The sequence below is a fragment of the Malania oleifera genome, chromosome 9 (assembly GCF_029873635.1).
Source record: "Malania oleifera isolate guangnan ecotype guangnan chromosome 9, ASM2987363v1, whole genome shotgun sequence".
Lineage (NCBI taxonomy): Eukaryota > Viridiplantae > Streptophyta > Magnoliopsida > Santalales > Ximeniaceae > Malania > Malania oleifera.
In genome coordinates, this window is record NC_080425.1 from 71817020 (window position 1) to 71889108 (window position 72089).

At 35.2% G+C, this 72089-nt stretch overlaps 1 protein-coding gene across 7 annotated transcripts; it reads right to left on the bottom strand.

Annotated features, from left to right (window-relative positions):
- Positions 1-1172: 1172 nt before the first annotated feature.
- On the bottom strand, positions 1173-58670 carry LOC131164461 (uncharacterized). Of its 7 annotated transcripts, XM_058121655.1 has the most exons (10): positions 58299-58661; positions 55703-55863; positions 55275-55362; positions 50193-50421; positions 38004-38057; positions 33036-33133; positions 31374-31499; positions 2277-2366; positions 1676-1836; positions 1173-1573 (listed from the first exon to the last, which is right to left on the bottom strand). In XM_058121655.1, the coding sequence occupies exons 1-9, from the start codon at positions 58356-58358 to the stop codon at positions 1708-1710; spliced, it is 1035 nt and encodes a 344-aa protein (XP_057977638.1). In that variant the 5' UTR covers positions 58359-58661; the 3' UTR covers positions 1173-1573; positions 1676-1707. The 7 variants fall into 7 exon arrangements, with proteins under 7 accessions (XP_057977638.1, XP_057977639.1, XP_057977644.1 ...); XM_058121656.1 differs by having other exon boundaries at positions 1173-1836; positions 58299-58670; XM_058121661.1 differs by having other exon boundaries at positions 1173-1836; positions 55703-55816; positions 58299-58472.
- Positions 58671-72089: the final 13419 nt, after the last annotated feature.

Here is a 72089-nt window from a genome sequence, read left to right on the forward strand (position 1 = left end):
TTAAAGGGGCAAGTGAATTATCATTGGAGAATGACAAGCCAACAATATTGTATGAGGACAATGCAGCATGCATTGTACAAATCAAAGGTGGGTACATAAAAGGTGATAAAACTAAATATATTTCACTGAAGTTCTTTTACACTCATAAACTTCTGAAGAAAGGAGATATTAATATTTACAAAATTCGTTCAAATGACAATTCAACAGATCTATTCACAAAAACATACCAACTTCAATTTTTAAAAAACATGTACATAACATTAGAATGCGACAACTTAAAGACATTTCTTAATTAATTATATTTTTTAGGGAGAGTATGAATATCATACTTTTTTTCCTTCGTTTATATTTTTTAGGGAGAGTATGAATATTATACTCGTTTTCCTTCGTTAAGATTTTGTTGCACAAAATTTTCCTTAACAAAAGTTTTAACGAGACATATTCATAGTATATAGTCATCCAAGGGGAAGTGTTATAAAACGTGTATATTATACATGTGAATATCTTGAAAATAGGTTATAATTTTTTATATGCCCACATAATGATTCATTATGTAATTAACCTTTGGAATGTCAATATAATTTTTATCTATACAAGGACAATTCTTATAACCAAAATGGATATAAAATAATAATAATAATAATAATTAGCAACATCTAATTCTTAAAGAATTAGACTGCTAAATTTCTATATTTCAAAATTTCTTTACTTCAATTTTTCTATAATTCTCTCTTTATTTCATTTACAATAGTTCATTAATTTAATAAATTTTTTATTTTTTTTTTTACTTTCCTTGATAACTAAACATGAAAAAGAAATTTTTTTTTCATATTCCTTGCCTTTCTCCAATAATTTTCAAGTTTCAAACAAACCATAAATTTAGATCAAGAATTTTAATGGACAAATGAAAAGAACGATAAATAAGAAGAAAACTCATTTTCCATTGATTAAATATTTAGTACATACAACCAAAATTTCATTCACTGATTTGATAAATTTTTTTTTTTAAATTTCTTGGATAACTAAACATTAGAAATTTGAATCCTCTATGTTTTTCTTTCCTTTCTCTCATATTTTCTAAGTTTCAAATGGGCCTAACGCAACATGCCATTCATTTTTGTCCATTCACAACATAAGCATATTTTGCTTGCCAGTCTGCTAGATAGAAAATATATGACGAATGTAAAATTATACATATATAAATAAAGTACATTCCATTCCATTCTTACATGAAAGCGTTCTTTGCTTCTTTCCATTGAAAACCAATCGGTATGACAACAAATGAATTGCAAAGCCGCGGGAACAGAAAACTAAAATTTTAAGTAGTGCCCGGGTTCATTCCCGTAAATGGAGAAAGTTAACATAATTGACAGGGATATTTTAAGGATAGCAAACATTTTTTTTTTGTAATGGTGAATCTGATGACAAATAATACGATAAAGAACTTCTCAAGAAGTTCTGTAACAAACATAATGACATCCATTCATCTCGATAATGTTACAGATGCAACCACCTCTTACATTCGTGAAATTTTAATTTGCCTTCTGAGTATTGAACCGGCAGCCCCAAGCCTCTGGCATGTTTTTGGGTCACCAAAAACGAACTGGTTTGGTTCCTGAAGGTTGCCTTACAAAAAATAAAAATCTAAACTAATGAGAAAAAAAATACCAAATACCTCTGGGCTACAATACATTTTCTGGAGATGACTCAAGCTGCAGGAGCATATTCCTGAATTGCTGCTGCCAGCTTATTCCGATCTTCCTCGGTCTTTGTCCTAATTAAGAAGGTACGTGCAACAACATCACCATTGCTACCATCATTTCCAGCTGCGTCATCCTACAAAAGCCACAAAAAACAGTAAACCATAAATTACAATTGAAATGCATCAAAAGGTTCACATGGATAAGGACCCATAAGAAATCTTCTATGCTGACCCCCTCTAGCCAGCTAGCAGCTAGCAGTCATAACCAAGAGGGCAATCAGGGATCACATTGTTCAACAGGCCCATCTATGAATTCTACATCAAAAAATCAAAGTGGTGCCAAGCACGTTTCTATGGTCAAATTACCTAGGGCTAGGGGCATACAACAGATAAAGAAATTCATACAGAAAATCAAGATGTCAGGTCAACGACTCCCGACCCCTTTACTCATAAGCACTCTGTATTAATCCTCTCCCCTCTTTCAGTCAAACGGAAAAAATTACAACACAAAGCCAAGTTAGCAAACCCAAGATATTGAAAGTCAATTTACAGATACACAGCTTCAATGGGTTACCAAAGTATGGAATATTGCAACAAGGGAGTTCTTTTGCAAATTTGTCTTGATGCCTGGATATAATAAAGCATTAAGCAACAGTTTTCCCACCTGCCATCAGCCAAAAAAAAAAAAAAGTCACCAGAAGTGAAAATCAAGTTAAGATTGGCAAATATTCTCATTACAATGGAATGAAAAAAATAGAACTATAGTCTTAAATTTCCATAAAATTATTGAAATTTCTGCTTTCCACCACCCTCAAAATAAAAATGGTAAATTTCTTATAATAAATCATTCGAAATTTATTGAATTCAAGAAGTTCAAACAAAATTTTTCAAAAACCTGAATGTGGAGCAAAATCACCTTCAAATTGAAATTTGAGATTAAAAAACCACCGAGTTTAAATTTATATCTTACTATCTTAGTAACTCCTTTTTATTAAAAAGAATACTATTGCAAGAAGTATGTGAATAATAATCTTTCACAATTTAGCAAGTTTAATCAAAATTAAACTTAGGTATTAACTACAACATTTTATTCGACCTTTTATGCCTAAATTAGTAGTGTTTGTATTAGCTAATATTTGAGTTATGAATTTCATTTATATATTAGACAAATATGCATAAAATGCTTATTGTATTACAGAATGACACACCCATCATCGATGGATTTTATTTACAATTGCTTTTAGTTCTAAATCTTGCATTATTATGTTCATTAATATTTTCTGAACTTCCATAAAATAAATTCCATTTACTACTAATTTCTATCATTTTTTAAAATCAATATCAAATCTGTCATTGAAATTTCCATGTTTTTTAAGCATCATATTTTTTTCAAAAATAAAAATTTAAAACCATGCATAAAAGTGCCCTACATGTTCGGGTAAAAACAATAAATAAAAATAAAAGGAACATGAACTTTTAAATTACTAATCGTAGACAACAATAACAAAAATAGATTGAAGTAGCAAACACCACATCCAATAAAGACCTAATCAGAAACCCTTAGGCATTTATCTCATTTGCCCAATTACAACTCCCATCTCAAAAATTATAACCACCCTGAAGAAATCAGTACTGACAATCCCAGTTAAATTTGATCCTAAGAGCACCTGAAGGGGTTCAAGTCTCAAAGAAAAAATAAAGGGTCCAACCCTGAAGCAGAAAGTTCTAACAAGTTCCAATTATATTAGAGCCAAAAGCTTTCAAGCACCTTGGTCAAGGGGATCCAATATAAAGGGGTGAAGAAAATGAGAACACCAAGGCTGTATTTAGGAGCAATCTCACTGCAAGTGGTCGGTAGAATTTAGATGCAAAATATTAACAATTTTGCGTGCTACTATTCCAGCCTCAGGGGAGCACCAGTGCAAGGGTAAGTAGAGATATAGTTGCTCCACGTGTAACTTCTCTTTACACTACCAAAAAACCTTTTAACACTCCTCCAGGGTAGCAGAAATGTCCAAATATCCATCTGGGACATGTCAGGAGTTGCAGAAATAATTAAAACAGAACATGATCGATGCATGATTGTTAAATTAAAATCACAATCTGGATCATAAGCTTGTACAAAGCAACATTCTTACTTTTCCCAAGTGCACCAAATCCACAGCAGGATTGTGGTATGCCTGCAGTAGGATCACAGGGTTGAATAAAAATATATATACACATTTGACTCTTATAAACTACCAAGCTACAGACTCTGATGTTTGTCTTGCACAATTTAACAAAGGGTAAAATAAATTAGGAAGGTGATTGTATTCATTTAATATCAAATGCCGATTTTGAGGTTGGGGATGAAAACAACATAAAATTCATGGCCACAATGAAGTCGATGAACCCTTGAATGATCAGAGAAATTAATGCACTAAAAAACTTTATAATGATGAACTTGTTGAAGACCATTAAAATAACACCAGCTACCAATCTTGCTGTAAATTGCACACCCCTTTAGAACATCCAGCTGCACAAATACCAAAGCCATGACTCTTTTCCCATATAAAGAATATGAGAACCTTCTTCCCCAAAGGATTTAATATATTTATATTTAAGCAATTAAATAATAATATAATTAGTAATTGTTATATTATTATTTTTAACTTTAGTTAACTACTTAAGTAACAGATAATTGATATCGTTTAATATAATTGATTCACATTAATAAAAAAAAACTGCAACACCCAATGCACAGGGTCCACATGCCATATTGAGGGGCTGCCGATGTCAAAAATAGATCCTCTAATCTTCACATCTACAGCTTAATGGCAATCATGGAAAAAGAGAGCTTGGGAGACCCCCAGGCCCCAATAGCCTTTGTGGCTCTATCCAAAGCTCAAGTCAGTGTAGTGTTAGAGACCAATGAAGGTTCAGGGTTCAACGACATCCCTCCCGATGTTACTTGTGTGTACATACATATTGTTTAGTTCATCTATCTTATATCTTATGGCCCCTATTGTATATTCTTATGTTGTATATTCTCTGACCTCATTATATGGCCATATAACCTATGGGGTTAAATGTCCCATATTAATAACGAATGACCTTGGCCTTATGAGAGGCATTACATCGCCATATAACATGCTTTGATGATATATTGACAATGGGTTAATTATCCTTAATGAGGGGGGGTTCACGGTTTCATACACCCTCCCTTTCCTCTTTCTAATTCTTAGGGGCTGCACCCTTTATTTTTCCCTCTTCAATGCTCAAAAACTGAAGGGTCTCTCCTTAGGCCGACAATGGGTCTTTGGAGTGCAACAATTTTAGCCCTCATCAGATGCCCCAACTCCTAATCCTAGAGTGGACCTTTCCAGGTTTAGCAGTAAATTCGTCTCTTTTTTTCTTGGTCCGAACTTTGAGCTGAGCTGCTCATTCCCTTTTCTTTCTTCCTTTTTTTTTTTTTTCATGTCCTCGCACCTTTTATCTGCATGCATACAACATAAAAATACAATAGCAAATATGGCAATCAAACCATTAAAGGACATCGCATTTTTGTCCTTTCACATCAAAATTAGCCCACTTGGTAAAATGGCCAAGTACACAAGCCCAACTAGGCCCACTTGGCAGAATGGCCAAGCACAAGAGCCCAACTAAATAAAAACAGACAGATCAGAAGGGAAAGGAAGAGAGGAGCTCAGCTTCAAGTGCTGAGCACAAAGGAGGAGAAAATAAAAAAGAAAAAAGAAAAAAAGAGGTAGCAACTTGACTCAAAGTGCCAAGGCAACGTGGGAGAGGGGGGAGATGAGAATGCTGCAATAATGCATGATCACATTTTGGCAGGAGACAACAAGAAGCCAAGTTCTTTAATGCCCTCAACATCATCGATGCAAACAAGATGCTTGCAATAATAAAAGTATTATTTGTATTTTTATGGTGTATGAATGCAGAATTGAGGAACTTGAAAGAAAAGGGAGAGAGCAACTCGCTCCAAGTTTTGACTCAAAAAAGAAAGGAGACTTAGCCCACATTTGGGAGCACTTAAAATAAAAGTGCTTATAACATTTAGCACTTAAAATAAGCACTTCTACAAAAAAGTGGGTTTGGCTTGTACTAACACACTTATTGTTAAAAGTGTTTTTCCAAAACTACTTTTTTTAGAACTATTTAAGAGAATTTTAAGAACCAATCTAAGATAACTTTTTGGCCTTTTATAAGTGGCACATTTCATAAGCAGGGTCAATTTTGTAAATATAACAAAATTTAGCGATAATTTTATAATTTAAAAAATACATTAGAAGATAATCATATATTATTTTATTATGTATTATAATATATTAATTATTAATGAAAGATAATTCAATTTTGAAATGAAGAACCATCTATTTCTTGAAATTAATAATAAAAATTCAAAATACTAATTTAATTAATAATATTATTTCAGCATAAATTAATATGATGATCATATTTTATAAATATAAATTAAGAACAAGATTATTGTTAATCAAAAAATAATATTTTATTATATTTACTTAACAAAAATATTTAATTGTTAATAAAATAACGGTTAACATAATTATTAATTTAATTGATAATAATCATATATTATTTTATTATGTATTAAAACCTATTAATTATTAATGTATATTATTTTATTATGTATTATAACCTATTAATTATTAATAAAATATAATTAAATTCTGGAATGAATAAAAAGAACCATCTATGAATTTAAATTAAATTTAAATAAACAAAACTTTTTAATTTAGTTATTAATACTATTTTTAACATAAATTAATGTCATAATCATATATTATAAATATACATTAATAAAAAGATTATTATTAATTAAAAATAATAATCTTCTATTATTTTTAATAGAAAATATTTAAATTTTAATTATAAATAATTACAATAACTATTAATGAAATTGCTAATTAAAAAATAATAATATTTTTTATTTAAAACATGTTTAAAAATAATAACATAGTACCCTAGAATAAAAATAAGTATCCAAAAACCACTTATTTTAAACACAACCAAACACCACTTATAACTTTTAGCATTATTCCAATTTAGCATTTATTATCAGAACTTCTTAAATTCAGCACTTTTTTTCTGAAAAGCACTTCTGCATAAGTAGATCCAGACAATCCCTTAGTGATAACGAGGACTAGGAGTAGGGGGCATCTAATGAGGGTTGAAATTGTCCTACTCCAAAGACCTATCAGTTACCTATGCAGATCCTCTGGTTTTTGAGTCTTGAAGAGGGTAAAAGAAGGGATACAACCCCTAAGGAAAAAAGGAGGAAAATGAAGGGGAAGAACCACCTCTTAATATGGGGCATTTAATCCTTTGGGAGGCTGATAAAATATATGACATAAGGCCATATAACGGAGGCCAAAGAATATACAACATAACCCTATACATAGACATAGGGGCAATAGTCATATGCAATAAAAAATTCACACGCGCACGCATGCACACACGCACACGCACACACATAAGTAATACAAGGAGAATGCCCCTAAATCCCAAGACCTCCATTGCTCTCAATAGTACATTAACGCCACCAGAGATTCCTGAAGCTCTCTTTTCCCTGTTATATATGATTGCCATGAAGTTGTGGACATGAAGATCACGAGGTCATTTTTTTATGTCAACATAGAGGCGTTCAAAGTATAGGGTCATTTGTTTAATAAACATGCACCTCACAAGCTCTCCCTTGAGCACAAAGGTGAAAGTGATCTTTCTTATTACTTTTTGCTTTGCTAAATCTTGGTCCATAGGGGGTCGAAATTACCTACAAGAGTTAGCTATGGCACATGGTTCCTTATTTAGAAAAGGAAACGGGAGCTGCCAGAATTTACTAGAAAAAAATAAAATAAAAGTAAAATCCCAATCCTACAACTATATATACATTAGCATTGACAAGCACTTGTAAACTGTACTCATTACATGGTTTTAAATAACAGGCCGAGACTGTTACATAATGCCGTTACGTAACGGTTTTTTGGGTTACTGATACTGTTACACGCCGTGAAATTGGTGGGAAGAAAAATCACGGCCAAAGTGGTCGTTACGGACCATGACCATTTCCTAAAGGCCGCTACGACCGTTACGCAACCGCTATAGTACTATTACACCAAAAAATTTATTTTATTTCTTACTTTTTCTTCTCACTTTTTCTCTCTTTCATAAATCATTCTCAATATACCATGTGGCGCGAGGGGGAAAAGATTATAATGAAGATGATAATGATACAAAATTTACTATTTCTTTCAATACTCACAATAGATGCATTAATTAACAATTTGAAAAAACTAACTTGTTAGAAAAATATTTTATTTTGATAATATTAGTAATGTGATATTTATGTTTTATATTTTTCATCTTCAACCTTCTTTCTTTTCTAGCTATTTTATATTTGTATTATTTGTATGTCTTATGTGTCTAATAGATTAATGGAGTGTATAATATATTTTGTTCTATTAATTAATTTAACACACATAAGAATTTATCATAGATAAGAACAATGAGAAGTATAAATAGACACACACACACACACACACATAATTTTTCTATCAATGGTGGTTTAAAACAAATGTAAACTTGTTGCACTTACCAAATAACTTAGTTACTCGAACTAAAGGATCCAAAATACACTAAAACTCTTTCTAAGAAGGGCTAAAAGCTTAAAACATGCAAGTACGCTAATACGCACAAGGTTGTGTGCTTCAAAAAAATTCACGGCTGTTACACCCACTTCCCGTTACACCTGCTACCATTACATTACGCTACCCACAACCGCGATTTAAAACCATGATTCATTACTATCGCCTACGGAGTTTGGCCCAACAGATCAATTGCCAAGTGATTACACATGCAAGCATAATATGTGCGGCACATTTTATCATGATATAATATGGTGTGTGTGCGCAATTGAATTTTCAACATTCTCATGATATATTTGATTCGAGTGAGTGTGTAACTTCATGTATGCAAGAATTGCTTAAATATTGAAGAATGCTCAAATTATTTTTAGTGAAAGAATTCACAACATTACTTTTGTGTGCATCAAGCCCATAAAGAACAAAGACATTAGTCCTATGGGGCGAAAAGAGGGAAGTCCAAAAGGGCCTTGTCACATCGCCATTTCGGATTTCAATTAAACTTATTGGGGGCATGTACTAGATATTCTATTAGCCCCAAGAGAGCACATTATATTGGATGCTGGCCTTACAAGGCTTAAAATCTTGTTATCTTGTTTTGATGCTAACAAACAAGTGAAATTTAATGTATTTGTGTGAGTAATGATATTTCAAGGTTCATATATGTGAAAGTAAGGTCAAAGTGCCCACAAGGATCAAATATGATGGAAGCAAGGTCAAAGTGCTCACAAGGATCAAATGAAGCTTAAATGAGCCAAGACATGAATTACTTGTTGAAAAACATGAGGACATGAATAAGTTGTTGAAAGCCAAGGCATATTAAAGTCAAAAGATCCAAAGAAAGGCAAAGTAAGAAAGCTTAAAGAATATGGAAGCTTGAAGAAAAGATGGGTTCAATCCAAGGACAAAGTATGAAGACTCAAGAACTTAGAATGTTAATATTTTAGAAGTCTCATGTAAGTGCTTTAATATTTAAAATATTGTTTGAAATATTTTGAAACTCTTAGGTTAACTTCTTAGATCTAGATACTTTTTAAAATACCTGAATAATATTCTTATAAGGTCAAAAATTATTTTAAAAAGGTTAGAATCATCTTTAGAATAAAGATCACCAAAAAAAGTTTTTTCCCAAATGCTGTCAGTTTTTATACAGCCGCATTGAGGTGAATTTTTCTCTATCAAACACTCATTATTTTAAAGTGTGGTAAACATGAAAGTTGTAGGATTTTCTCTTAACTTTCTTTTGACACCAAGAACACCTAATTTGGAGTTATACAGAAAAAGTTATGGCCAAAACACTGAAACGGGGTCACTGCTGTCAGACATTTAAAAACTGTTCAACAAGCAAATTTTTAAAATTCTAATGTTTTAAATTATAGCCATTTGAACCTTAAATATTCTAATAAATAGGGAAATTCTTTAAGGAAACTTTTGCAAGTTTGAAAGCCTATAAATACATGGTTTTGCAAAACAAATAAAATGCTAAGAATTGAAAAATCTATTTTGAGGAGCTGAAAGTACTCTTATTCTTCCTAAGTTCTCTTGCTCACTCATTGAAAAATTCTTTTGCTGAGAATTCTGAAGTGCTGATCCTTCTTCCTTTGAATTCCTACTGCTAATCCTCTTCTAAGAAGGATATTGGTGAATTCTACACTTGAGCTTCATTCTATTTCCTATTGATATTTTACATTTAAGTATATAGTGCTGAAATTGTACTAACTTGCTCTTTGAGAGAGTATACTTGTACGCAGATTTTATCTTATGTTTCTTGTAGTTCATTGACGTTCCAAGGTGTTTGGATCGTTGGCTAAGCAAGGGGATATTGCTTAGAGAGACGGACTCTAGCCTATGTAAGGAGTGACCGAACGAGGGAATATCGTTTGGAGAAGGCAGGCTCTAGCCTTAACCAAGGAATGTTGTAATCGGTTTTGTTCCACCCATCAACGGAACAGGTTTAGTGAATCCTTTGGTGGTTTGCCAAAGGCGAGGACGTAGGCTGGGTATAAGCCGAACCTCGTAAAAATCTCCGTCTCACTCTCTCTTTCTCTATTCTTTATTTTCAGTACATATTTAAATTGCGTGGATGATTTAAATTGAAAATCAAATATACTACGACGCATATTTGGAAATCAAGTAAACTTAAAGATTAATTTTGATTTGGATTGCGGAAACCGAAAGGGAGTACGTTGGTGAAACCATATCTTGCGGAAATTATACGGGAGTACGTTTCTTGGTTAAACACTCAAAGATAAATTAACTGAAAGTTTATTTGAGTTTTGAATATTTGGAAAGAGTGATTGAATGTTGTATTGAACATCATATTAAGCAAATCCATATATACAGGGCTTGATTAAAATTTATATCTAGGGCTGACTACAAAAGCTTTATTGCGTTTGTGAAAGGATTGTTGAATATTAAATTACATTCTTCACAAGGTTTTCAAATTCATAATCACGGGGCTTATATAAACAAACAAACAATCTCAAGATCTTATATTACCAAAGTGCTGAATACCTTATATCTTGGTTTGGTTGTTTGATGTTTAACTTGTACTTGGCAAATAAATTGATTGTTCGGTTTGAAAATTGTGTTTAATTGATTGGTTGTTTAATTGTGTTATTGATTGGATAAAAGAACTAAGTTCTTGTGTGATTGGTGAAATTAAACAAACAAGTTAAAGAATTGGTTAAGTGTTTAAAGAAATTAAGAATTCTTAAAAGAAGTTTAAAGAAATTTTTAAAAGCCAATTCACCCCCCCTCTTGGGAAGCTATTCCTAATTTCATTGGATTCCCTAATAGCCCCAAGAGGGTATATTATTGTTTAGATTTTATCAACCCGTCAAGTTGTGTATTGAATTTTCTAATAGCTCCAAAAAGGCATATTGTTTCGAATTTCTATTGGCCCCACTGGGCCACGTATTGGATTTTCTAGTAGCCCTAAAAGGGTGCAATACATTGGATTTTCTATTAGCCCCAAGAAAGCATATGATCCCTCAAGGGACCATGCAATATTATATTTCAATAAGCCTTAGTAGAATGGCCAAAAACAAAAGGCTAGACAGGCCCACTCGGTCATGTATCAGATTTTCTATTAGGCACTCTTTTCTACCAGCTCCTTCAAGCCACGTATTGGATTTCTACTAGCCATAAAAGGCGCAAAATTATATTTCAATAAGCCTTAGTAGAATGGCCAAAAACAAAAGGCTAGACAGGCCCACTTGCTCATGTATCAGATTTTCTATTAGGCACTCTTTTCTACCAGCTCCTTCAAGCCACATATTGGATTTCTACTAGCCATAACAGACGCATTACATTGATTTTCTATTAGCCCCAAGAAAGCATATGATCCCAAAGGCATGCCATATTATATTTCTATTAGCCCTGGAAGAATGGCCAAGTACAAAAGGCCAAAGAGACCCACTTGGCAGAATGGCTAAGTACAAGAGACCAATTAATTCTTTATCTAAAAAAATATAATAATAATAATAATAATAATAATAAATAAATAAATAAAGAGGAAGGGCTCAGCTCTAAGTGCCAGCCGGCGTGGTGGGGGGGGGGGGGGGGGGACAAAGCTCAATTTGTCCCAAACACAAAAGATTCAATTAGGAATGTCAGGCTTCTAATGATGCAAAACTAACACGTAATAAAAATCCCTACAGGAAATTCCTATGAGCTTACCATCAAAGTTGTTAGAATCGGGATTCTAAGTTGGATTGTTGGAGGGGTCTGCAGGATCGAATCATAGAATCTGATCAAGAATCGTAAGATTCTACTTTCAATGTAAAATAAATATTAAAAAATTATGTGTAACTTTATGAGAAATCTTAAGACTAAAAACTTAGTGACTTAGAAAGTATAGGAAGTTAAAAATTCAATAAAACGTTCAAACAATAAAAAGAAGAAAAAAAAAAAAAAAATGGAGGAGAAAAACAGTGCTCACCATTGAGTCTTTTCAAGAAGCAAAAAATTTGTCTCAAAGCAAAACCTCTACAGCTCTGTTGGTCCAGCTGGCTTGGCTCTTTTCGTGGCTGCTGCTGATCAAACAAACTCTCTGTTGAAAACGACTGATGTGTTCTTGTCGAACACCAAAGAAGGAAGAGAACTGAGGACGGAGTTTTTGTCGAACCCTAGGAACTCTGGTTGTTGAACACCAAAGAACTATTGATCAAACAGCAAGACTGCTAGCTGCTGCTGATCAAACACCAGTCACCAGATGGAAGGCACTCTGGTTGTTGAACAGGAGAGAAATTCAGGTGCTGGTTGCTGAATTTCAATGAGTAGAGGACTGAGGTGTCAAACTCCAGGGAAGTCAGGTGCAAATTCCGCAGAATCTGTTCACTGACGGGAGGCTGGGAGCCATTTTGCCCCAGTTTTAGAAGACTTTGGACTGAACATATAAACCTTTTGGGGCCTTTGGGCCCATAAAAACATGTAATGGGCCACATTAATGAAGCCCATAAGGCAAAAAAATCCCAATCCATGTAACAGAGTAGGATCTGTACGATTCTACTCATGATTCTACGATTCCAATTCTACCAATTCTTTTATGATTCTACCACAATTCTACTTGATTTCGATTTTTGTTGCGACTTAGATCATTTGGGTGAACCTGGATTGTAGAATCGAATGATCCAGATTGCAATTTTAATAACCATGCTTAGCATTAACTAGAAGAAGGGAAGCTTAGGCGCAACGGTAAGGTAGTCGTTGTGTGACCTAGAGGTCACGTGTTCGAGGCATGGAAACAGCCTCTTGCAAAAATGCGAGGTAAGGCTGCATACTATAGACCTATTGTGGTCCAACCCTTCCTCGGATCCCGCATACATGGGAACTTTGTGCACTGGGCTGCCCTTTTTTTATTTTGCCATTAACTAGAATATCATTAGAAGTAACTTCACCATCAATATGTGATATTAAGGAGGTGTAACCTCCCCATAATACCAAGGGTTACTCCATCAATTTATGGCATTAAACCCCTTCAGAGGCATGTTAAATGGGAACTAAAGCCGGTCATAGACTCATAGGAGAGAGGTTGTACAACAATAGCCATAAAACATAAAATGGGCCATACATTTAGGCGATGTAGTATAGGCCATACGATAAGCTCATAAATAATAAGCCATCCAATAGATGCCACATAATATAGGCTGTAAGATTTCAGCCACTCAGATAGTTGTAGCTCAAATAAAGCTGTCAAAAATGCTTTAGAAAATCACATTATGGAAGATTATAAGCTTAATTCTTTAAAATAGGCAGGGTTGTGCAAGCTTAGGGGAAAAAATTAACATAATTGCCAATGTTGCTTCCCGTCGCATAATGTCTGTTACTCTTGCTTCCCACTACACACATAACCATTACATGACGCTATCCATAACCGCTATTTAAAACCATACCATGGTTGAATTGCTACACTATATATTTGTTTCAGTATTGGGAAAATTGGAAAACCTACTCACAAATAACACATGCTAAACGACCAAAATATCCAATAGCACTCCCCATCAAGTTGGAGCACAAATATCATATGCTCCTAGCCTATTATAAATAAATTTAACATGAGCATCCCCTAAAGCTTTCGTGAATAAATCAACAAGTTGCAATTCAGATTTCACATTAGTGGTTGTAATGAGATTTTGTGCAAGTTTCTACTGAACAAAGTAACCTTCAACTTCCATGTGATTTATCTACCTATGCAAGACTAGGTCAAAGACAATATAAATAACTCAATTATCACATATCAACTCCATAGACCAAGAATGTGGGAAACCAAGTTCTTCCTACATGGTCTTTAAAAACAAGTTCACAAGCAGTGTGAGCCACGACCCCATACTCTGCTTCAACACTAGACATGCCACCATAGTTTGTCTCTTTCTTCCAAGATACCAATTTACCACCAACAAAAATACAACACCCAGTTGTGGATCTTCAGTCAGAAGGTAACCCATCCAAATCTACATCTATATATCTTACCTAGATCCTTGTACAAGAGACCTCCCCCAGATGCACCATTGAGGTATCTAAAGATGCAAATGACACCATTCTAATTACTTGTTCTCCAAGAATTAAAAAAAAATGGCTCACTGTTGCGAAAGAAATATCCAGTCAAGCAACTATTAGACGGTTAACTTTCTAGCAAGTCTCCAATACCTTCCACGATCAACCAAAAAATCACCCACATTTGGCACTAACTTGCTATTAGGATCCATCAATGTATTGACAAAACCCAATCCCAAAAAAGCCCAGTCTCATCTAAAAGGTCAAACATATTTCCTCTATGAAAAAACAATTTTGTGCGAGATTTGGATACCTATATGCCCAAGAAGTGTTCCAATGGACCTAAATCTTTGTTCTAAAATTTAATTGTAGAAAATGCTTTGGGCACCGAATACCTTGATCATCGTCACTACACTATTAATCACAATTTGATCCACATAACAATGGGAAGAATCCTACTAGTTGCAGTATGACAAAATAATACATAGTGATCTATCACACACCATTGAAGGCTAAACTCAAGTACTACAACACTTAATCGACCAAACCATACTCTAGGAGACTGCTTTAGATAATACAATGATATCTTGAGCTAATACGATAGTCCTGACTCTCCCTGAGAAACAAAGCCAAGTGGTTGCTCTATATAGACCTCCTCCTAAAGATCACCATGTAGGAAGCATGGTCTTAAATTTCCACGAAATTGTCGAAATTTCCGATTCCGTCACCCTCGAAATCGAAATGGCAATCGATTTCCACTTTACATAATTTCCATCGAAATTTCAACGAATCATTCAAAATTTATCAAAATCTCAAAATTATAGCAAAACTTGACGAAATTTTAACTATAAAATGAAATTTCCTTGGAATCCAAATGAGAGGTTAAGGAGCGAAGTGAAATTCCTCTCAATTTGATTTACATTTTAATTGAAACAAAACGATTATTACAAGGGCTTTTGTGATTATATGAAAAAATATACTTAACAACGACATTGTCTCTAACCATTCATGTCTAAATTATCATTATTTGTATAATAAATAATATTTAAATGATTTATGAATTTCATTTGTATTAACTAAGAATATGTTTAATGCTCATTATTTTATAAGTATGTTTGATACACATATTATATTACTACTTTTCCACCTCATATACAACATATATGTATTTAACTTGTAATATATTAGTCCTAAAACTTATATTATTATGTCTGCTAACTTTCTAAAATTTCATAAAAGAATTCCATGCTTTACTACTAATTTCCATTATTTTTTCAAATTGAAATTGAAATTGACATCGAAATCGAAATTTCCGTACTTTCGGAGCATCAAAATTTGAGTCGAAATCGAAATTTAAGACCTTGGTAGGAAGGCAATCTTCACATCTAACTCATATGGCGACCAATGATAGATGGTTGCTAGGGAGATAAACATGACCAAAAAGAATGTGTCTAAATAATCCAAACAGTACACCTGAGTATATCCCATAGTAGCAAGGGGGGCCTTCAAATGAGCTACTAAACCACCAGGGCTAACTTTCATTATATGCATCTAGCAACAACCAACCGCAGATTTTTCAAGAGGAAAGGTACAAATTCCCAAGCATCATTATATCGTAATGCACACATCTTTTTAATCATTGCACCTAGAGTGGGTCGAGGTTACTAAAATAGATTTAGGAAAAGCAATAAACGATGAAGTCCTGACAAAACAACACTATCAAGGTGGCAATAAATCACAGTGAATGAAATTAGAGATTTGATGGTGTTTAAATGTGTCTACTTTTTCGACAATGGGAAGATTAACATCTTGGGAAATGAGATAAAAGCCAAAGGAGTAGTGGTAGAAGATGGAGGAGACCTTGCCGTAAGCCACCATCGAGTATACACTTACAAATTAGGATGATCGAGAAGATGACATGGACTTAAACTAGATGAAGATGTAGGCAGATGAATATTGACTAGGCCAAGATAATGAGCCAAAACCTAGGAGGTTAGGCAAAGGAAGGAATCCATCGAGGTCAAAAGCTCAACGACTAAGAATAGTATGGTGCAAACTCAAAGAAGGTACCATAAAATGGTGCAAAATCAAACTATAATAGTGATATCCCTTTTGAGTAACCACAGGAAAACACATTTAATAACATGAGGATCCAACTTATCTATCCTAGGGCTTGAGTGATGAATAAAGGATACATCCCTAACCATATGAGGAGGTAAAGAGAATAGAGGAGCATTTGAGAAGAGAACAGAGTAGGAAATTTTACCACCAAGGACAAAGAATGACATTTTATTATCGGTAGTACAACATCACTCCTAAACATTTAACAAGCATTCATATGATAAAGTAGGTACAAGTCACTTCAAGTATAAGTCAATTTTTTCCTCTCCAATTCCATTTGTTGCGAAGTGTGAGCACAAGATGAACAACACCAAACTTGGTTATGTAGGTGGTGAACTGGGTAATAAGGTACTCCTTAACATTATCATCATCAAGTATCTAAGAGCCCTAAAAATACAAATCAAATCGAGTCTTTATTTTAGAACAAAAGCCACAAAAGATATGATATGACTTTGAATTGGTAAGTATTCCTAGTCATGTAGGTAGTGAGATACTCCTTAACATGATGACTGTGAAGTATCCAAGCATGCACCAAGCAGAAAAATCAAATTGAGTTATATTTTGGAACATAAGGCACAAAGATATGAAACAACTTTAAAACAACCCAACTTTGACACAAAATTTTAAAAATATCCTTTATTAAATAAAGCCAAGTCATCCTTGAATAATCATTCAACAAAATTTACAAAATCTAGAAAAAACTTTGACACAACCCGACTAGGACCCTAAACATCATAATGGGCAAACATGGAAGCGCTTAACCTAGGAAGCAAGAGGAAAACGATGATGCTTTCCCAATTAGCAAGGCTCACACTCAAGACAAGACATAGAAGTCAATGCAGGAACTAGTTTTTTTAACTTGTCTAATAAAGGATGACCAAAAAAAAATGGATTGGAGTAGTGTGGCAGCAACTCATGTGGTAAGAGGAGATAGCGACTCAAAATGGTATAGCCCACGGCCTCATGTCCTCCACTCCTTCCTCATCTTTAAATCATAAATGACAATTGAACGAGGAAAGAGCATTGCTAAAATATTCATGGTTTTTGTAATCTAGCAAAAGACATGAGATTGAAGGGAAACTTGAGTATATTCAAAACAAGAGAAAGAGAAAGTGGGATTTACTCTCCCTATTCTCGTAATAGTAGTAATGGACCCATTGGTAAAGGTAACACAAGGTAAGCTTTCAAAATATTCGTATCTATCACTTGCTTAATCGCGGTTGAATCTACAATCCAAGAACTTGTACAAGAAATACTAGACAATAGGCAAGTTGTAGGGTTACTTGTTTGAGCATGAGATGCACGAGGAAGATAAGCTTGCTGGGATGCTTGACATTGTGGGAGCTTGGGATACTTTTCCCTTGATATTGATATACGAGCAATGCTCCCCACTTGAGCCCAAACTATAGCGCCTACATTGGCAATGTGTGGCAAGATCCCAATACTGCTCAATCGTGTGATCTCCTCATCTACAATGGCCGCACTTGCAAAGGGGGCCTTTGCTATGTCCACCCCTTTACCACTCGAACCACCCTGTGAACTTTTGCTTTGTGGAAAACCATAATCACCTTTTGTAACACTCGCAATCAAAGGCCATGGTTATGAAAATTGGACCGAATTGACCGGTTTAACCGGGTGGTTTAACCGAACCCGACCGCCTATACAATTTGGTTCAAGCATAAGATTTGAAAATTATTTGATTCAAAACCAGCCAATCCAGTGTAAACCGGTGTAAATGGGCCCAAGGCTGAGTCAACTCAGCCACTAAAAAAATAAAAAATAAAAACAAAAAATGAATAAAAAAATTGACCTGGCCAACCCTCTCGAATTCCAATCTCTTGCATTGTAGGCTAGAAGATTTCCTGATGGCAGAATGTAGAACAAAGAAGAGAGGAAATACGGGGGAGGGGAAGCATTCTACGCATAAGGGGCGGGAAGAGTTTAGGGAGAGTATTCTAATACAGAGAGAGAGAGAGTGAGAGAGAGAGAGGAAATGAAGAAGGGGGCTAGGAAGTTGTAAGCACAAAGGTCACAAGAACAAAATTAGCCAACGATGGCGACTTTGTGCTACCAAGGATATGAAACCAAACTACCTCAAACTCGGATTTCAAGCCTAATAGGACCCAAAGAGCTATCATTTGCTCACTCTACTATTGTATCTCATGAACATCGACAGTTGGGTTGCATAAGTTCCTCATGAATGTGCTTCTTCATCTCTACAAAGTACTCTAAAACACTCATGTCTCCTTATTGTACAAGAGCTTGACATAATCCCAAATCTCCTTGCATACATCTAGATGCATGCACATCCATGCAATTTGGGTTCCAGTGAGTTCCAAATTAGAAAGACAATCAATGCATCTTCTTGAATACATGCTTCTTCCCTTCTGTCGCCACTGGCCTTGATTAAAACAAGTGTTCATATTTATTCATGTATGTCAAATGGATCTTAGCAGCCTTAAACCACTACACATAATTCTTTCAACCCAGCATCTCAGTTGTTCTTTGCAGCAATGATGAAGGAAACATACTTTTGGGATTTATGGACTTCATCCAAATACTCAAAAACCAGACCAACAACAAACAAGGTGCCGAAACAACCACAAACAACTGAAACAAACAAACCAGCATAACACTGTCACAGCCTCAAGAAACTAATACACAAGCCTAATGGTACCAAACAACCATTAAGTACCACAAGGGAGCGCCTGAAATGGTCGTATTGGATCTTTAAACAAAAGACACAACCAACAAGTTGATAATATTGAAAACAGGAGTATTTAAGGCTTTCAGGAAGAAATCAAAGCAAAACTGGTGCTCAACAAGCTCTCATGCAGCACATGAGGTTGGAGCTGCCGACTGTAGGCTTATGCATAGGCGCTCCTTCAGCGGTGAAACTTCACATTAATTATATATCAGCAGGTTTCTGTGGACATATATGCGGTTAGTTTTGCAAAATATGAAGGGGTTCTTGAGATTTTGAAATGGCAGCAATTTCAAAAGGACTATTTTTGGATCTCTCATGGTGCAAATGATCCTCCTAGAGTTGCAGGCTTGCATAGGATTATGAGGTTTAGGTTATGGCTAGGCAGCAACTATGCACTTAGTTTAGGCCGGACCTTGCTTTGAAACCATGTTGAAGTATTGGGTAAATCGAAAGACCTAATTAAATGATAGGTATCTCCCTCAATTCATAATATATGTCAAGCATATGTCAATGACCATAATACCCTTCTAACTCACACTTACTAACATAGCAATAGCAGATACCAAATGACCAAAATAATCAATCACAACGTCTAATCAAAACCTAACCTGGCTGCCACCATCGAATGACAAACCCAATGAGCTTTGAAAAGATCACCTCCCCCTTCACGTCACCTTTCTAAAGACTTGCATAGACATCCTTGGTCACCCATCCACCCCCACTTGGCAGTATTTGTACTCAATTAATTCTCCCCGTTGCAGCCTCAATCTTCCGCAATAAAATCTCCATAGCCACTGACAAAGAAGAGCCTCATTGAAAGATTGCAGGTATCTTAACCCCACACAACCTGAATTAATATGTGAACAAACCCAATTCTGTTCCACAAAATGAAACTTCATTTTTCCATCACTATTAACACCATCAGAAATCTTTGTTGAGCATTTTAACCTATTTTAGCTCACAATGGAATTGTAAACAAAGGTATCTCTTCATTAATATAATCCTTCCAACTTTTAACAAAGAAAGCTTTTTTTCCCAACCAGGTCGCAGTTTTTCAAACCTCTATAAAGAAAACCTACACAGCTTTGGCTTTAAAAGTTGCACCTAAAGGCAGGCCCACATGTAAAGTTGTGAGAATACCCATCCCATATTGGCAGTCTAGTGATTGGCATTACAGACATTCCCCACAAAGTACTTTCATTCTTCATGATATTCACATTAAATCTTAATACAGCTTGACACCACGAGAACACACGTATTAGCCACATAAGATAAATGGTGACCTCTATATCAGAATAAGAATTCAGTTTCATATTTAAGTTCTTATAGAAAACTTCCCTCCACCATACTCCTAAGCATTTTCTAGAGTGCATCCATGACTAAAGATAAAAAAGATAATGGGATCCCCCCGCTTTAGCCCAATAGAACTAGTGAGAAGCCCTCTCAAGAGCCATTGACAACCACCGATAAATGAATTAAAATACAAAAAAAAATAGATCAAGAAAATCCCAACAAATGTGGTTGTAAGCCTTGATGTCCATTTTACAAATCAAACCAGCTTCATTCCTTTAAATTATAAATTCCACATGTTCATTTGCCACAAGGATCATGCCTGAGAGTTGCCTTCCTAGAACGAAGGATTCTAGAATACTAAAAAAATTGATTTGAAGTGGCCAAAACATCACTCTTGATAATTCCTCGGCTCTGCTTAATGAATGCCATAGACAACCCATTTAGGCTAGGGGCTTTGATCCAATGGCATGTGGTTAGAGCCAACACCACCTCTTCCTTCAAGAACAATCTCTCCAGCTTCACTTTGTTCCCCTCGAGGAGGAGCCAAAATCAAGCTCATCAAGCAAAAGATCCCCAGCTAGCTGAATCAGAATATAGCTCTTTATAAAAGTCAATAATCCCTGCAGTTTAAGTGAAATTAGCCCTTCTATCAAGGTTGTTATGATGAAAAATACTATTGTCTCCTTGGACAAGCCATTCTTGCCAGATTTTCTTTCACACATAGAAAACCTTCTCCTTCTTTAGTATCTAGCCCCATAATCCCAATCATTAATTCTTATAACTTGATGTCCACCTTCCTTAAATTGTCTCTATTCCATTTTTCCAGTTCAGCCTTTAGCAACTTCAGTTCCCTAGCAAGGTAGAACCAAGGATGCCTACCACCTTGTAGTTGTTCCAACAGTTCCTAACTAGCTCCATTAAAGCTTCCTCTTTAAGCGACTTATTGTCAAATCTAAAAGGACTTTTCCCTTTGCCATACCTCCATAATTAGGCAGAGAAGCATGGTCAGATATGGGCCTAGGGAAACATCCCTGCAGGGTTCACTATAAGAAGACACCATGCACCAGTCAATTCTGGAGGCATCAAACTCCTCCACTTATTTCTCCAAATAAAAGCTCCTGCATGTAGAGGAGGATCAACCAGCCTCAAATCATCAATAGAGTTATCAAAATCTCTCACCTTTAGTTTGTTGATGATACTACTCTTTCTTTTAAGGATGTTTTTTTTTTTTTCAGAAAAAAGAAAATCTTTGAATGTTTTACAGATTTTTTAGGTTGTTTCGGGTTTTAGAATTGAATGATTAATTCATCAAAATCTAGTTTGGCTGTTGAGTTTGAGCTCGCAAGATGTCTCTCATTATTCCTGTTAGCTGTTTGTGATGTTCGAGAGAGGATATGACCTATTTAGGTCTTCCTTTGTGGGCTTGTTTCCGCACACTTCATTTTAGAGAGTTGCAGAGAGGTTAGATGTGTGGAAGCAGGCGTTTTTCTTTAGTCATTGCATTACCTAGTCTCAAATCTTTTGTTTAGCATTCCTATTTATTTTTTTATCTCTGATTAGCATCCCTGTTGGTCTGTAGAGAGAATAAGTTGAGGAGATCTTTTCTTTCATTCTTTGGTTTGGAGACGGGGACGGTGGGAAAGATCCTTTAGTTCGGAGTTGTGACGAAGCCTAGATCTAAATGAAGATTCAGGATAGGGAGTCTAATGTAAAACAAAATCTCCCTAAGAGAAAAATGGTTGTTGCATTTTCATTTGGAAACTAAGCTCTTTTGCCATAAGATGATCATGAGCAAATGCAGGCTACATTGGAATGGTTGAGACCCTCAAACATCATTGATATCATGTATGGTGTTAGCATACAAGATCCCAGATAAGTTTTAGAACGCTGTTTAGTCAGGCAGAATAGTTTTCACTTTCCATTTTCAGTTTTTCAAATAAATACAAAAATACCACCTTTTTTTCCAACATTTATATAGGAAAGCTGAACAAAAACAAAAAGATGTTTTCGGACTCCTCATTTCAAAAAGATAATTGGCTATAAAAAGTAAAACCACTCCAACCATACCTAATACTTTTCCTCAAACATCTTTGATATGTTGTATGGTGTTAGAATATAGGATTCCCAAATTTCTAAGAGCATGTTTAGTTGCGGAAAACAATTTTCACTTTCCATTTCAGTTTTCCAAATAATTACAAAAGTATCACCTTGTTTTCCAGTTTTCCAACTTCTCACCTCAAAAAGATGCGAGGCCATAAAAACATTCCTAATCTTACCATATGCTTTTTCCACAGCCACACCTCTTATGCTAACCTTCCTCCCTAGTTCTAAACCCATTATGATTTAGCCATATTTAGCCCCAACCACCACCCTCCACAACTCTTTTCTTTTCCACAATGAATCCCATTACCATTTCCCTAACATTCAACAAAGGCCTTATTAATGCCGATCAAATATTTGATTCCCCAGTGCTCCTCACATCAGTACTTTCACCACCTCCCACCTCACCAAGTGGCTACTTGAACAACCCCCCCGCCACCACCCCCAACTGCTGTCCCACAAAAGTCTCCTCTGAAATCCCTTAAATGTAAATGCCACCTACTCTAGAATAGGGAAGACAGACATGAAATACAAGGGCAATTTTGAGCTCACATATCCCTCCACCATTTCCATACAGAGTTCTTTATAGAAACCATATAGAGCCTATATGAAGTTCAACGCCTCAACCTTGCTAGTGAAGTTCAATTTACTGTGAATGTTGCCTCCAAAAAACCAAAAAAAAAAAAAATTAGAGTATTTATTGCAAATGTTTGCTGATCTATGAAAAAAAATTGATATTTTTGTCCCTTTCTAGCCAAAGAGCTCTTGAATTTTGCCTCCCAAGAAATTTCCCACATCCCAATCACACGGGCGAGCTCGCTCTTCATGAAAATCCTCATCCTGTTTCCCCGAAGGCAATCCCCTCTGCTGCATTAGTTCCTCTTTTTTGTCCAGCTCCTAATTTCCCTCGGTAGATTCTCTTTCCAGACTTTCAAGCCCCAAAATCCTCTAGATTTCATTTTTTATTCCAGCCTTCAAGCCCATTTTTGAACTCACCACGTAGCTTGCATGGCCCTCTACATTCATCGCATGCTACCACTTCCCCATTAATTCTTTAAACCCGCCCACCTTAAGCCACATATTCTCAAAAGGGAAAGGAATGAGACCTGTTGTGCAAATCAATATGCAGCGTGTGAAAACCGATCATACAATGTAGCAACCAACGATAAATAATACGGAAACACAATCACACATATTATATGAAAGCAATAAAACAATGATACAAAGGATTTACGTGGTTTGGCAATGCCTACGTCCACGGGAGCAAACGGTTGTACTTTTCACTATCTTGTTAAACAAGGGTTACAATAATTGTACACGTGCTAACCCTCTTCAACCCCCGGAGGTTTTCCCCCTGAAATCCCAACCTAATCAACTTCCCAATTCAAATTCAAAAACAGCGCTGAGTAACTGAGCAAAACCGTCAATGCAACTCTGCAAACCGTCGACGGTTTCCTCTGCAAACTAGCTTCTCTATTTTTCTCATCAAGCTTTTTTTGTACATGTGTTCCACTCAATATATGAGTCACATATTACAACAATCTTTACCTTGGCAAATATACACCCCTTATGAGAAAAATGAAAACATAACCCGTAACTCCATCTGGGACAATAGGTTGGGATGCCACCCGTCAAGCATCTGGAGACGTTGATCAAGTCCAAGCAATGCTTAAACTTATCTGTGGTAACAATCTTTGTGAACATGTCTAATGCATTTTCAGAAGTGTGAACTTTCTCAAGCAAGAGTTCACCAAAAGAAACCAATTCCCGAATCATATGAAACATCACATCCATGTGTTTGGTCCTCACATGATACACCTGGTTCTTTGCCAAATAAATGGCACTCCGACTATCACAAAGCTGCTGAACTCCACCTTACTGAATACCCAACTCCCTGACCAATCTGGTAAACCACAAACTTCCTTAGTAGCTTCAGCCACTACCATATATTCCGACTCAGTTGTAAATAGTGCAACTAGAGACTATACCATGGACCTCTAATGAATAGGCCCTCTCACAAGGGTGAACACATACCCTGTTGTAGACCTTCTGTCATCCAAGTCCTCTGCATAGTCCACATCAACATATCCCACAATTGACGGATCACTTTGTTGACTGTCATATCTGAAAATCCACTTGACAGTATCACAATGTTGTCAACCTGGATTTGAAAGAAACTTACTCACCACATTGACAACTTGTGCTAGATCCGATTTTGTACATACTATAGCATGCATTAAGCACCCCACTGCACTGGCATATGGGACCTTTGACGTGTCACGAACATCATCGTTCGACTTTGGGCACTAGGCAGTAGACAATCTAAAATGATTCGCTAACGGTGTACTCACCGATTTTGCATTATCCACGCTAAACCTCTCCAACACTTTCTCGACATAGCTACCCTGAGATAACCACAATCTCCCTGCATCTCTGTCCCTGCGAATCTCCATCCCAAGAATCTTCTTGGCCGCACCTAAATCCTTCATGTCAAACTCTTTGCTCAACAGAGTTTTCAACTGATTAACCTCAGTCATACTTTTCGTAGCAGTCAACATGTCATCCACATAAAGCAACAGAAAAATAAGTGAACCATCATGAGGACTCTTCACATAAACGCAGCAATCATACTCACACCTCCTGCAGCCAATCCAAATTATGTAGTATCCAAAACGTTTGTACCACTGCTTTGGAGAATGCTTCAGCTCGAAAAATGATTTCCTCAATCTACAAACCAAGTGCTCCTGTCCAGGTTAACTAAACCCTTCTAGTTGTACCATGTAAATCAGCTCCTCCAAATCACCATGGAGAAACGTTGTCTTTACGTCCATTTGCACCAAATGCATAACGAAATGCGCTACCAATCCCAACACTACCCTAATAGAAGTGTGTCTGACCACAAGAGAGAGGATCTCAGCATAATCAACCTCTTTCCTCTGTAAACCTTTACTACTAACCGAACCTTGAACTTCTCTCCTTTTTCCGATACCGCTTCTTTCTTCCTATACACCCATTTGCATCATATCGCTGTCTTCTCTTCTGGAAGCTCCACCAACTCTCACGTTTGATTCTTATGTAATGACTCCATCTCCTTTACCATAACACTCATCCATCTACTTTTCTCTTGGCTGTACACCGTCTCTTGAAAAGTAGTAGGGCCCATACTACTAGTAATGAGGGCATAAGACACCAAATCATCAAATTTATACCTGAGGAGTGGCCTAATAATGCATCTAGGTTTGTGTATAGCTATACTGTGATGCTGCTGGTCTCCCAACCTAAAACTCCCTCAATTCTGAACATTGTCATCTCTGCCTTGAGTCTCCAACTCCACCTGCACCACATGCTCATTGCTGCTGTAGTTTTCTGACACCTGTTTCTCTTCTTCTTCCTCCTGAGTACGTTGCAACATGACTTTCTCATCAAAAACCACATCTCTACTAACCACCACCTTGTTTGCCTTTGGATCCCACAGCTTGAACCTTTTCACACCTTTCTAATACCCCACAAAAATACACGGTCTAGACTTTGCATCAAGCTTTGATCTCTCCTCACTAGAAACGTGCACATAGGCTGGACATCCAAACACTCTCAAACCAGAGCAGTCTACCGCGCTGCCTGTCCACACCTCCTCTGCAACTTTCCCATCTAGTGATGCCCTTGGTGATCGGTTAAGAAAGAAATGCATCACACTCAGTGCCTCTACCCAGAAGTTCTTTGCAAGCCCTACATTCAACCTGAGACACCAAGCTCTTTCAACTATAGTTCGGTTCATCCTTTCCGTCACACCATTCTATTGTAGTATCTTGCGTACTACGTGAAGTGTCTCCTTATGTCATGCTGCTCACAAAAATCCATGAACCTCGAATCAGCGCACTCAGTTCCATTGTATGGCTTGAGACATTTAATCTTCCTCCCAGTCTGGTTTTCCATATCAGCTTCCCACAATTTGAACCTGGCAAATGTCTCTGACTTGTGCTGCATGAAGTACAGGTCAGACCTTTCGTGAGTAATCATCGAGAAAACTCACGAAGTACATATGTCCGCCCCGTGATGCAACCCTTACCAGCCCCCAAACATCTGAATGAATATAGTCGAGAATCCCCTCCGTCTTGTGTGTGGCTGTCTTGAACTTCACCTTATTCTATTTCCTAAGAACACAATGCCTGCAGAAATTCAGCCTGCATGTTTTGACATCCTTCAAAAGATTTCTCTTATGAAGCTCCGTCATCCCACACTCACCTATATGCCCTAACCGCATATGCCACAAGACAGTATTATCTGACTTAGACTCTACAACTACAGCTCCACCTACAATTGTAGTACCCAGCAATGCATAGATCCTGCTAATTTCTGTCCCTTCATCACCGTTAAGACACCTTTACACACCTTCATTACCCCACTTTCAAACTTGTAACTAAACCCGTTACAATCTAAAGTGCTCAATGAAATCAAATTCTTCTGTAGATCCGGTATATGCCTAACATCACATAATGTTCTCACAATACCATCAAAAATTTTAATTCTGATATTCTCTATTCCAACAATTTAGCATGAAGCATCATTTCCCATCAAAATAGAACCAGAATTTACTGACCTGTAGGTGCTAAACCAATCTTTATTTGGTATCATGTGATAAGAGCACGCCGAATCTAAGATCCAAGAATCTGTGAAAAAATCCGAACCCGATGAAACAGAAATCATATCACCATCACCGCTCTCTGAGTCTCCTTCTTCCACTACATTCGCAGATTTGGACGAACCCTCTTGATTTTCTACATTCCCCTTTTTCTTCTCTAGACAATCTGATTTTATAGGTCCCTTTTTTCCCACACTTAAAACACCGTAAGTCCTTCTTCCTAGACTAGGACTGAGATTTATTGTTAGTCGATCCACTCCTGAACTTGCTTCTCCCACGTTCCTGGTTACCCTTCACCACGAGCCCTTCACCTTGTGAAATCTCATCACTAGCTTTCTTCCTCTGACGAAAACCTAACAGAGCACTTGTGACCTCCTCCAAATTTAGGGTTTCTTTTCCCCACGTCAGAGTTGTAACCAAATTTTCATACGTATCAGACGCAGGTAGGGAATTCAGTAGCATCAACGCCTTGTCTTCTTCCTCGAACTTCAAATCAACCCACATCAAATCACTGAAGATCTAATTAAACATGTTGATGTGTTGGTTCAAATCTAAACCCTCTGTCATCTTAAGCCAATACAGTTTCTCCTTAAGATACAACTTGCTTGTTAACGACTTGGACATATACCAACTTTTTAGTTTCTGCCAAACAGTCGCCGGAGATTCCTCATCCATGACGTCATACAACACGTCATCATCCAGAAAAAGCCTGATAGTCGCCACATCCTTCGCTTCCAATTCCTTCCAACTTGTTTCGTCCATGCCTTCCAGTTGACTTCCGTATAATGCCTTCAACATACCCTGCTGCACTAACAGATCCTTAACCCTCCTCTGTCATAGTCTAAAATTTCCCGATTTGTCAAACTTGACAATGTCGACTTCGCAGAATAAATCCCAAAAGTCATTGTAACCAATTGCTCTAATACCAATATGTTGTGCAAATCAATGCACAACGTGCACAAACCCATTGTACAATGCAGCAACCAATAATGAATAATACGGAAATACAATCACACAAATTATATGAAAGCAAGAAAACAATGACACAAAGGACTTACGTGGTTTGGCAATGCCCACGTCCACGGGAGCAAACGGCTGTAATTTTCATTATCTTGTAAAACAAGGGTTACAACAATTGTATATATGCTAACGCTCTTCAACCCCTGGAGGTTTTGCCCCTGAAATCCTAACCTATTCAACTTCCCAATTCAAAATTCAAAAACAATGCTAAGTAACCAAACAAAACCGTCGATGCAACTCTGCAAACCGTCGACAGTTTCCTTTGCAAACGAGCTTCTCTATTTTTCTCACCATGTTTCTTTGTACATGTGTTCCACTCAATATATGAGCCACATATTACAACAAGACCTTTCCTCATTCCCTCCACTTCCAACAAAATAGGGCATTGATACAACAATAATCTAGGAAAAAGCATCTGCCCAACATTTGGATAATGTTCCTGCCAACCACTATCCCTTCTTTTCACATTTCTTTGTGGGGGGTAAAGGACTGTTGAAGTTCCTACCAGAAGCCCAAGGATAGTTCCATCTCTACTTCGCTGAGAGTAGCTCCCACCACAAAAGACCACTCCTATTATCTTCACAAGGACCATACACCCCAGTGAACATCCACACGAACCTGGTTCTCAGTGAATAGAAGAATGACAAGAAAAAAGTCCCTAAAAAACGAGTCCTACAACTCATCAACTAAAGACTTCAACATTAGGCAAATGCCCCCAACCAAACAATTAGCCTTCTAGATTCCATCTCTTGACAGCCCACATCCTCCTCCAATCAATGTTGTTTATTGAGCTTTCATTTTTGTTTCCTGCAAGCAAGTCACATTAGCCTTCCAATCCCTTGAGTAAATTTTCACCACTACTCGCTTTTCATGATCATTTATACACCTAAAATTCCACCAGATTATCTTCTTGAACAAAATGCCAGCAGAGGTCCCCTTTTCCACCTGCACTCCATCCCTTCTAATTATCGGAGAATTCCAATATCTTAGGTTCTCTTTTAATGTTATGCTGCAGCTTGTGGTTTTCTCTCCAAGGTATTTCCTCTTTCCTTCTTTTTTTCAATGTCTTTAAAGAGTCTTTCAAGCTCCAAACTTCTACTCATTAATCATTATCTTCGCCTTCTTTAAACACAACTAAAAGCCATCTCATCATAGCTACCATTTCCTCCTTCTAGAAAGGCATTTGAGGCTGACATGACATCCAGCAGTTCACAGGTCAATATCTCCAGAGCTCCAAGCTGTGAGCTCCAGATCCCTTGGAATTACTGTGCAGAACTCATCCCAAAGCTGGCTGCCATGAGATCGTTGCAGCCACTCCTGTTCACAAGGCTCAGCCCCTGCAACTCCTCCATCATTTTCTTCAATCAATGGTCATTCCTCCTTATTTTCAAGCTGCATCCGTACAACTTCTACCATCGCCTGTCTATTCACAACTATTGCATCATCCTCCTATAACATCATAGACACTGACATCAACCCTCCTCTTTCATACTTCTTCATTATGTATATCCCTTTCAATGAAGTATCATGACCCTTCTTCTTTGAGAAGTCGCAGAGAGGACTTTTAAAAGGATGCCCAGCCCAGAATGGAAACCAGTCCATCCTCCCCAGCACCACATGGATTAATGTGCTCATTGCCATTTCCCATACCTCAGCCCATAACTAGTCCCCCTTCCCCTTTAAAAAATCTAGATGAGGATTTTACCCACTCCTGAAACAGAGGCCAATTCAAACTCATTCTCCTTTAATTTTGAAGGGCCTGCCTCAAGCCCTGTAAAAGATCCCAGCACATGAGGTTTCATGTAAGGATCCAACCCTATCAAATATGAACTTCCACCATATGCTCCAACCTCCATTTGCCTCTGCAAAACCTCAGCAAAGCTACTCTTCTTACCAATGATGGTGCAATTACATTCACAGAAAAAACCTCAGTCTCCAACCAAGGACTAAAACTCCAATCTCTGACAGAAATTTTGAGGGTCTCAATTAATGAAATTTTGACTGAAATTCTGATGCCAATTCAAATAATTATCAGAAACTAAAATAAATTATGAAAACTATAAGTAAAATTTTAGGCAATATCAAAATAGACTGTGAATAATTTAGGAAGAAAATGAAAAAAACCCAATATTTTCCTTTTTTTCCAATTTTTAATTTGGATTTCAAAAATGTCACCAAAATTTTACAAACTAGAAATAGAAACTCGATTTCCTTTCAAACCCTCTTGAAATGTAAGACTATGTCTCCAACCCACTTTGATCCTCCTTATGCTGTGTCCACATAGGTCATCCAAAGATTTCACTGAGCTGCATGAAGTCCTTATCTATAAAAATCTATCCATCTGATCTCCATCTGCAACTTTGATGTGGCACAAACAAATCACAGATCTGCCTCTGGTATGTGCAAAGCTTCTATGACCCATTTCACATGAAACTTTCAGGGAAAATCACAGAATGTAAACACCCCTACCCCTCTCCCCAGCCAAAAACTTATATATATATATATATATGTATATATATATATGTATATATATATATGTATGTATATTTGACAAAAACAACATGCTCCTAGTATTGTTGAGCTTAAATTCCATTGAATGCGACCCATGTCTCCCATTCTCCTCAACCAAAGAAATCGACCCTAACTGAGCCAGAAATCTCATCTAGATTGAAGAAGCCATATGTTAGCCTCTAGCCCAAATGAAGTGAGGAGTGTGGACCTTCTCCCTCCTTTTCTTTCATTCAGCAATCCTCAGTTGAGCTTCTTGTTGCCATTCCAGGACTAGATCAAACGATTTGCTTTCAAACCATACCAATTAAATTTCATCAACTTGAATTTTGGCACGCATGAAAAGAACAATCAATCAGGTACATTATTTTAATTCAAAGCTTCCATCATAAAATTTCAAACCATAGATGATTTCCCCACCAAAAAAGATAAGATGAGGGATCAAGACTAGAAGCACCAGGATTAAGAATTTAGAAAACAAAAATACACCATTTAGTTGAGAATTTCAAAACAATAATCCAACCAATAAATAATATGATTTTAAGGTTAAAAAAAAAAATCTTCAATAAAATAAATATTCCAAGCTGAATTTAATATAGAACCAAAGTAAGTTTAAAAGAAACATACATCATTCCGAACAATAATTGTTGGTTTGGATTCTTTTGTGCCCCTGCTAACACCTTCTTTGCATTTAATGGAAAGCTGACCAGTTCCTCTATCTTTCCATGCACCCTGCTCTGCTGGATCACTTGACTGAACAATGTAAAGGGGAACAACAAAAACTAAAGAGTAAGAACATAGCATATACATTTGAAAATTTTAAGCAGAAAGATTACTATTATCAACTCATAAATTACAACAAAAACAACACAGAAATTGTCCTCAGCATCATCAACATAAGGCATCTATTACATCATGACAATGGTCAACCCAAATCAAGAAAGCAACTGCTTAGCAAAAATTTAACCAAAAAAAAAAAAGTAAGAAAGCAAACAATGCAAGCATTAATGTGCCTATATATCTGTAGTTTATGACAGGAACTATACTAGTTAGCTCAACCGTTTTAATCTGCACACAGAAACATTGATATCAATTACTGTGACCTGCACAAGAATAAATTTTGCATGCAAAACAATCAAGAGGCAGGCTAGCTTTGAAGATAAATCACAAATCATGTGTCACACAATGATAATATGCATAAACTTTTTGGGAGTGTTTCGTTCGCAGCATCTTTCAAAATTCCTAGGAACGTGATGCAGCTGATGCCCATGGCATCTCATTCCCACGTTTGTTGGACACTAGAATTGGCAGGCATCTTAACATTCCTGGGGATAAAAGATCCCCACAAAATATGGGCATTCCATTCCCATATCCCCCTTCATGGGAATCACATTCCCATGGGAATCCTACTTTGGGACCAAATTGCCCTCAATATTTTGGGGTTGACATCAATGCTCATATAATATAGTACAAATAAAATGAAATTAATATTATTATTGTGCTATAATAATAGTTAATATTTAGATACTATACTACCCTCAGTTATTTCAATTAATTGTATTATTGAAGTGTTGAAATTTTTTTAAATTTATGATTGTTGAAAATTTTAGGACATGAATTTAATTAAGTGCATGTTCTTAGTAGGTCATAGTTATTCTTCATATATTGTTTATACACACATCAACGGTATAATGGTCATCTTCTTGAAATGCCTATCACAATTCCCCATGTTGAACCAAACATTGGCATGGGAATCCTATATATATTCATGGAAATCTTACAACTCATACCAAACAAAAATATTCCCATGAGGTAAGCATCCCATTCCTAGGAATGACATTCCCATTCCATGGGAATTTTTTGCATGCCGCAATCCAAATGCCCCTTTTGTGTATCTAAGACTCTGAATACAAAACTTTTATAATTCAACCTTGTATTATTAAGCAGATACTAATTTAGTTAACTCATGGAACACATTAAAAAATAATAATTCAGCCATGTCATTTAATGACATGCACTGGCTATGATGATCTTTTTGAATTTTATTAGATGGTTAAATGCAAGTAAAAACTAGAAAGAGGGTAAAGAAATAAAACAAGGTTGTTAGCTATCTAAATATAAAAATTTTAGGAATTTTCAAAGCATAGTAATTTTACTGTAATGTGTAATCATACAGTAAAAAAATTACTATGATGCCTTGATCGTTAATTTCAGAACTTAAAAGCAAATCAAACAATGCATGCTTACTGTTTGACCAAATAAATTAATATAAATTTTTGAAAGAAATACCTTCACATAAAGTTTGCATTTGACCTCATGTACTACGATAATACCCTTCTCGTCAATCTTCTTGACTGAAGGGCTGCTAGGCTGTTCCACATCATTTTCTGATAATACAAAAGAAGAATATTCAGTACCTAGGTGAAAAATAATTCACACAGCACACCAAATTGAATTATTTTCCAAAATATCAGTGCGGAGTCCCTTAAGCACTTAAGCTTTTAAAGCAATAAAAACAGGAAGGGGATGAGATTTTAATAAATAAATAATAAAAAAAAAACTTGCTTTAAATGAGATTCCTAAAGAAGAATATTCAGGACCGAAGTGAACAAATAATTCACACATCACACCAACTTGATTCATTTTCTAAAAATAGCAGTGCGGAGTTCCTTTAAAGCAGTTGAGCTCTAAAAGTGACGAAAACAGAAAGGAGATGAGACTTTTATTTTTATTTATTAAAAAAAAAAAAAACTTGTTTTACAACAGATTTCTTAAGGCATGAAACTCATTTGGTGCCCAAGCAAACTAAAAGTTCTACTTTATTATGATGCAAGTATTTAGGAGTAGAAAGTTCACCCCTAGCAATCTGCATAGAACCAGCAATCTGTTGCCTGAATGATGTCATTATGCTAACAGTAATACAGGAATCTAAAGAGCCATGTAGAAGATGAAGGTTGGGGGGAGGCAAAATGAAACCAAAAGAAAACAAAAACTAGGAGTTATGAACCAAGCAAGCCGTTCAACAGGACAAGGAAACTTAAAGAAGCTATTCATTTTTTAACTTTTTTGCACATTTAAAAGGGGGATGTAATCAAATTAATTTTTTGTTTAATTTTGTTAGGCTCCAATTTAGCCATTGGTGAGTTTTAGGCAACCAAACATCCCAGGCATACGCCAAGTCTTAAACATGTGTCCATTTTGCCCTTTTCCATTTGAAAGCTTCCCATCAAAGGACGCCAACAGCCAAGCTAATTTTAGCTCTTTGTCATCTTACTTTGAAAAACAATTTAATATAGAGAAGAAAAGCACCACATGAAACAGAACAGTGGAAAAATGAAGTAAAGATAACATAATCACAACACAAAGATGCCATCTCATCCACAAAGAACATTTCCAAATTCATGGATTCCCTCTCCATGAGGCATTTCTTTCAATAAGAAACAGTCCTAATAAATGGACCAATCCTAACCAGGGAGAAATGCATGGAACTTGCAGCCAAGATGCATGCATAAAAGTTACTGGTCAAAATCACCAGCATCCAACTTTTTAAGTTCTAAACAAATCCATATTACAGTATATTGGTAGGATGTTTGCATAACAAAAACTGCATCATAAAAGAAATTCTTAATATAATAATATTACAATGTGCTTGTCAAAAACAAACAACATGGACTCCCAACTTCTCTCAATTCTTGCATTGTGGTTCAAATCTCTTTGAGATTGCGCAGCCCATTCAGCTCGCAACTCCAAGCATAAAGGAAAAAAGAACTCTTAGGGCAATAAGCATAAAATGCAAGCAGGACACCCTCCGATCTAAAACTTATGCCTCGCACAATCCCACTAATGCTTTCTTTCAAATTTTCGTTCAATCAAAAGTTTCAGGAGTATAACTCAAAGAAAAACATTTTGATATTACTTTCAAGCAGCAAGTCCACAAAACATGAAGCAACTGAAAATTGCAAGTACCAAACTAGTCCATTCCAACATTGTCCACCCACTAAGGCTCAGTTTTGAATTGATCAATCAGAAGTTGCAATGGAAATGAAACATAATATTTTCATAAGCTTCCAAGAAACAAGCAAGGGGCAATCAAGACTTTCAAAAAATGCTAATAAAAATCAGTCCGCTCCACTACATGACAAATGGCCCATCTCTTATGCTGCCTATTCAGCATGCCTACTTTAGACATAGGTTTAGAAAATTAGGGGTTTATTTTAATTAAGGAAACATTAACGTCTAAAAAATTTTAGTCCAATAGGGGCTGTTTTGCAAATATTTGCTCATTGAATGTCAGGTGTATAACTTGTGTACTGTAGGATGTTTGCATCAACACAAACTCCATCGTAAAAAAAAATTCCCAATGACACTTAAATTTTGCTAGTTAAAAAGCAACATACATAAGAGTCCCAACCTCTCTCAATTCTTGCTTTAAGGTTCAAATCCCTATGGGAGACAAAGTAACGAAGGCAAAAATTGATTGGCCAAGAAGCACAAAATGTAAATGCCAGCCTCATGTGACTAGGACTTAGGCCTCGGCAGCCTCTCACATTCCGATAATGTTTTATTTACCACTACGGTTTAATTTCAAATTGTTCGTCAATCAAAAGTTTCAGAAGTACAACTATGCCGTCCCTATGAAAGATCCCCCAGCAAGAGTGGGTTCTTTCCTATTGTCCCCACCATCACTTGTCAAGGAGATAGGATTAGCAATACTCGCATGGCCTCTCAGAATCCTTTGGTAGTGAGTTATTTTCATAGCCTCTTCCTTTCTTGTCACCAGCACTCATCTGGCCACATCTGCATAGGGGAAGTTCGATGACAACCTCTGAAACACGCTAGTCCTCTCCTTTACCTCTTCAACTCTCTGAATATTCGAAGACCTACAATCAGATTATCTCCATCTACCACTGTTTGGATTGGATACATCACTTGGCGACTCAGATATTCCAACAGGGCAACAAGGAAATCCCTCCACCCTTTTTCTGATCGCCTTCTAGAATATGTATGCCATAGAGAATCTTATTATTTGCCTTCGTCAAACGTATGAATCTTCCCCTGCCATTTTCAAGAACCTTTACCGACACACTACTGTCAGCCTTACAGTACAAAACTCCACTCTGGCTAGCTGCGCCCCCTTCACTGGCTGTACTTAACACCCTTATCAACTTCATCACCCACACAAGTTTCTCCTTAGCCAGGACAATGAAGAAGACCAGCTTACCTGTGTATTCAGTAATGTGAAAATTCACAATTATCCATATCTATCCCCAAGTCTCTATCTGAAGATTTGTCTCACTCTAGATGGAGAGCAGCCAAAGGTGAAGAATTGCGTGTCTTGTAGGCTAAGACACTTGGAAGCTTGTAAAACTTCCTGGAGATAACTCTGTTCTTCATTGTCAAGCAGGTGTATGGTATGAAGGCTAGACTAAACTCACTTTGGTGCATCAGTTTAATTCTTAGTTACAATATTTCATTGGTTTTTACACCAGGTGGATGTTAAGAATGCCGTCTTATGCGCTGGCCTTACACATGGAGCAACCTCTTGGGTTTGTTTTTCAAGAGGAGTCAAGGTACTTATGCCATCTGAAAAGTCTTTACATGGCCTGAAGCAGTCTCCAAAGCATGGTTTGGTATATTTGCACTGGTGATTGATTTTGGTCTTCAAATATGTGAGGCAGATCATTGTGTATTCTAGCTTCATAGTATTGCATAAAGCTGCACATAAAATTTTACTAATTATTTAGTTGGATAATATTGTAATCAACATTGATGATAAGTGAAGTATACAGCATTTAAACCTATTTTTGCGGACGAAGTTCCAAATTAAAGATATAGGGCCAGTCAAGTACTTCTTAGGAATTGTGGCATCCATACCTTAAGGACTTTCTTTATAAAGGAAATATGTTATTGCTCTATTCGATGAGACAGATTTGTTAAGATGAGTATGTTGATACAGCTGCGAAAACTAATTCCAAATGGGGGTATATTGTGGGTTAACTTTTGATGATGTCAGTGCCACAGACTTGTTGGGAAGTTAAATCATCCTGCGGCCACTTCGCCAGATTTCTTTTGCAACTAGTGTTGAAACTTGCAAGTCAATACCATGATTCTCCTCAAACCTGGGATGCTGTCAGCCATATCCTGAGATATCACAAAGTTGTGCTTAGACGAGGTCTCTTGTACCAAAATAAGGGTCATCCTATTGTTCAATAACACACATGTAGATGGCATGAATCACCTTTACAAAAGAAGATCCACACTGGATACTGCATTTGTTGTTGGCAATTTGAGTCTTAAGAGATTAAGAAGCAAGCTTTTGTTGCACAGTCAAGTGCAGAATTTGAATATAGACTCATAGAGCCATGGCACATATTATGTGTGAATTGATTTGGTCAAAGAGTGTTAGAAGAACTTAAAGTTTCAACATCACAATCTATGGAGTTGATATGTGATAATCAAGCACATATTCATATTGGTTCAAATCCAACTTTTCATGACAGACATAACACAATGAAGTTAATTCTTACTTTTTCTGGAAAAATCTTGTCGCAATAGCTTATTCAAAACAGTCATGTGAAGTCTGAGTATCAGACTGGCTGATTTGTCTACTAAGTCCTTGGGTGCTTAGGTTATGCTGTCACATGACCCAGTTTGACGGCGAATGTTACCAAGTTAGTGTGTAATTAAGGGTGCTAACTCCTTTTATGTATGCAAGGGTATTACAAGCAGAGTGGGTGACCCAACAGTTGTGTAGAGTTATCAAAAAATCTTCAAAAGATTGCATACCTTTGCACCTGACTACTAACACAAGCATTTTCTTTTGTGATTGGAGCGTAACACTTTAAAGTAGCATTAATCTGCATTTCTCTTCCTTTCAAGGATGATCTAAAATGCTTACAACCGCTAAGATCCACCCCAATTGTTAGATTACCACAAGCTTAAGCTATTAGACTATGGGCCAACAATGTAAATTAAACTTTAACACTAGCAACTACAAAACAACTAAAAAAGAGAGGAACCAAAAGCACCAACATATCACAGGACCTTCACATAGGTTATAAGAATTAAGATACAAAACATTGACATTAAATCAATTTTAAAAACCAATGTATGATGAAAATTTTATGAATTTATTCATCCAAAAATTACCAAGATAAATATAGACCTTGCATGGCAAGACTGTATTCGACCTGTACTAACAGTTTTAGAGAAATTCAAACATCAAGGATGAGGTTCATTAAAGTTTCCTCATCTCACCATCATCCACATCATTTGAAGCACCATTGTTTATGGGAACTGGATTTTGGCTTCCTGAAGCAAAAACAAAAAAGTTCATGAGTGGAAAATCTACATCAATCTCATTAAAGGAACCAAAGAAAAGAAAAATTCTATACTCAAGTCTCAAACTGAATAGGTGGTAAAGATATTTCAGAGCATTTTTTGTCTTCTAACCTATTTAGGTAAATTTTGTTCAGCCCTGTGTTCTCATTCTAATGATCAAAATGCACATAAACTACACGACAATTTATCAAGGAAATAGAAATATTAAGCTGAGAACATAAGTATTCTCCATTTGCCACTATAATAGGAGAATATGTCCAACTTCCTCTTCCTTTCCTCAATTCCAGCACCACGTGCACTATACCAGTGCTTTAGCCTTTAGGGGCTCTTCGTTTTTTTGTTCGATGATGATTGTACTATAAATATGGAGGAGTCTTGTACTCTTGAAAAAAATTTAAAAATAAAAATAAAAATTATAGAACATTTTCAATAAAGAATAGCGGTTAAGGACAATTTCAAATTTAAATTGGAGGAGAATAGGTGTTGCTTTTGGTTAAAGGATATTATGCGATTTTTTTATACCAAAAGAAGAGAAGAATTTTTAAAAGAGGAGAAGAATTTATAAAAGAGGAGAATACTACATCTCTCATCAAAATTCTGGGATATAAACCAGAAGAAAGAAACTAAAAAACAATTGAAGACTAGGAAAAAAATCAAAAAAATTCCTCCATTCTGGTTTTTTAGTCTTCATAATCCCCAGAATGTACACAAGATGCCCATACTAGTATTTGGTCCAGTATAGGTGCCAAGCTTATTATATCCTTGACATATGACATCCATAGGAAGAATAATTATATTTTCAACACAAAAACCATCTAAGAATTGTACCCAATTGAATCCGTGTCTTAAAACTTTCAACAATCATTAAATTAGGAAAAAATATTCAACATTTAATGATCTAATTAACCAAAAAATCTGGGGTCAATATGGCCTACAAGTTTTAACAATTATTATAACATTAAAACGATAGCACTACATTCATGTTTATTAATAAGTTCTTTTATTTTTAAATATAAAATAGCCTGTAATAATACAATGGAGGCATTGATGTCCAACCAGCCAAAATAGTGAGGCAATGTGATCCTAAAAGCAGGATTCCCAAGGGAATCCCATTCACATGAAACTGATTTATAGGGGATGGTGGGAATGGGATGCTTGTGTCCCATCATGAATGTTAAGATGCCTGCTACGTCAGATTCTAGAGCCCAAATAAATGAGGGAATAAGATGTCATAGGCATCAAATTCTTTGGAATGACAAAAATTCTGCAAACCAAATGGCCCCATTAGGATCATGAAAAACTGACTTTTGCCCTTTTATAACTCGACCCATTAACTTTAATTTAATACAAAGAAATCCACTACCTATTCAAATACATCGTGCTAACCTGTTTTACCAAGTCATTTTTATTATATTTTTAATTATTAATAGTTAATTTTTATAATATCAACTTTTTTGGATAATAATTATTTCTGGTGGCCTCAAAAAATTTTCTTTGAACTCATTTCTACTATTAAAGAATTATTTTTTTTTGGCAACATATATCAAATGGATTATTAAAATATTGTGCTTTGTAAAAATTTTTGTTTAAATTTAGCAGTTCACACAAACACACACCCCAATTAATTGAGAAAATTAGCTTTTACATTTATGAATGTCCATAGAAACAACTAAATAAATTTTGAAAAATACTATCACCTATTGAAAACTTAATTTGTGATGCTTTATTTTCAAGAAAAATTCATGAAATATTAGTTACAATAACAACAAGAAGCCTTAAGCCCCACTAGGTAGGGGTCAGCTACATGAATCCTTTTCTACTGGTTCACACAACTAAAAGCATTTTCCTCAGCCATCTTAAGAGTAATTAAATCCTTTTTCACTGTCTCATTTCATGTTATTTAGGTCTATCCCACCCCTTCTAATACCAATAATAATAACTAGCTCACTCCTCCTAGATGGTGCACAAATTGGCCAATGTAACAAATGTCCAAACCATTTAAAACACCCTTCCCTTATCTTATTTTCAACTGGTGCTGTGCCTAACTTATTGCACGTATGTTTGGTCCTTAATTTATCCTCTAATGCTATATTACTCAGCCGCCCTAGCATTTGCATTTCGGCAACTTTTACTTTCTAGATATGTTGTTTCTGCCCAACATTCTGATTCATAGACCATGGCTGGTCTTATAACCATCTTATAGAACTTTCCTCTTAATTTTAAGGGTATTCTATGATCACAAAGCACGCCCGAAGCGCTCCTCCATTTTACTCAACCTGCTTCAACTCTATATATTTATCCTCTTCAATTTTTGCTTCCACTTGCATAATAGATCCAAGGTATCAAAATCCACTAGGGCTATTAATTTCTAGATTGTCAAGTTTAATCTTATCTCCAATATTTCTCCTTGCGTGGCTAAAATTACATTCCATATGTTCTATCTTATTCTTATTTATCCTAAAATCTTTAGACTCTAAAATTGTTCTCCATAGTTCTAACTTAGTTCATGAAATATTAGTTGATATCATTTATATATCTAGAGGAATGGTTTTTTGTATTTCCTCTCCAGTTTATTCCAGATTATTCCTAAAAGGATGTCTCATTCTCCATTTTCTATGCTCCTAACTTCAAATGAAAATTTTTTTCTTTTTTGCTATCCAATATTATATATATATATATATATATATAGGAATAGTTTTTTTTCCTTTGCAAAAGGGCTGCAATCAAGCATAGCTGAGCAGAACTTTACGATGTTGAGGATTGGCTCATTTAAAAAATGAGCCTTTATAATCGAGCTCTAGGCTCTTAATTAAACAAGTTGGGCTCAGCCTTGTCCATGTTCAGCTCATTTATTAATTGAGCTTAAAACAAACCTAAACAAGCCAAGACTAATCTTGTTAAAATTTTGATTATATAAAAAATCAAAATTTACTCATTGATATAAACGAACAAATGATCCAGTTCATTTAAAACGTAAGTTTAAATATTTTAATTTATGTTTTACTATCTTATGTCATTAAAAAAAATTTAAAAGACAAATAAAAATATGTGATTAGTGATGACTAACGTGAAATTACTTTAAATATATATATGTAACATAATTTCAATTTAAAATCAACTATAAATCAAATATATAAATCAATAAGCCTCCTAACAAGTGAATAGACAAACCTATTTTTGAGCCTATAGACCATACTCTAAAAAATCCAGAACTTACTTCATTGGATAACTCCTATGCCTATTAAACAAGGCTATTATTTGAGTTTTTAATAATCCAAGATGCGAGGCAATTGAGCAAGCTAGCTCGCAAGCTTAGCGAGTCGAGTATCAAGCTGGGTATCATCTAACTCAAGCTCGGCTAGATTAGTTTTCAAGTTCAAAATCTAAACTTGAGTTTGGCTCATTTATCTTAAAGGAATAAACTACTACCGAGCCAAGCACCGAGTAACTCATGAACAACTTGGCTCATTTGCAGCCCTATTTTGCGTTTAACAGTTCTTATTTCAATTATTTACAAATTAAACAATCATTCCAAACTTACTTTGATGATAAGTGATTTTATAGGAAGAAAATATATCAATTTAATATTTTAGATTTATCAATACAAAATGCATATGAAAAAAGATAACATACCTCCATGTTATACATAACTTTTGTGTAATTTTTATACATTCCATTTACATTCGATAAGAAGATAAATTTTTGTCTTGATCTAAAGCCCATATTGTCGTGTAAAAATAACTTAAATAATAAGATGATACAACAACAACGGCGATAAACCAAGCCTCAAGCCCCACTAGCTGGAGCCAATTACATGAATCATTTTCCACCACACGGGATCATAGGCAATTTCATCCGACAAATCCAGCACTATCAAATCCTTATTCATTATCTCATTCCAAGTTATTTTAAGCCTACTCCTAACCCTCCTACTTCCCCCCATAGTAACTAGCTCATTCCTTCTCATTGGTATACTACTAGCCTACGCTGTAAATGCCCAAACCTTCTAAATCGCCCCTCCCTTAACTTGTTTTCCACAGGAGCTATACCTAACTTATCATGAATATGTTCATTGGTTATTATATCTTTTAATGTTACACCACAGATCCACATTAGCATTCTCATTTTGGCAACTTTTACTTTTTGGATGTATTGTTTCTTAATTGCCCAATATTTTGATCCATAAGACATAGCTAGTCGTACAGCCGTTCTATGAGACTTTTTTTAATTTTAAGGGTATTCCATGGTCAAACAGCACACCATAATAAGGTGATGTATACACAATTTCTTTGCAATTTTTTTTTAGATTTAAAAATTTTAAAATATATATATATATATTGAGAGAAAGAGTATATAAGCAAAAGAGGACAAGGAGCCCTCAACAAAGAATGCTACAACAACAACAATAACAAGCCTTAAGTCCCACAAGGTGGGTCGGCTATATGAATCATTTTCTACCCATTCACCCAATGAAGAGAATTTTCCTACTCTAGCTTAAAAGCTATTAAATCCTTCCTCACTACCTCATTACAGGTTATTTTAAGTCTATCCCTACCTTTTTTAATACCAAAAAAAAATTACTAACTCACTCATCCTCACAGGTGCGCTACTAGTCCTACGTTTCAAATGCCCAAACCATCTAAAACCACCCCCCATATCTTGTCTTCACCCAATCACATGCCTAGTTTATTTCGAAAAATGTTTGATCCTTAATTTATCCTTTAATGGTATACCACTCATCCACCTTAACAATCGCATTCGGCAACTTTTACTTTTTGTACATGTTGTTTCTTAGTCGTCCAACATTTTGATCCATAAAGCATAGCCGTTCTTATAGCCATTTTATAAAATTTTCCTTTTAATTTTAAGGGTACTGTACAATCCACAACACGCCTGATGCACTCCTCCATTTTACCCAACCTACTTTAACTCTATCTATTACATCCTCTTTAATTTCCCCTTCCATTTGCAAAATAGATCCAGGATATTGAAATATACTAGTGCTATTGATTTCTAAATTATCAAGTTTAATCTTTTCTTGAATACTCCCCCTTACATTACCGAAATTAAATTTCATATTTTTTGTCTTATTTCTACTTATCCTAAAACTTTTAGACTCTAAAATGGTTCTCCAAAGTGCTAACTTAGATCCCACACCACTCCTTCTTTCATCAATCAAGACAACATCATTTGCAAACAACATACACCAAGGAATCTCGTTTGGGATATTCTTAATGAGTTCATCAATCACTATAAGGACTCAAAGTAGAACCTTCATATACATCTATTGTGATTGGAAATTCTCAAGATTTCACTCCTACAGTCCCAACTCTAGTCGCTACTCTATCATACATTTCCTTAATGACCTTAGTATATCTACTGCAAACTCCCTTCTTTTCTAGAACCCATCAAAGAACTTCCCTAGGTACTCTATCATATGTTTTCTCTAGGTCAATAAAAACCACATGTAAGTTCCTATTCTTTTCCCTAAATTTTTCCATTAATCTTGTTAAAAGATAAATAGCTTATGTTGTCGATCGCCCAGGCATAAAACCAAATTGATTCTGTGAAACTCTCGTTTTTAGTCTAATTCTTTGTTCAATTACCCTTTCCCATAGTTTCATTGTATGACTCATAATCTTCATTCCGCGATAGTTATTACAATTTTGAATATCACTTTTGTTTTTTGTATAAAGGTATTAACATGCTATTCCTCATTCTTCCAGCAATTTTTTTATTTTTATAATAGCGTTCAATAGATTAGTTGACCACATACTTCCTTTAACCCTTAAACATTTTCAAACTTCAGTTGGTATGTTATTTGATCCTATAGATTTCTTACTTTTTCATCTTTTTTGAAGTCATCTTAACTTCAAGGACTCTAATTTTGCAAATAAATCTCCTATTTTTAGTCTTTTCCTCATTTGTCACTTCTAAGCTCAAGCTTTCAATTTGGTTTTCATGAAACAACTTATTGAAGTATCTCTCTCACCTCTCTTTTATCTTCTTCTTTGATTAAGACATTATCGTTCTCTTCCTTTATACTACCTAAATCTTTGCATTTTTTTCTCTAGCTATGACAAGTTTATAAATGTCTCTTTCTCCTTCTATTGTACCTAGTCTAGTATATAAAGTATCATAAATTATATGCTTAGCTTCACTAATAGCCTTTCTTGCATTTTTTCTTGCCTCTTTAAACTTTTCAAAATTTTATATATTTCTATAACTTCATCATATTTTATATCAATTTCTTTTTGTCTTTACAACTTTTTGGACATTTTGATCCCACCACCAACTTTCTTTATTACCCAAGTATCTTCCTTTAGATTCACCTCAAACCTCTTTTGCTATCTTTATGATAGAGTTAGCCATTCTACTCCACATAGGTTTCGCATCTACCTTATCCCCTATTGTCCAATCACTCTCTTTAATCATTTTATATATGAATTTTACTATATTTACTCCCTTCAAGCTCCACCATCTAATCCTCTTGCATTGATTTATGTTGTTCTTACTCTTCCATTTTTTAGTATATATATCTAACAATAGGACTTTATGTTGTGTAGTCAGACTTTCACCTGGGATAACTTTACTATCTTTACATGATGGATGAATAGGATGATTCTTCCTTCCTAGTTAAAAAGAAATCTATTTGGCTTTTATTTTTCCCCTCTTGAAAGTTATTAAATGTTCTTCTCTTTTTTATCAAGCAGGTATCCAATATAACCAAATCATAGGACATGGCAAAATCTAAAATTGTATCCCCAACCTCATTTTTATATCCATACCCATAACCTACATGTATCCTCTCATAGCTATATTGTCATTTCCAATGTGCGCATTCAAATCAGCTCCCATAGAGATGACTTTTCTAACGTTGGTATCTCTTATATAATATTATCCATATCTTCCCAAAATTGTATTTTAAGGTTTTCTACTATGCCTATTTGGGGAGCATACACACGACATTTTTTTTTATGATAAAAAGAAGTTATATTAGATAGAAAGAAGAGATGTGCAGGGACAAGGAGTCTACCAAATAACAATAGAAGATCATCAAAGAAAAAAGAAAAAGAAAGCAAAAAAATCAAGGTCACAAAATAAAACTAGACTAAATTAACCAAGAAAACCCCTTTTCAAACCCTTCCATCATAATTTGTCAAGCTCTTCAATTTTGCCAACTCTCTTTGACTTAATCTTTTGGCTTTTGCCACCATCTGATCGCACTTCATTTCCTCTAAAATCAGTGAACTTTAAATCCATTTTATCCAAAAGATCTTGAGCTTCTACACACTAATGAGATTTAATATTTCTAGACTTAGAACTATCTCGATTTTTATGATCTTATCCCCTATTCTTTTAACATCTACTACATTATCTTTAGGTCTTCATCTACAATTATTCCTGCCCCGCTCTTATGTTTCTCTTTTCCAGTGCACAAAAGTTTAATCCTAATTTCTCAATTTCTCTAGCTTTCTCCCCTAACCATTTCGTCTCTTGAAGGCAAATTAGTTAATTTTCCTTCTAACCATTGTATCCACTATCCCCATGCATTTGCCCACAAGTGCCCGTATATTCCAAGTTGCTAATCTAATCCTAGTTTCATGCGCTAACTTCTTAGCCCTCTCCCATCTAGATTAACCCGATTTACTCCACACTTGTCCATTTCTTACGGCACCTAGGTTGTATAAGTGCAACGCATCACTTGTGGGGAACGCTGCATATTTAGTAAGGATTATCGTACTTCGCCTATGTAACACAAATTATCTCTGCACACACCGCAAGTGCATGATTGCCCAATGCTCACCGACACAAAGACCTAACGAGCACCGCCGAAGGAAGCCCCTTTTCAAACCCTTTCCATCATAGTAAATAAAAACACAGCAAATTTTCCAATTCCCTTTGAACCTTCTTAGCCTTACTTTAGCATCATCCAAGCATACTTCCTTTCCCTCTGAATTACCCCACCAAAAACCCATTTTATCTAGCAAATTGAAATTGAGAACCAGGAACAGTTTGTTCCATCCTTCACTAAACCAGAAGCTCCTCTTAAACCTCTGACAAAGATGGAGGCTTAAAGGAAAACTCGCTCAAAACGTCAAAAGTATCTGATTTAGACCCAAGTTGTTCATGAATCTTATCAATAAGTAGCCTTCCATGAAATCAATGTCGCTGTCCAACTCACCCTCCTTGTTTGAAACATCACCCCATTTCTTCTCCTCAACAGAATTTACTTCACCGACTTTTTTTGGTAGACCAATTCTCAATCCAGTCAAAGGCTCCTAAACGTAAAAGGTGCCTTTGCCATGTCGTTTCAAAAACTTAACTATCCTCACATTTGCATTAGAAAACCTCTCAATTGAGGAGTCCCATTTTTCCATGCTCTCCGGCCCCTGTCAAGAATAAACCTATGGTATAGACCAATTTCAACCCAATCAAAGGCTCCTCAATGAAAAAGCTGCCTTCATTATGTCTTTTTAAAAACTTAACTTTCCTTGCCATTGAACACCTCTCAGTTGCCCTTTTTTCCATGCTCACCTACCCCTGTCGATAATAAATTTGTGGTATGCTAACTTTCTGATGATCCAAGACTGTCTCCCCATCCATCCCACCCTATTGTTCCTCAAACTTAAACAATCTTGATTCCCAACCAAGTCCACAATCATATATCGTCCTTTTGCACATTAAAACTTTTATCCTTCATGGAAACCCTTGCGGATGGCTCGTCAAAATTCAGAATATTCCTTCCTCACCGATCTGCCCATCAGAAGAGGATCTATTTTGCCCTCTCACACAAAGCACTCTCCCCAAAAAGGATGTATCACAAAACTATGTCTTCTTCACCTCCTAAGATTTGCCCAAATCCAGACTTACTATTCCCCTCCTTTTCGAAGCCCACCAAGCCACGAGCCTCAACTTATCACCCTCATCATTCTTAATTTGCTAAGATAGTTGTTTGTTATGAGGTGTACTCAACTTTAAAGCCTCCTTACCTGTACATTAGGCCCCTTAAGCATAGGCCTGCGAAGAGGAAGCAGCCTCATTTTGGACCAACAAAATTTCTTGTGCATTAGAGATCTCAAAAACCTTTAAAAGCTCCTTTAAGAATCCAACAAATTGTAATTGGGTCAAATCCTCCATAAAATCCCTGGCTTATTTCCTAGTAATCAGGCCATATAGGTTGTGCTGTTAAGAGTACCTTGCCAGCAATCCCAATCTATTCAAAACCCACTCCGCTCTCTAGTGCCTTCATGATCAACCCCTTCCTCTCACAAACCCTAGTTTCCCAATAACTCATGGATAACCAACGGTTGCCGCCACCACTATTTGGGAACCTCTACAATTCACACATCACCACCTACCTTTCAATGTCTTTGAACAACAAGATAGAACCTCCTTCCAACTGCAATTGTCATGATTCCATAAAAATTGAGCCAAAATTTTATGAGTCTTCTCCAAGCCCACTATTGCCTACTACTTCTGCAAAAAACCTCCCAACCCTCACCTTCCAGACCTCCAAGAATGAGGTTATTTGATTGCAAACCCAACTCCATAAAATTTCCCTTTAATATGCTTTAAGCACCATCCAAACTTTACCTGGCACTCATTAAACATCTCCTGCCAACTATCCTTTCTCAATTTCAAAACAAGCGAAGGCAAGCACTAACAAACCCATCTACCAGCCACCAAAGTAATTCTAATAATCTAACCCATCATTTGTGATTATGGGTTTTCTCCTTCAAATGAATGGAAATGCCTAACCCCAACTTTAACCAATTACAAATAGAAGGACCTTCTTTCGATCTACGTCAATTTGTGGCGGTTCACTTCCATACCCACTTATGATCGAATTTATCAAGATGAACAAAAGAAAATTAGAAAAGAGAGCAAGGCAAAAACGAGCATAAGAGAGAGAGTTCCCATTTTCATTAATACAAATAAAAATAAACCATAAATTAATAATTAAACTTTACCTATTTAATTAAACTCATCATATAATGTGAGAGAATAATTAGACAACCATTTTACCTAAAAATTTAAGTTGTTAGGTTGTGAGCCAACAATTTATATCAAACCTTAACACCCCACATATCCCAACAGCACATGGAGAAATAAAAAAATGACAAGCAACACCCATTATAGGGAATAAGATGTTTCTTAGCAAACAAACAATAATGTGAGAGCATAATTAGACAACCATTTTACCTAAAAGCTTAAGTTGTTAGATTGTGGGCCAACAATTTATATCAAACCTTAACACCCCACATATGCATCCCAACAACATGTGGAGAGATAAACAAATGATAAGCAACACCTGTTACACCCATTATAGGGAATAAGATGATTCTTAGCAAAAACAAAAAAGGGTATCCCGGTGCACAAACAAACAATAAATGCGAGCAACAAGACTAGAACCTAGGGCCCGGTGGAGAGATAAACAAATGATAAGCAACACCCATTATAGGGAATACGATGATTCTTAGCAAACAAGCAATAATGTGAGAGCATAATTAGAAAAAAATTTTACCTAAAAGCTTAAGTTGTTAGGTTGTGGGCCAACAATTTATATCAAACCTTAACACCCCACATATGCATCCCAACAACACGTGGAGAGATAAACAAATGATAAGCAACACTTGTTACACCCATTATAGGGAATAAGATGATTCTTAGCGAAAACAAAAAAAACAAAAAAGGGTAGCCCGGTGCACAAACAAACAATAAATGCGAGCAACAAGACTAGAACCCAGGGCCCACATATGCATCCCAACAACACGTGGAGAGATAAACAAACGATAAGCAACACCTGTTACACCCATTATAGGCAATAAGATGATTCTTAGCAAAAACAAAAAAACAAAAAAGGGTAGCCTGGTGCACAAACAAACAATAAATGCGAGCAACAAGACTAGAACCCAGGGCCTCCTGGCAACCTAACTTCGATACCATGTTAGACACCCACTTTACCTAAAAGCTTAAATTGTTAGGTTGTGGCCAACAAAGCATTTCAAGCCTTTTAACAAGCACAATATGGGAAAAAGAATTCATTTAAAAGTTTATAAAAGTTCGATTTTCATTATAACAAGATTTTCACTATAACATATAATCTAGGTATAATTATTTTATAATTTTCATCTATTGTACCATAATTAATATTAAATATTTATAATAATGGGTTAGCTTAGTATTTAAGATACTTAGTTGACTTTTTTTAACCAAGTAAAAGTTGGTGGAATGAGTTGCAAAACTTAAAAAGTTAGTGGGTCTTTCCACATGATCAAAATTAGTGAAATAAGTTGCAACACATAAAAGTTAGTGGAATGAATTGCAACACATAAAAAATTAGTAGAGTTATTTGCTATCATAAAAAGCTTATAAGGATTTCATAACTTTAAACCTAAAAATAATAACAACAACAATAATAACATTAAAAAGTTACAAGAATGTTTTTAAATTTTTAATAATAAGTAGTACAAAAACTGTCCTAGGCATTGCTATTAGTTGTTTTGGGCTATAATTTGGTATTATAACCAGCATCTGTGTGATATGCACACATGCGTGTGTGTATTGTAATTCACCAGCTCCATCAACCGTGAAGGTTCTAGAAACCCATGCTATCTGTATTCTTCATGCTTCTCTCTCTCTCTCTCTCTCTCTCTCTCTCTCTCTCCTGCACTCCCTCCTTGATTCGACATCAACCTTTTCCTTGATTTTATAATATATTTTTCACTTATCCCCTATTTTACTTCTCATCATGACATTTTTGCATTTCTACCAGTCAAATAAAATATTCAAGTAAAAAACCTGAATCCCTTCACATTGTTAAATACTTGAATCCAATTTCAGAAAGACATTTTTTAATATGAAATAAAGAACAAACCCACATATGTATCAAGAGTAAGGCAAGAAAAAGAGTTACTGCTCCTTTGTACTTCTTTACATAAAAGGGTATAAGTACAGACAGAAATTCAACATCAGATCCTTCATTTCTTCCTTTTATCCAGCACACATTTTCATATCTAAGATCTCAAAGCTACTGAGATGTGCATTGCATCCATCCTAAGTTATGTGAAATAACTCCTACCAAACAGAAAAAGGGTTTACCAAACAGAACAGGTTGACTGATTGAGAGTACTCTAGAGTTCCATGCACTTGCAAAGTTTGTAGTTGGACCAGCTGGAACAAGACCCGTCTTCTCCTGAAATACCTTTGTCTCATTGCTTTTACTCTCGGGAACAAGTTTCTTTTCAGCAATATGAAGCCCTACCGCTAAGGTACTTTCTCCTTTGGCAGAATTTGCTTTGAGCCAGTTGACAACATCACTAAATTTCTCCTGCAGCACAAGGGAAAATTGAAAATGTTTATTAGAGTAAGTGAAATATCCCAATTTAACTCTGCACATATTAAATGCTCAAGGCAGCTTCTCATATCTTCAGACATTAATTTATAATGAGTTAAAAGTCCTCAATCAAGGGCTTAAATGACAACAATATTTGTCAGTCCATACCTTACCACACATCTAGCAATAAGTAGCCTCTAAATGATGCTGTCAGCGTCAAAAAATATGTATCCAGTCTTTCATTCCAACCTCCATAGCACTCTCCACATAGTACAAGGTGGATCCTCCACACTCTACACTGGTCATTCTTGCTTCTCTTGACTTTGACCTCCTCCGCCTCTCCATGAAATGCAGGTTACATCTCCCTTCGTCACACTCAATCTAAACTTTCTCATCTCTCTATGTCCATTCTCCCCCCCCCCCCCCCCCAAAAAAAAACTCCTTCTTCCAACTAATTATTGCATACAATAGCAGATCCATCTTGATTCCTCATTTTGGTGTATAGATTTCTAATTTTAATGTTAATTTCTTGATTATAAAATAGGTTCTCTGTTCTCTCTCCCCTCCCTGTCATTCTCACACATGTTGCCTCTTATGTCAATTTCTAGTGTGAGCAATGCAAGAGGAGTTTCTCCAGAAAACAATCAAGATCGAGAGTAAATACTTCAATCTGCAATTTGATAAGGAAAGGCTTGGAGGATTTGTGTTCTTGGTGGATGAGAATCCTAGGCAAAACATTTTGTTTATCAGCAAAAAAAATTTTATTAACAGGGCATCAAGGACAAGGATCTACCCTGCAGGGTGTCACAAAAATCAAGAATTACATTATGATCATTCAAAAAACTGCCCACCGTACCAGCTGGAAACAGTAGCACCCCGCTGATCTTTACTAATCTGAAGGGGCATAACTGATTCTTTGAAGGCTCTCCTAAGCAAAACACATGGAGTAAGGTTTCAGTGCTGGCTGCTGATGGATTTGTTAAATATATTTCATACACTTTTGTTCGATTGAACAACTTTGCTCAGAAAGAAAGATCTGGAAGAAATTGGTATTGGGTGGTGCACAGATTGAAAACAGTGGGTAATTCTTGGAAATAGGTTCAAGTTTTCAGGGGAAGAAAATTTCCATCATCATTCCTGAAGCGAGATCAGTGGAGGACTTCTGCAGAGGCATTGCAATCAATAGTGGGATTTAAGAAGTCGGTATAGTTGTTGAAATCGCAACCTGAATCATAGGATTATGTGATCTTACTTTACCAAAATGATTCTGATCTTATGTAGAATTCTAGAATAGCAAATTGATAGTGTCAGAGTAGGATCATAGACTCATAGTATGATCAGCAGGATCCATAGACCAGTTGGATCATAGTGGAACATAAGGTCCTACAGAACATTATACTTTTAAACTTTTCACCAAATAACTCATACTATAGTATTGATGATTGTCATGTATAACTTGTACAAGGAATGGACAACTTAGGATGTGATTTTGCTCATCTAATATTAACAAAATTACGGCCCCAAAAGTTTGTTTTTAAATTGGCGCTCATTAAATGGTTCAAACTTCAAACATCAACATCTAGGCTGAGGATATAAATACATATTTAATACAATAACGCATTTGATGATGATAATGATGATAGTGACCATGATTTTAATGATGAGCTTGATGAAGTCATTCATGCTGATATCAACAATACTAATGAAGCAAATAGTAGCTTGAACATTAACTCAAATGTTAATGAGCCAGCTTGATAGTTTAGGTTTTTTTATTTGTTAACTTTATATGTGTGTGTGTGTGTATACATGCTCATCTTGTATAGTTGTTAATTGAATAATTTGTGACAAAAAAATTGCCTTTTCCTTCTTTTTTTTATTCCTTGTTCATTATAAGATGGTTTGATTTAGGAATGCAACAATTTGAACACATGATCTCATTGTTACACGAGAACTCTACCACATAAGCTACTTGCTATTTTTCTAGTCTTGAACACTTGATTAATAATTTTTTAGGTTTATAACAGTTAATCTATGAAAAATAACATATAAATGTGTTTTTATAAATATATTTTATACCATAAGTAGAATGTCCTCAATCTGGTCCTACAAGCTAATCCTGCTATCCTTCCAGTGATCCCATGTAGGATCCTAAATTTAACAAACTTATGAGCCGCATGTGTCTGCAACGAAGAATGGCAATTCTTGAGGGACGCTTGTCAACAATGGATTCAGGTCATAAGGAAGAGCTCAGGCAAAAGGGTCTCAACATGGTGGTTGACACACTCCTAGGGGATCATTTGGTTTGCAGAATCCTTACCAGGAGAGTGGGGCGAATCATCTTAAGGTGCAAAGACAGCTAGGGTTAGGGTTAGGTTTCTTAAGTGGGAAAGGAGCAGATGAGGCTTGTGTGGTTGGGCCTCGGATGGGTGTTTCTTGGAATGTGTGCTCTGTGGATAGGCGCAATCAATATTTGATTGGATCTTGGGAATACTTTAAAACGCATGGCTGAGATCCAGCAGCAGGAATTACTTTTCAACAACATCAGTACCAGTTTCTGGAATGGCCAGGGTCTCATGGATATGGCGAAACAAAGTAATTTTGATGAGAAATTCCCCAATACAGCTAACTCAAGGAAGGCCCAAGAAGAAGACCAACAGGCAAGGCAGGCATAAATCCAGCAAAGTTGTCAGATTGTCTACACTTAAGCCAGTGAGTAATCCTTCAGAGAAGAAGCTAAACAGGTCGACTGTGAGCAACATTCGGCAGCATCTGAGGTGATTGTTTTTCACCAGCACCAACAAGAAGTTTGTAGCCAAAAAATGAATGGAATCAATAATCTGGTGCAGGTAGCTTAAAGGTTGGATGCAATGGATCAGCTCCAGTGTAGGTAACTTAAAGGTTGGATGCAGTAGACCAGGTTTGAGCAGTAACAAATGGGAATTGACACTGACAAAGAAGTTTGTTTAGATACCGAGGCTAGGAAGGCTGAGAAAAAGAAGGTTGAATTTCAGACTCAAGAAATTAATAGTGGAGCTCATAATATTGAGAAGCAAGGTTCTTTAGCAGGATCAGGTAAGTTCAATTATTGTTCAGCTGCAATTCAGGCATATTTAGAGATGCCTAAAATATTTGAGCAACAGTGTCTTAATCTAGAGCCGCAGAGTGCAGACTAAAAAGGCTATCAAAATTTGGAAGACATGATGATGGGAGTTCTTCTATCGTGGAGAGCTCTGTGAGACGAGAACTAGGTTCAGGAAGAATGTTAACAGTGACAAATATCAGGGGCAGATTGCTTGAAGGTTGGATGCAGTACACTGGGTTTGAGAAGTAATCAACAAGAGTTGACACTAAAGAAGAAGGATTAGATATCCAGGCCGAGGAAAGGAGACTTCAAAACAAAAATGGTAGAAGAAATTAAAAAATCAAAGAAGATACTTCCAAACCAAAAAATAAAAATAAAAATAAAAAATGAAAGAACAACAACAACAATAACGAGCCTTAAGTCCAATAAGTGGAGTCACCTACATGAATTATTTCCTGCCAATTCAATCAATCAAGGGCATTTTGACTAGCTTAAGGGCTGTTAAATATTTTCTCACTACCTCATTCCAAGTTATTTTAGGCCCTCCCTCTTCTAGTACCATCAACAATAATTAGCCCGTTCCTCCTCACCGGTGCATTACTAGGTCTGCCTTTCAAATGCCCAAACCATCTAAGCCGCCAATCCCTTATCTTCTACTAGTACTATGCCTAACTTATTACGAATATGTTCATTCCTTAGTTTATCCTTTAATATTACACCACTCATCCACCTTAGCATTCGCATTTCAGCCACTTTTACTTTTTTAATGCGTTGTTTCTTAGTCGCCCAGCATCATGATCCATATAGCATGGCTGGTCCTATAGCCATCTTATAGAATTTTAGTTTAATGGTATTCTACGATTGCACAGTACGCCTAAAGGACTCCTCTATTTTACCCAACCTGCTTTAACTCTACGTACTACATCCTCTTTCAATCTCTCCCTCCGCTTGCATAATAGATCCAAGATATCGAAATCTACTAGTGTTGTTGATTTCTTGATCATCAAGTTCAATGTTATCTTCAATATTCTTCCTTACATGGATGAAATAACATTTCATATATTTTGTCATATTTCTACTTATCCTAAAACCATTCAACTCTAACAGTGTTCTCCAAAGCTTTAACTTAGATTCTATCCCACTCCTACTTTCATCAATCAAAGAGATTTAGCTGCACAAAAATCTCATGGATGAGAGGGGAATGCAGTTGTCTACGCTTGCAGAAAAGGAAGTTCAGTTGTATACGGAGAAGAATAAGAAAACCAATGGACATAGTATAGCATTAGCCAATCTGCAACCAACCATAAATTATGATGTCCATGGGTTGAAGAGAAGCTATTAAATTTATTTCCTTCATTATTTTACTTTCTTCTTCTATTTTTGCTTTGAGGTCTCTTAACTCTCTTTGTCCTCTTCACCATATATCTTCTCTGTCTTTCTTAATTATTTTCTTTTTCCATCCAGGAAAAAAAAAATCCAAACATAATTCAAAGATGATAAATAAAATAATATAATAAACTTCAAAATTCAAGGCCAATCAACGAACTCATTTAAAAATGGGATAAGTTTGCATGTGTCAGTATGTAGGTACATATGCTCATGCATGAATCTTTGTGGCCAATAGAAAAACTAAATGAAGCTGATCGATTGAATTGCCCAACGAGCCAGGTAGTTCATCAGTAAAAACAGTAAATTATATATGCATTCAGGGTATAAAATCAATAAGTCCAACCTTCCTAATTGATTAAGAGTTGTTCACATTTACCATAATAATTGAAGCATGAGCAAGGTAGTCTTTTACGCCATCTTCCCAAAGTTCATCAGGGTGATTCTGCAATTGCGCTTGCACCCAGCTGTTCAGAATGAATAAATATTGACATTAACATTGGAAAGCAGGATTTATGATAAAATGCCCCACAAAAGTTCTAGGACAACAAAGTCCCACATAGGGAACTTATAAAAACTAGTCAAACATAACAAAATAACCACATTTTGAGAATCAATGCACATAGGACAAAGGAACTTTGACAAAATATAAATCTAATCAATTATTTAAAATCTAATTTTTCTTGACGAACAAAAAAAACTACAATAGGTCCAATCATGAAGCCAGTACTAGCCAAATAGTTGTCGAATAGCTGTACACAATGTAATAAAAGCATCGTGTTGCTACAAAGGGATGACAATGTGGACCTTGCAAATTGGGTATTGAGAGCTCTCACATGCTGCCGGGAAGATTCAGCCCTCTGCATGTCCAATGGTGGTGTTGCAGCTGCTGCCATCAATGGCTGCTGAGATGGTTCTGCCCTGTGAAAATCAAAAGGGGATCTTGCCATTATTCTTTTACTCTGAAACTGCAATATCATGGACAACAATAAGTTTCCAGACAACTAATCAGTCAAAGCACGAACGGAGGGGAAAAATTTTAAGCTTCAAATTTGCCAGTAACAGTTGTTTCATTTGCTTCATTAAAATGCATAATCACAAACATTTTTGCCACATGACAAACATTCTTCACATATCAAGAAGTATATCAGGAAACAGGTCCATGGTTCCATGCTGCGAACGGTTCTAAAAAATAATAACAATAACAGCTTCAGTTGACTAAAGAAGTTGTCCTCGATAGTTCTAAATATGGATTTCTGCTAGCAAGAAATTTCTCTTTCCTCTCTTGTCAAATTCCTGTGACACCCAAGTTGAGGAGCATTGCCAAGCATTTGTGCATTTTGATATTATCAATTTATCATAAAAACTAGTAGTATACATTACATTAAAAAATTTAAAAAAAATTAAAAAAATAAAAAAACATATCTTGGAATTTGAAGCTGCTGGAAAAAAAAAAAGTGCTTATCTTGGATGGAGTTCATTGATTCGTGTGCATGCACGTCTACATGTATTTCATCAGGCTCATTACTATATGTCCATACTCCATAGATTCATGGAAGTCTGACATGCAGATAAATGTCCATCCTGCATTCATTCTCCATGTGCAAACACATCTAAGAGTTTTTAATAGAAAAAGAAAATTTATTAAGGTAAAACATATAAAACATTTTTTACCATTCAAAGAAAGGTATTTTAAGCTCTTCGTTTTGGGCATGATTATTTTGAGCCATATGATTCAATCAAGTTGTCATATCCTAAAGATGGCAAGTCAAGTCATATCTGCACCATTTATCAAAAGGTTTTGCCAAACATCGGAGGCCTTGAAACACCTTTAAAAGAGCAAGATAATAGTGCCACAATCAGATTAGTTTCATGCAAATACTTCTCATTTTATTTTAATTTATTTTCCATACATTTTTACTTTTGCTGACAATGTTGTGGAAAGATTCAAACACCAAGATATCATTCAAGAATTGGAATGACAATATGGAGCAAAGCCGTAATAAAAAGCAAAGAGACAGTTTTGTATTATTTTTTTTTCTTGCTTTCCTTGTTGAACAATTAACATAGAAGTGTGACAGTACACCTCTATATGTTGCTATATTTCAACTGTGAAAGCAACTAAAACCATATCTATGGGTTTTCAGTTGTTGTGGCAGCATGCCGCCACAGTATTTCAATATCTCAAAATCACTTTTGTGGACTAAACCACTGTATACACAATTATTTTAATGAATATAAATTCAAATAAATTAAAATGAAGATTCCCTTAAATTTATAAAAAATTGACAAAAATAAAAAAAATCAATAAAAATCATTTTCACTAGTTTTTAACCTTTTTAAACAATAGGATTGTTCTTGGATACTAACGAATGAGTTTCAAAATATAATTATTAAATAATTCCTATCTTATTTTATTTTTTATTAAAAGAAGTAAATCCTATATTTCACTAAAATACCTTTCAATTTCTGTCATTTGAATCATATTTATAATTGATTCCATATTTAAATTTATTTCAAATGTTTGATTTCTAAGGTTTGATAGCACTAACAAGTAGATCGTAAGATAAGGATGGAAGGATAACTAATTGTCATTTGATCCAAGGAATAAACTGAAATTGCATTTATTGAAGCTTTTTAATTCGTTTTGGTTTTGGGAATATAACCCAACAAGTTGCCGGTTTTCAATTTTCATATGCTAGTTGTCACTTATGTTTTTTGCGTTCATGCATTTTGATAGTGATACCAAATGATTCCAGCATTGTTCACTTTTTCTTTTCTAGAGTTGGTTAAAGAGGTAAATAAGGAGGTGTCAGAAAAAAAAAAAAAAAAAAAAGACAACCTCCACTACATAATATACATTAAAGTTTTTATGACTCGTCAACACTACCAAAAGATCAGCAGGCACCAAATATGTCTTTGTCAGCAAAAGAAGGAAGTGCAGAAAGACCCAAAACTTTAGAACCAAACATTTAACAACCCAATTGTTTAAAAAAGAATTTCATTTATTTTAATATTTAAACAATGTCACTGATAAATTTAATACCAGTATAACTCCATCCGTTTTTCACTACACATATTTCTACACAAGACTTTTCCTCTTGAAATTCTTAAAATTCATGCTCCAAGTGCTATTTTTTCCTGCTCCACTAAAACATCCACCGAGATAAAAGGACTACAAAAAGTTAAACCCACGCTAAATTTATAAAAAAACAAAAAACAAAATTTCATGGAAAACTGAAATCATAAGCACAAAATCCAAAACAAACAACACAGATTACTGAATAAACAACGTTAGAAGCAGGGCATTTATGCACAAGCGCACGGAAAAACTTGAGAGCGTGAATAGCAGATGAAACAGGAACAACCAATTAGGGTTCTTGAAAAAGGCTGAAGCACTCACAGCAGAGTCATTTTGTTCGGCGTTGGAGTCTGATACGCCGAGCCGCGTCGTTCCCTTCATGATTCAGTTTTACAGCAAGCAGTTGGGGAAGTATCGAAGGAGAAGGAGAAGGGAAGGAGAAGGGGAGGGGAGAGTAGGGTTCCTCGAAATTTGATTTGATTTTGTCGAGGAACTAGCTAACAGGAGCGTGGCAGATTAATTTGGGCCTGTTTCGACCGTCGGATAAGGTGCGGGGTGTGCGCACTTTCAATTGAGACCGTTGGATTGTCCGATTGGAGAGTCTTGCGTGGCTTATCCCCATCGCCGATGCCTCCACGAGGAAGCACGTGCTTTTTTCTTTTTCTTTTTTCTTTTTCTGTTTCTCTCTTTTGTGGCTAGAACCACGTGCTTTGTCAATTATATGTTTGGGCCGCCATTTCCGTGGGACCACCCTTTGCTTTTTGTTATTTCTTCTAAATTTCTAATAGCATAGTGTGAAAAGTATTATTGCAGCATTGATAAGTCAAAAATATAAAGAAATGGGATTGTTGCCGCCAAAATTTGTTGGAAGGAATTTTGGTTAATTAAGACTATGATCATTAGTCAATAATGAAAGGAAAATGATTTGAAGAATTTGAAATGTATTTTAAAATATCATTTTAATGCTTAAATCAAAAAATTTGGAATGATTATATGATCACAACATTAAAGAAGAAAATGAAATTGAAATACTGTTATCAAAAGGGGGTGAATTGAGTTATTTAAAAATATTAAATTTTTTTTATAAATTTTTAAGTTTCTTATTTTATTATATACACGGTTTTATCAATTCACAAACCAAAACTGACGCCACAAGTTAATTTAAAACGTAGTCAATCAAACAATAATTCAAAGATAACCAATCACAAATATTTAACCAATTAAAATGATACACCACTTTGTGCACTTTCAGCTTTTGTTTAGGAGCCCTATAAATGATGTGCAAGCCCTGTTTTTGAAATGAAATTTTATTACGTTCTCTTAATTAAGATTTTTGCAAATTAATCAACGTACTCCCTTGTGGGTTTCCGCAAATAGTTAATTGAAACGTATTTTCCTTGTATTAAGAGTCTTCTTTAAATTCAGTGTTGATCCTTGCAGTCTACACTTAGCATACACACATACAATATGTAAAGTGTTGAAATTTAAAAGAGTAGGGCAAGAAGAACAACACCACGATTTTACGAGGTTCGGCTTATCCTCGGCCTATGTCCTCGCCTTTGTTCAATACCGCCAAAGGATTCCACTAGTAACACTCTTTCCGAGTAGAGCAAATCGTTTACAAATTTCCCTCCTTAAGGGCAGAGCACCCTCTCCAAGCGATTCCCCTTGCTCGGTCCAACGATCCAATCACCTTGGACTCATCAACAATCTATAAGAAAATAATCAAGATATTTTTGTACACAAGATACTCTGCAATAGAGCTTATTAGTATAATATCAAAATTATATACTTCAGAGTAAAATAATATGAAATTGAAATTGAAGCTTAAGGAGTTTTATCACCGGTTAATTCTTTCAACAAATGAACGATTTAGACTTAAATCACACAATCGGTGATTGGGAGTCAGCAATTTTCAGTGGAATTCATGAGCAATATGTGAGCAAGAGAGCTTTTGAAAGATGAGAGCAATTTAGAGAGCTTGAGAGCTGAAATTGATGCTTGGTGAATAAAATCAATGATCTTGAGGCTATTTTTAGACTTGAGAAAAGGAATTTATTTGATCCCTAAATTTACTTGAAGTAGTGCCCAAGTTTTAGATAAGTTTGAGCTCCAAGCAATCAAATTTTAAAAACTTTCCCATTATAAAAATTTGAATTTTACCGCATGGCAGGCGCCTGTCACTTTAGGTCAGGCGCCTGTCAACTTAAAACTCATTGTAATTTCATAGGCAGAAAGGTGGCAATTGCCTAGTAAAACACAGTCAGGCTTCTCATTTTACCACATCAGGCGCCTGTCCAAGTCTGGTCAGTAGTCTGACGACCTTTTGTCTGTCCATCTTAAAAACATTAATTATGTCAGCCTACTGAGAGTTTTCAATCAGGCTTCTGTCTAGTTCAAAAAATGTTGTTTTAAGATTTCTTTGTAAAAGCTCTCTTTACTTCTCAAATCATGAAATTTTGTTTTGTTTACTTTAAAATATTTTCCAAGATTAAAAAATAGGTTTCTAGGTCTCTTATATTTAATGAGTTTCAACGAATTTCATATTAATGTATACTTGAAGTACTTACATAACATGTCCTATAGACTCTTTCAACTTTTCATTTCTTAAACTCCTTGAAGTCTTCATGTATGAACATGTCCTATAACTTCTTTCAAACTTTCAATTCTTGATCACTTGAATTTGATGTAAGCTTTTGAAAACATTCTAGGTGATCATTTGATGTATGCTGAGTTTCCATGAATTTAAGCTTCCAAGATCTGTTTTTCCTAAAACATCACAACTTTGTAGTATATTAAATTTCTTTACTTTGTTATCATCAAAATAAGAGTTGTAAGCCTTGTTAGGCCAACAATCTCCCCCTTTTTGATGATGACAAATAAGGAGCAAAAAGAGAGTGAACCTTAAGAGGCTCCCCCTTACAATAAGCATAATAATAAAAATAATTTCAAAGTTCATTATAGCATGAAGTCCATGAGATATAATTCATCAAATGGTATAAAATGGTATAGCATCAAATCCATAAGATATGACATCATGCATCTAGTAAGTATAGCATCAGAGATATCATGCATCAATAAGTAGGTGATCTTCTTTTGCTCATAACGATACTCCCCCTTAAGACATCATTCAAAAAGAGAAATACGAAACATAATAGGCATATTAGAGTATATACAAAAAAAAAAAAGGTGTACAGTACATCCATAATAAGACAAAAAGTGAGCAGAAAGTGATAGTCTTAAAGTTAATAACATCACAAAAGATAGATATCTAGATCAATCATCATCAGTTTCAGCATCATCTGCAGCTTCTTCTGAGGCTTCTTTGTAGGCTTCATCTTCTTTCTCAGTTTCTTCAAAATCCTCAGCAGATTGTTCTTTGGAGGCTTCACCACTCTCCTCATTTTCCTCAGACTTTTCATCAGACTCAGCATCACTAGGTGGTGTAGAACTAATGTCCATAAGGGTTGCACCCTAGGAGGAGATAGTAATATGTTGTTCCAATTTATCAAGACGCTGATCGAGTGAGGAATACTAAGATTGTACACTAGTGACCTTCTCTTGAAGTGAGTTAAGACCAACTCTCATGTCATTACGAAGCCGATGTAATGATGATAGAATGAGAGAAAACATGAAGGCATATCTGCTTCTTGTGGAGCAGGGATAGGATCCTTTGGAGCTGGCTGAGGTGGCATGTTCCCTCTGTAAAGCCATCCTTGTGTATATTTCTTATAACCCATTAGTTTAGAGTAGTGGAGGAAAATAAGTCATAATGGGTTCGTTTTACAAATTTGGAGGATGATGTGATGATCTGATAATGTGCAAATAGCAAGGGTAGAATCCCAACATAGGGAAGAACAATATGTGAAGCTTCTACCTTCATTATCATCCACTTAATCAGAAGACTAGCCAAATCCAACTTTTTTCCTTTGAGCAAACACCATATGACAAAACAATCTAAGAATGAAACATGGTCATATTATCCAGCTCTAGGTAAAATATTGTAAGCAATCAGTTTGTGTAGGATCATAGCTTGAAAATTAAGTTGTTTGTAAGGTGGGGAATTGCCAAAGTATATGGGTTGATCTTCCATGACAAGTGGCAAAAATTATTGCGAGGTAAAGTCCTGTTCCATAATCCATTATTTTTCAACACGATTGCATTCAAACTCTCTTTGTTTTATACAAAGCAATTTGCATAAGGATTGTGGTGTGAGAGTGATTGAATGGCCCACGAGGTCAGTCAAAAAACCAACTTTCTTCTTCACTTTATTAGCATAGAACATTTTAATCAAGTTAGGATAATATCCTTTGGCTTGATTCTTAATAAACTTGTCCCAGCCAATATTTTTGAATAATGATAAGATTTCGGTAAAATCAAAATCAAAGAAGGGAACATCAAGAACTTTACTGAAAATGGGACCGGCGTTGTGAATATGATTTCGATACAACGATTTTGCATGAGCGGAGGTCAGCCATTTTTCGATTTCATCATCGCTAGTTTGTCGAGAAGAGAAAGCCTTGTCTTTGTGTCTGGTGGTCTTTGTTCAAGGCATAGTGAAGAACTTCCTTAGAATCAGAATCCCAAACCCTAGGAGTTAATGCTTAGGGTTTGATGGAGTTAAGTATGAACGGAGGATTAGAAGGATTTGTGCAAGGAGAAAGAGTGGTTAGGGAAGGAGAGAGTGTTTTGAAAATGGATGGAATAGAGTCAGGCGACTGATGTATATAAAATGAAATGTTTTCCATGTTTAAGTAGGTATTCCGCCGTGAGTCAAGTGCCTGCCACTCAAAGAGTCAGGTGCCTGATGACTTATATTCATCAGGCAGTAGCCCAACAGGCACCTGCCTCTCAGGTGGTAGTCGCCTGTCATGTAAGCTGTTGTGAATTTTCTTTTTAAATGACTTCATGAACATGCATCATCCCTAATTCTTGTCTAATAAATACAAACCAGTCCTCTGAAAGTGGTTTTGCAAAAATATCTACTAATTAATCATTTGTATTAATGAACTCAAAGGTTATTTTCTCTTTTTGTACGTGATCTCTCAAGAAGTGATGTCTAATATCAATGTATTTTGTTCTTGAGTAAGATACATGATTTTTTGAAATATTTATAGCACTTATGTTATCACACTTAATTGGAATTGTTTGATATTCTGGATTGAAATCTTTTAATTGTTGTTTCATATATAATGTTTGCGCACAACAACTCCCGACTGCAACGTATTCAACTTCAGCTGTGGATAATGTTATGGAATTTTGCTTTTTAGAAAACCAAGAGACTAGTGAGTGTCCTAAAAAGTGATAAGTACCACTAATGCTCTTTCTATCTATTTTACATCTGGCATAGTCCACATTTGAATAACTAATCATTTCAAAACCAATGTCTTTGGGATACCATAATCCTAAATCAATAGTTCCTATCAAGTATCTCAGTATCCTTTTAACAACAATTTGATGTGATTTTTTGGGAGTGGATTGAAATTGAGCGCATATGCATACACTAAACATTATATCTGGTCTATTCGTTGTCAAATATAATAAGCTACCTATCATGCCTCGATAGTATTTCATATCAACAAGTTTTCCTTTTTCATTTTTATCAACACTTATTGATGTACTCATGGGAGTTTCTATAGGCTTGCTTCCTTCCATGTCGAATTCTTCAACATGTCTTTTATGTATTTTGTTTGATTTATGAAGGTTCCATTTTTAACTTGCTTGATTTGTAATCCAAGAAAGTAGTTTAATTCTCTCATCATGCTCATTTCAAACTCTTCTTGCATGCTTTTTGCAAATTCTTTGCATAAGTTTTCATTTGTTACACCAAATATTATATCATCAACATTGATTTGGATTATAAGCATGTCTTTATTTTTGGATTTTATGAATAAGGCACTATCTATCTTTCCTTTTGAGAAACCATTATCTAATAAGAATTTACTTAACCTTTCATACCAGGCTCTAGGAGTTTGTTTTAATCCATACAAAGATTTGGTTAATCTAAATACGTGATTAGGTTGTTTTATATCTTCAAATCCTAGAGGTTGTTCTAAGTATACTTCTTCATTTATATATCCATTCAAGAATGCACTTTTAACATCCATTTGGTATAATTTGAAATCTTTGTGGGATGCGTAAGTTAATAGCATTCTTATTGCTTCCATTCTAGCTACGGGGGCAAAAGTTTCATCGTAGTCTATACCTTCTTCTTGGTTATTTCCTTTAGTCACAAGTCTAGCTTTGTTTCTAACAACTATGTCATTTTCATCTTTTGATTTCTAAATACCCATTTTGTTCCAATAATTGAATGATTTTTAGGTTTGGATACTAATTGCCATACTTTACTTCTTTCAAATTGATTTAACTCTTCTTACATAGCCATTATCCAAGAGTCATCTTTGAGGGCTTCTTCAAAATTCTTAGGTTCTTCTTGCGATAGGAATGCATAGTGGTTACATAGGTTTTTCAAAGATGATATTGTAGTCACTCCTTTAGAAGGTTCTCCTAATATTTGGTCTTTGGGATGATTTCTTATGTATTTTCATTCCTTTGGTAATTCAGAATTTTCTATAGGATTATCATTTGGAGTCTCTTCAATGATTTCTTCTTTTTCTTCTTTTACTTCTTCAATGTCTAAATTTTCTAGTTTTTGTAAGGAGTAATCTTTTTCTTCAATTTGAGTAGTTTTAGTATAAGGATTAGCTTCATCAAAAGTTATATGGATTGATTCAATAATAGTAAGAGTTCTTTTATTGTAGACTTTATACGCTTTGCTATTTGCTGCATAACCTAGGAAGATACCCTCATCTAATTTAGCATCAAATTTTCCTAAGTTATCTTTGTCATTAAGCACAAAGCACTTACATCCAAATACATGAAAGTAAGTTATATTTGGTTTTCTTCCTTTCCATAATTCATATGGAGTTTTATTTAAGTTAGATCTTATAGACACTACATTTAATACATAACATGCGGTGTTAACCGCTTCAGCCCAAAAGTATTTAGGTAATTTGTTTTCATTCAACATAGTCCTAGTTATTTCTTGAAGTGTCCTATTCTTTCTTTCTACAACTCCATTTTGTTGTGGAGTTCTTGGTGCTCAAAAATTGTGTCTAATTCCATGTTCATTGCAAAATTTTTCTGCATCTTTATTATTGAATTCTCTTCCTTGATCACTTCTGATGTTTGTTATGCCATAACATTTTTTCATTTTGAAGTCTTTTACATAAGTTTATTAACATATTGCATGCTTCATCCTTTGAGGTTAAGAAGAGTACCCATGTAAACCTAGAGTAGTCATCAACGATGATGAAAGCATATTCCTTTCCTCCTAAACTTTGTGTCCTAGTTGGTACAAACAAATCAAGGTGAATAAGTTCTAATGGCATGCTAGTAAAGATATGTTTCTTTTTCTTAAAGTTGGACTTAGTTTGTTTTCCTAGTTGACAAGCATCACATATTTTATCTTTAACAAACTTTGCACTAGGAAGTCCTCTTTTTAAGTTCTTTTTAGCTAATCTTGACAATAAGTCCATACTAGCGTGTCTTAGTATTCTATGTCATAAGCAACTAGCCTCGTTCATAGACACTAAGCATGTAATATTTTGAGATTTCATCTTTTCATAGTTTATTGAATACACATTGTCAATTCTTTGAGCAGTGAACATTGTGTTTTTCTCTATTTTCAACAACACATTTATCTTGTTTAAAGGTTACATCAAATCCTTTGTCACTTAATTGGCTTATGCTTAAAAGATTATGTTTTAACCCTTCAACTAATAATACATCCTCAATAGTAAGGGAAGGTTATTTACCTATCTTACCAATCCTAATGATTTTTCCCTTAGCATTGTCTCCAAAAGTGACGTATCCACCATCTTTTAGCATTAGAGTGGTGAATTTGGATCTATCTCCGGTTATGTGCCTAGAACACCCGCTGTCGAAGAACCATTTGTCTTTTGATGTGGTTGTCCTAAGGCAAACCTACAAGAAGGATTCAATGAGTTATTCTTAGGAATCCAATTTTTTTTAGAATTATTAGATTTTTTTTGTTTTTTTTAATTTTCCATACTTTCTTTACTTTTACACAGTTTCTTTTAAATGGGCAATCAAATTTCATGTGTCCCTTTTTCTTACATAGGAAACATGTAGTGTGTTGATAGATATTGTTTGAGGGGGGTGCTTGCATAGTATTTTGGTTCTTTGACAAAATATCCCATGTAAAGACCCTTTTTCCTTTTGTTCTCAACTCCATTATATCCAATTTCTTCCTTGTCTAATGACATCTTTTGTTTACCAAACAACTTTTCAAAGTTCTCTTTTCCTTTGGTAAAGTTGTATATTATTTTCTTTTTATCTTCAATCTTGTCAATAAGATCTTTTATTTTTAAGTCTTTCATACATTGATCATTTACTTGTGTCTTAACTATTTCATGGGATAAGTCATTTATCTTTTTCATAAGTTCATCAATGTGTGAATCTTTTTCTTTTTCTTTTTCAACTAATTTTAGTGTGTCAAGTTGATTTTTGATTGATTCATTTTGTTCTTTTAAAGCAATGTTCCTTTTTGTGACTTACAAATCTATTATGTAGAGCAAAAAATTCATCTTGGATTTCTTTGTATGATGACATACTATCACTATAGTCACTACATGAACTATCACTAGATTCATTGGATGAGTAGTAGGAATTTACCTCATCATCATGCGCCATGAAGCATATGTTGGCCACTTCTTGATCACATGATTCGCTTTTCGATTCGCTTGAGCTGGTGTCATCCCAAGTAGCTTTCATTGCCTTTTTTTTTTCTTCTTTTTGGTATCCTTTTTGAGCTGTGGACAATTGGGTTTAATATGTCTTACCTTTTTACAATTGTAACAAGTGGGTGGTTCTTTCTTGTTTTCCTTCTTACTACCTTCTCCTTTTTCAGTTTTTGATCCTTTAAACTTTCTAATAAACCTTTTATTTCTCTCAAAGAATTTTCCAAACTTCTTAGTGATGAATGCAAGTTCTTCATCATCTAGGTCACTTGATTCTTCATCTTCTTCACTAGAATTTTCTTTAGCTACCTTAAGGACTGTTGATTTTTTATTCTTGTTAGTATTTCGTTCATTCATGGCCATCTCATAGGTGAGTAGAGATCCTATAAGTTCATCTAGAGAAGTGTTTTTAAGGTTTCTTCCTTCCGTAATGGCTATGGCTTTAGGTTCCCAAATAGGTGGCAATCCTCTAAGAATTTTTTGGATCATTTCATACGTTGAATAATTCTTTCCTAAAACATTTAGGGAGTTTATTGTATGTGTGAACCTAGTGTACATATTAGTTATTGTTTCATCCGGTTTCATCCTAAAGGTTTCGTATTCACGAGTCAACATATCAATCCTATTGTCTCTAACATCTATAGTGTCTTCGTAGGTTACTTCTAATTTGTCATAAATTTCCTTTGCAAATTTGCATGACATAATTCTATTGAATTCATTAATATCAAGAGCGCAATACAATGCATTCATAACACTAGAATTTACTTGCAACATCTTATGAACATTGTCAGTCATGTCATTTTCTTCTTTGGGTACTTCCTTTCCATCTACAAGTTTAGTAGGAATTAGGTCACCATGTGTGACAACTTTCCATGCTTTCCAATCCATTGTTTGAAGATAGATTCTCATGCGTTGTTTCCAAAATATGTAGTTAAGTTCACAAAATATGGGTGGTTTAGTTGAGGATTGACCCTCACCAAAGGGAATTACTCTTATTTGTATTCTCTAGATCTTTCTATAACTTCTAGTTAAGATTTACTATAACGTGACTCTGATACCAATTGAAAGTGGAATAGTGATCCCAAGAGGGGGTGAATTATGTTATTTAAAAATTTTAGATTCTTTTTTATAAGTTCGTGAATTTCTTGTTTTATTAAACACACAGTTTTATCAATTTACAAACCAAAACTGAGACACACCACAAATTAATTTAAAACGTAGTCAATCAAACAATAATTCAAAAATAACCAATCACAAATATTTAACCAACTAAAATGATACACCACTTTGTGCACTTTCAGCTTTTGTTTAGTAGCCCTATAAATGATGGGCAAACCTTGTTTTTGAAATGAAATTTTATTGTGTTCTCTTAATTAAGATTTCTGCGAATTAATTAATGTATTCCCTTGTGGGTTTCCGCAAACAGTTAATTGAAACGTACTTTCCTTGTATTAAGAATCTTCATTAAATTTAGCATTGATCCCTGCAGCCTACACTTAGCATACACACATACAATATGTAAAGTTCTAAAATTTAAAAGAGTAGGGCAAGAAGAACACCACGATTTTACGAGGTTCGGCTTATCGCCAGCCTATATCCTTGCCTTTTCCCAGTACTACCAAAGGGTTCCACTAGTAACACTCTTTTAGCAGAGCAAACCATTTACAAATTTCCCTCCTTAAGGGCAGAGCACCCTCTCTAAGCGATTCCCCTTGCTCGGTCCAATGATCCAATCACATTGGAATCGTCAACAATCTACAAGAAAATTATCAAGAGATTTTTGTACACAAGATACTCTCCAATAGAGGTGATTAGTACAATATCAAAACTATATACTTCAAATTAAATCAATATGAAATTGAAATTGAAGCTCAAGGAGTTTTATCATCGGTTAATTCTTTCAACAAATGAAAGATTCAGACTTGAAGCACACAATCAGTGATTGGGAGTCAGCAATTCTTAGTGGAATTCGTGAGCAATATGTGAGCAAGAGAGCCTTTGAAATATGAGAGCGATTTAGAGAGTTTGAGAGCTTAAATTGATGCTTGGTGAATAAAATCAATGATCTTGAGGCTATTTATAGACTTGAGAAAAGGAATTTACTTGATCCCCAAGTTTACTTGAAGTAGTGTCCAAGTTTTGGATAAGTTTGAGCCCCAAGCAATCAAATTTTAAAAATTTTCCCATTTTAAAATTTGAATTTTACAGCGTGGCAGCAGCTTGTCACTTTAGGTTAGGTGCCTATCTCCTTAAAACTCATTTTAATTTCACAGGCACAAAGGTGGCAGTTGCCTAGAAAAACACAGTCAGACTCCTCATTTTACCACATCAGGTGCCTGTCTAGGTCTAGTCAGTAGTCTGACGACCTTCTGTCTGTTCATCTTAAAAACATTAAATATGTTAGCCTACTGAGAGTTTTCAGTCAGACTTCTGTCTAGTACAAAAAATGTTGTTTTTAAGATTTCTTTGTAAAAGCTCTTTTTGTTTCTCAAATCATGAAATTTTGTTTTGTTTACTTAGAAAATATTTTCGAAGATTAAAAAGTAGGTCTCTAGGTCTCTTATATTTAATGTGCTTCAACGTATTTCATATTAATGCATACTTGAAGTACTTACATAACATGTCCTATAGACTCTTTCAACTTTTCATTTCTTGAACTCCTTGAAGTCTTCATGTATGAACATGTCCTATAGCTTATTTCAAACTTTCAATTCTTGATCACTTGAATTTGATGTAAGCTTTTGAAAACATTCCATGTGATCATTTGATGTATGCTAAGTTTCCATGAATTTAAGCTTCCAAGATTTGTTTTCCTTGAAACATCACAACTTTGAAGCATATTAAATTTACTTACTCTGTTATCATCAAAATAAGAGTTGTAAGCCTTATTAGGCCAACAGAAAATATAAATAAGATGTCTTACCTTCCTTTTAATATCCTTTTTATAGATATTTGGGATACCTCCTTATTGATTTCTCTATTAATGGATATTTATTTAGATTATAGAAGTTATATTTTGGTTATGAATATGTTATTAGGAAGTAAGAATTGGTGTGTCATTCCCTTACTTTAATTAATACATGTTGTCTCTTTTTTCTATTGATACTTTGATGTATTTCCTTTTTGGTCTTATATAAGTTAATGTCGAGTCTTTTGACACCGAACTATGTTTGAGGGAACCGACGAAGAGGGATTGGCAATGTCCAAATGAGAAAGAAAGGGAGTTTTGATGAAAAAAAGAGGGAAAAATATTTAAAACAAAGTCGCCACCGTATTTTTTGAAATTATAGGGAAAATAAAGATAAGTCTTACAAAATGTCTACGAAAAACCAAATAATCAGCTCAAAAATACATTTGTGCATAGGGAAGGTGATCATTCATTCATCTCAACAACGATTAACCTCTCAACATTCCTAACGACACTAATTCAAAGAACATTTACCGCAATTATATAAGTGTTGCCTTCAAACATAAAAGAAAAAAGAAAATAAGAGAGAAAGATCCATTTGGGTCATCCAGTGATAGAATCATTGTCTGAGCACTCTAGCATGGCTTCGAGAAGGTCATAGTATTACTCTAAAAGGGATTGGACTTCGAACCTTAAGTTTCAATAAATAAATAAAATATGATGATAGCGATGGTGATTGATGAAAAGAAAGCTGTTGGTTTTGAGAAATGTTGGACTTGTATTACCGACTAGGAAAACCGATGTTCTATAAAAATATACCAAGTATGTATTACCGGCATTTGAAAAAAACATGAGCTTGAAATTGAGAAAATTTGAAATGAAATGTGTAATGAAATTCATGAGTTTTGAAAATCAAAGGGATTCATCATTGGCCTTATTAAAAATCGAGAAAATACTGTAAAAACACAGTCTTTTTGATATTTTTTTAGAATATATTTGGGAAAAAAAAATTTTGACATAAAATGAACAAAAAATTGTTCATTTAGTCTAATTCTGTTGGTCAAACCTCTAACCCTTTTTAAATTATTCGATTCTCGAAAATTCAGACTCATGTCATGTCTAGGGATAAGGGGAGTAAAGCACTATATAGAAGTATTTCCCCTATTATCCCATCATCAATCGGAAATAAACTATGGGAACCATGTAGCTAAACTCATATTTTTTAGAATTTTCAACATTTTTCTATTTTTTTAATTTTTAATAAAGACAAGGTAAAATACACAATAGTGCACACATTGAAACACAAGTACATGTTAAAAAAAGCACACACACTCATACATACAAGCTCACATACATACATACATATATATATATATATATATATCACATAGGTATATCATGATTTACATATGCCCTATATATACTAAATATACCACATACATACATATCGATGTACATACACACATATATACATTATGTATATATGTATAATACACATGCACATATATACACAAATATATGTTATAATACACACGCACACACATAAATTAATACGCACTACATACATACGCGCGAGCGCGCGCACACACACACACACGCACATATATATATATATATGTGCATGTGTATTATACATATATACATAAATATAAACATACATACGTAAATATATACACACATGCATACACACACATATACTAATACATATTACATAAATAAACACACATGCCCATATGCATGCGTCCATGCACGTTAACATGAATGCCATTTATGTACATGCATAACTATGCATCCATTGTCACGCCTCGAACTTGGCAATGGGCCCCAGGGTGTGATGTAGTAACCTAACATGTCTCTGTATCATACAAAACATACATGATACCACAATGAATGAGGGTCTAACTTCATGGGGTTTCCGTACACCTTATACACATTCACACACACAACATATACGCAGTGGAAAAGTTCATTCCATACATAAATCATACCATACCAGAGTCTATATAAATAGAGTCTAAGCTCCATATTTTAAAACATAACCTAAGGTGCCAGCAATACCCAAAACGACAACCCTGTTACAGTCCAAGTACTTACACAAGTACGAGTAAACCAACCACCACGCTCCCAACACTAGGACACTAGTTCCGGTTACTCGAAGGACCTGAAAACATATACGTATGATAGGGGTGAGACACATCTTAGTAAGGCAGATTCAGGTTATATCGGTGTGTGGCATATGAGTGTTATCATGACATAAAACATAACATAATTCAGTTCCAGTATTTCCACAATACAGTTCCTATATAGTTCTCAACACACACACACATGATCAATCAACCCAATGTCGTCACACTCTTCGGCACAAAGCCGGTCTGTATTACACGATGTTCCGAGCACATAGCGTAGCCCCAGGCTCCCATGGCATCGTACCGGTACATCTAG

Excerpts from the sequence above, each read along its gene's own strand:
- LOC131164461 (XM_058121656.1), bottom strand. The coding sequence starts at position 58,358 with ATGAAGGGAACGACGCGGCTCGGCGTATCAGACTCCAACGCCGAACAA. Across the intron at positions 55,363-55,702 it reads CTCAATACCCAATTTGCAAG|CTGGGTGCAAGCGCAATTGC; the intron begins GTCCACATTGTC and ends CATTCTGAACAG. Across the intron at positions 31,500-33,035 it reads AATGCAAACTTTATGTGAAG|TCAAGTGATCCAGCAGAGCA; the intron begins GTATTTCTTTCA and ends TACATTGTTCAG.